Raw genomic sequence first — 72,089 nt, forward strand, 5'->3', positions numbered from 1 at the left:
CCTTCTAATTTTTCAGGTGTATACGAAACTCACTTTTTCAAAAGCATATATCTCCCGATCTGTACGAAACTGAGAGACAAAACTCATGTCAGTTTGAGGTAACATATATGTCATCGTCTTGTAAAAGTCACGTCAATGTAAATCCAAGGGTTTGCAGGATAGAGAACTTTAAATTTTTGAAGGTTATTTGAAAGTAACTTTTTCAAAGGCATATATCTCCCAATCTGCAGGAAACTCAGAGAGAAAACTTATATCAGTTTGACGTATCATATATGACATCGTCTTGTCAAAGTCACTTCAATGTAAGTCCAACAGTTTGCAGGAGAGAGAACTTTTAATTTTTGAAGGTTATTTGAAAGTCAATTTTTCAAAGGCATATATCTCCCGATCTGTAGGAAACTCAGGGACAACAATCATGTCTGTTTCAGGTAACGTAAATGTCATCGTCATATCAGGGTCTCGTCAATATAAGTCCAAGGGTTTACAGAATAGAGAACTTTTAATTTTTCAGGGGGATACGAAACTCACTTTTACAAAGGCATATATCTCCCGATCTCTACGAAACTGAGAGACACAACTCATGAGAGTTTGAGGTAACGTATATATCATCGTCATGTCAGAGTCACGTCAATGTAAGTCCAAGTGTTTGCAGGATAGGGAACTTTTAATTTTTGAAGTTTATTCGAAAGTTAATTTTTCAAAGACATATATCTCCCGATCTCTAGGAAACTGAGATACAAAACTCATGTCAGTTTGAGGGAACATATATGTCATCGTCATATCAAAGTCACGTCATTGTAATTCCAAGGGTTTGCAGGATAGAGAACTTTTAATTTTTGAAGGTTATCCGAAAGTCAATGTTTCAAAGGACTATATCTCCCGATCTGTAGGTAACTGAGAGACACAACTCATGTCAGTTTGAGGTAACGTATATAACATCGTAATGTTACCGTCACGTCAATATAAGTCCAAGTGTTTGGAGGATAGTGACCTTTCAAAGTTTCAAGGGTATTCGAAACTCAATATTCAAAGATATATATCTTCCGATCTGTAAGAATCTGAGAAACAAAATTCATGTCAGAATGAGTTCACGTATATGTAAACATTATGTCAGAGTCACGTCAATGTAAGTCCAAGGGTTTGCAAGATAGAGACCTTTTAATTTTTCAACGTTATTCGAAAATCAATATTTCAAAGGCATATATATTCCGATCTGTAGCAATCCGAGAGACAAAACTTATGTCACTTTGAGGTAACGTATATGTCATCATCATGGCAGAGTCAAGACAATGTAAGTACAAGGTCTTGGAGGATAGACACCTTTTAATTCTTCAAGGGTATTCGAAAGTTAATTTAAAAAGGAATATATCTCCGGATCTGTAGGAATCTGAGAGACATAACTCATGTCAGTTTGATTTAACCTATATGTCATCGCCATGTCAGAGTCCTGTGAATGTAAGTCCAAGAGTTTGGAAAATAGAGAACTTTTAATTTTTCAAGGATATTCGAAAGTCAATTTTTCAAAATCTTGACAAAGAATAATTTTAAATGGATACTTTGCTGCATCATTTAATATCGGTCTATGTCCACTTTTGTGTCAGGTTTGTTTAGCTTTTTTTTCAACTTATATTATGTTTCCGTTGCGTCTGCTGATAAACAAGACAAATGTTGCAACGTTGAATATGTTCATGCCAAAATGACTCAAGTGCAAGGTTACCGTATTATAAAGTTTTTTCCGAAAAGTACTATTTTCAGCATTAAAAAGAGTTTCGCAGATGAACTGTGAAGTCTAGCGGTCGGAATTGGCACTTATACTATAACACCAAGAAACCAACGTAGTTATTAAGTTTCTTTCATGCAACTGCATTATACATCTTGAGCGAAAATTACATTACAATTTAAAAGAAGTAATGACGTTTTATTTAGGTAAAGTACTCGAAAACAAATTTTTCTACGACCTTGGACAAAAATTCAAATTTCCCAACGTACTGCTGGAGTTTCCAGGCATTTCCCTAAAAGACGTGAAGATCCTATAAATTATTAATGGCGGATTACAATCGTAGGAAGCGTGCTTTTTGCTGTTCTGTAGATGAAGAAACGCATTCATCGACCGCTGCAGAACGTCCTTACCAAATAAGTTTTGGGGAGCAGTCTCCTAGCAGTGTATTCAATATTATGTGGCATTCGCAGTTCAAGAAGATGAAGAATTCTTCGGTAACAAACCGTGTTTACTGAAGAAACTACGTTTCACGAAAGTGGTTAGTAACCATTTCTAACCATGCGGGGATCAGAATCGCCCGGGTTCGTAGTTGAACATGATCACCGCTTTCCGAAACTGAACAGCTATAAACAAAAACTTTGATGTTGGACCACTGTTGTAAAGCAATCTATTTTCCAATACGTGGTCTGAATAAAAACCTTTTAAATCTATACTGTAATTTGCAGTCGCCCTTCAACGTTCGTGCCGCTTGATTTCAACTTTAGTCAAAAGACGCACACAGTTTTTATTAAAAAGCAGTTTATCAATCTCCTACTCACCACTCCTACGCGATGACCTCGAAGATACTTGTCTTCTTAGAGCATGGAGACCGCACGCATAAGAACAAAGACCGCACGCATAAGAACAAAGACTGCAGACCAACCAAGTCCTCAGAATAGCAAATTATGAACGACACACGCAAAACAGTCAAACTGGGCACCAGAACAGCATTCAGCACAAGGCATACGTAAGAAACAGATGAGTCTTCACAGCCAATATGTCTTTTTAAGAAATGTAGATTATTTCACAAGAATAAAATGCACATCACTTGGCTTGTAAATCTTAATTTGTGGCAATGACATTAAAGAATCTATACACATCGCAGTATTGATCCCGAAGATTATAAATGTTACGAATAAAATCACAGATAATATCCAACTGACAATGAAATGACACAGTCAGCACATCATGAATATTATTAATTTAAATTAAAGAAAATTAAAACTGTTGTCGAAGGAATTGTATTTACTACAGTGACCCCAGTAATCGTTATAAAGAATAAATATTTTCAAATTACATAGGTCCAGCTTCTGCACATACGCGATATCTGTATATGATTTACGTGTTACTAACTCGTACAAACGTCTTCACTGAGCACACATGCCATGCAAATGTCCTTTCACTGAAGTCGTACATCTCAATGTGTCGAACCGCACATATTCTTGCATGTTATGTTGAATTGGTGTTCACTTGTTTCTATTCTCACACGTCACGGAGAAGACATCCTTACACTGAGATTCACTGCATGTAGCACTCGTTAATACGTGATTGAACGGTGATAATTATTCTTGTTAATGGTCCCGAAGAACTCTATTTCTAGAGTACATAGTTACGTTGATACTGACCGACCGAAATCAAATATTTCCAACCGTAGTTTAATGGAGAGTATTCAACCGGGACCAGCCGACTGTTCCAAGACAAAATCTGTACTGACTGACTACTGATTAGTCCTCGATACCATTCGAAAGTATTGATTTCTTTCCATTGAGGTCATCACAGATGGCACGTCATACCTTTGGTTCCGTATTTCTCCGATAGACTGCGTCTTTGTGTTTGTACGTCGTGTCCTCGAGTAAATGTGAGGCAATATTTTCGATATATTTTTTTGACATTTGACATAGGACACCAATATGTCAAGACAAGTTTGACGTGCGCCACCAATTCCGAGACCACCAAGCATTGCAATTAAAGTACTAGAGATTTATATTCAATTTTTTGTGAGGCGTTTTATATTAATTAATGACGTACTATCATTCACGTATGTTTATTCTAATTATTTCGTTACATGATACTCATTTATAGTGAGTTAGATTAGGTCATCGTTACGCATGAATCTGCTACGTATTTGCATCAACATCTACACTGCATCAATTTTGCAAGAAATAATTCTTGTGGAAACATTATATAATTTTAGACGTGTTATGATGTATTACACGCATATAAGCACTATTTGTGTTATATGGGGATTGAGTGAGCGCGTAATATCATTATTGATAAGTGGTTGTGGCCGACATTGCGCATAACCCACCTCACGAATTTGATGGCTTCGTGAGAATTTCTAAAAAAAATAAGACATAATAGAGTATGAATATCATTAACTTACCTGTGGCATGACGTCCATACAAAATTTCAATAATTTCTGAGCATCCATTGGTTTTTTCCAAAATTCGTGCTCAGGAAACTATTTTGCTCTGATGCGGATTACACCGTTTTGGTTGGTTTGGGTTAGGTTTGGTTAGGTTAGGTTAGGTTATGTTAGGTTAGTGAGGCACCTGCGCAGACGTTGTTGCGCAGTGCAGTCGTATGACGTGCGCATGTGAAGGCACCTTGAGCTCGATATGGTTAATTGTAAATTATTAAACACTCAAAAATTCGATTCCGTCACTTTAAGAAGTATATTATATTCTGGGTTTCAATTTCATAACTAATTAAATTTTTTTACAAGGATATTTTATTAGACACATACTTTCAGTAATTGCAAGTACACCAATGACTTATCACTTAAAAATGATGCTATTGAATATTTCATTGTGGAAGTATATATGCTGTCACACCAAAGAAGAATATATTAAAATATTTATTTAATTTTAAATTACTCTACATGAAATTACTACAGTGACCCCAGACATCGTTACAAAGAATAAATGTTCTCAAAATACATAGGTTCAGCTTCTGCACATACCCGAAATCTGTATATGATTTACGTGTTACTAACTCGTACAAACGTCTTTACTGAGCACACATGGCCTGCAAATGTCCTTTCACTGAAGTCGTACATCTCAATGTGGCGAACCGCACATATTCTTGCATGTTATGTTGGATTGGTGTTCACTTGTTTCTATTCTCACACGTCACGGTGAAGACATCCTTACACTGAGATTCACTGCATGTAGCACCCGTTAATACGTGATTGAACGGTGGTAATTAATCTTGTTAATGATCCCGAAGAACACTATTTCTAGAGCTTAAAGTTACGTTGATACTGAACGACCGAAATCAAATAATTCCAACCGTAGTTTAATGGAGAGTATTCAACCGGGACCAGCCGACTGTTCCAAGACAAAATCTGTACTGACTGACTTCCGATTGGTCCTCGATGCCATTCGAAAATATTGATTTCTTTCCATTGAGGTCATCACAGATGGCACATCATATCTTTGGTTCCGTATTTCTCCGATAGACTGCGTCTTTGTGTTTGTACGTCGTGTCCTCGAGTAAATGTGAGGCAATATTTTCGATATATTTTTTTGACATTTGACATAGGACACCAATATGTTACCACAAGTTTGACGTGCGCCCCGAATTCCGCGCCACCAAGCATTGCTATTAATGTACCAGAGATTTATATTCAATTTTTTTGTGAAGCGATTTATATTAATTAATGGCGTACTATCATTCACTTATGTTTATTCCAATTCTTTCGTTACATGATACTTATTTTTCGTGAGTTAGATTGGGTCATCGTTACGGATGAATCTTCTACGTATTTGCGTCAACATCTACACTGCATCAATTTTGCAAGAAATAATTCTTGTGGAAACTTTACGTAATTTTAGACGTGTTATGAGGTATTACACGCATATAAGCACTATTTGTGTTATATGGGGATTGTGTGAGCGCGTAATATCGTTATTGATAAGTGGTCGTGGCCGACTTATTTTATAAATTATTCTTCGTGTGACAACAAATATACTTACACAATGAAATGTTAAATAGCATCATATTTAAGTGATAAGTCATTGGTGTACTTGCAATTACTGAAAGTATGTGTCTAATAAAATATCCTTGTAAAAAAATTTAATTAGGTATGAAATTGAAACCCAGAATATAATATTCTTCTTAAAGTGGCGGAATCGAATTTTTGAGTTTTTAATAATTTACAATTAACAATATCGAGCTGAAGGTGCCTTCACATGCGCACGTCATACGACTACACTGCGCAACAACATCTGCGCAGGTGCCTCACTAACCTAACATAACCTAACCTAACACAACCTAACCTAACCTAACCTAACCCAAACCAACCAAAACGGTGTAATCCGGATCAGTGCAAAATAGTTTCATGCGCACGAATTTTGGAAAAAACGAATGGATGCTCAGAAATTATTGAAATTTTGTATGGACGTCATGCCACAGGTAAGTTAATGATATTCATACTCTATTATGTCTTATTGCTTTTAGAAATTCGCACGAAGCCAGCAAATTCTTGAGGTGGAGGATGCGCAAAGTCGGCTACGACCACTTATCATTAATGATATTACGCGCTCACACAATCCCCATATAACACAAATAGTGCTTATATGCGTGTAATACATCATAACACGTCTAAAATTACATAATGTTTCCACAAGAATTATTTCTTTCAAAATTGATGCAGTGTAGACGTTGACGCAAATACGTGGCAGATTCATGCGTAACGATGACCCAATCTAACTCACTAAAAATAAGTATCATGTAACGAAAGAATTGGAATAAACATACTTGAATGATAGTACGTCATTAATTAATATAAAGCGGTTCACACAAAAAATTGAATATAAATCTCTAGTACATTAATTGCAATGCTTATTGGGCGCGGAATTCGTGGAGCACGTCAAACTTGTGGTAAAATATTGGTGTCCTATGTTTAATGTCAAAAAAATATATCGAATATATTGCCTCACATTTACTCGAGGACACGACGTATAAACACAAAGACGCAGTCTATCGGAGAAGTCGGAACCAAAGATATAACGTGCCATCTGTGATGACCTCAATGGAAAGAAATCAATACTTTCGAATGGCATCGAGGACCAATCAGAAGTCAGTCAGTACCGATTTTGTCTTGGAACAGTCGGCTGGTCCCGGTTGAATACTCTCCATTAAACTACGGTTGGAATTATTTAATTTCGGGAGGTCAGTATCAACGTAACTTTGTTCTCTAGAAATAGAGTTCTTCGGGACCATTATCAAGATTAATTACCACCGTTCAATCACGTATTAACGGGTGCTACATGCAGTGAATCTCAGTGTAAGGATGTCTTCTCCGTGACGTGTGAGAATAGAAACAAGTGAACACCAATTCAACATAACATGCAAGAATATGTGCGGTTCGCCACATTGAGATATACGACTTGAGTGAAAGGACATTTGCATGCCACGTGTGATCAGTAAAGACGTCTGTACGAGTTAGTAACACGTAAATCATATAAAGATATCGAGTATGTGCAGAAGCTGGACCTATGTAATTTGAGAACATTTATTCTTTATAACGATACTGTAGTAATTACATGTAGTGTAATATAAAATTAAATAAATATTTAATAAATTATTCTTCGTGTGACAACATATATATTTCCACAATGAAAGTTTCAGTAGCATTATATTTAAGTGATAAGTGATTGGTGTACTTGCAATTACTGAAAGTATGTGTCCAGTAAAATATCCTTGTAAAAAAATTAAATTTGTTATGAAAGTGAAGCCCAGAATATAATATACTTCTTAAGGTGAAGGAATCGAATTTTTGAGTGTTTAATAATTTACAATTAAGCATATCGAGCTCAAGATGCCCACACATGCGCACGTCATACGACTGCACAGCGCAACAACGTCTGCGCAGGTGCCTCACTAACCTAACCAAACCTAACCCAAACCAACAAAAACGGTGTAGTCCGGATCAGTGCAAAATAGTTTCCTGCGCACGAATTTTGGAAGAAACGTATCGATGCTAAGAAATTATTGAAATTTTGTATGGACGTCATGCCACAGGTACGTTAATGATATTCATACTCTATTATGTCTTATTGCTTTTTAGAAATTCGCACGAAGCCATCAAAGTCGTGAGGTGGGGGATGCGCAAAGTCGGCCACGACCACTTATCAATAATGATAATACGCGCTCACACAATCCCCATGTAACACAAATAGTGCTTATATGCGTGTAATACATCATAACACGTCTAAAATTACATAATGTTTTCACAAGAATTATTTCTTGCAAAACTGATGCAGTGTAGATGTTGACGCAAATACGTAGCAGATTCATGCGTAACGATGACCCAATCTAATTAACTATAAATAAGTATCATGTAACGAAAGAATTGGAATAAACATACGTGAATGATAGTACGTCATTAATTAATATAAAACGCCTCACAAAAAAATTGAATATATATCTCTGGTACATTAATTGCAATGCTTGGTGGGCACGGAATTCGTGGCGAACGTCAAACTTGTGGTAACATATTGGTGTCCTATGTCAAATGTCAAAAAATTATATCGATAATATTGCCTCACATTTACTCGAGGACACGACGTACAAACACAAAGACGCAGTCTATCGGAGAAATACGGAACCAAAGATATGACGTGCCATCTGTGATGTCTTCAATGGAAAGAAATCAATACTTTCGAATGGCATCGAGGACCAATCAGAAGTCAGTCAGTACCGATTTTGTCTTGGAACAGTCGGCTGGTCCCATTGGAATAGTCGCCATTAAACTACGGTTGGAATTATTTATTTCGGTCGGTCAGTATCAACGTAACTTTGTGCTCTACAAATAGAGTTCTTCGGGACCATTAACAACATTAATTACCACCGTTCAATCACGTATTAACGGGTGAAACATGCAGTGAATCTCAGTGTAAGGATGTCTTCTCCGTGACGTGTGAAAATAGAAACAAGTGAACACCAATCCAACATAACATGCAAGAATATGTGCGGTTCGCCATATTGAGATGTACGACTTCAGTGAAAGGACATTTGCATGCTTTGTGTGCTCAGTAAAGACGTTTGTACGAGTTAATAACACGTAAATCATATACAGATATCGTGTATGTGCAGAAGCTGGACCTATGTAATTTGAGAACATTTATTCTTTATAACGATACTGTAGTAATTACATGTAGTGTAATATAAAATTAAATAAATATTTAATAAATTATTCTTCGTGTGACAACATATATACTTCCAAAATGAAATGTTCAATAGGATCATATTTAAGTGATAAGTCATTGGTGTACTTTCAATTACTGAGAGTATGTGTCCAATAAAATATCCTTGTAAAAAAATTTAATTAGTTATGAAAGTGAAGCCCAGAATATATAGTACTTCTTAAAGTGACGGAATCGAAGTTTTTAGTGTTTAATAATTTACAATTAACCATATCGAGCTCAAGGTGCCTTCACTTGCGCACGTCATACGACTGCACTGCGCAACAACGTCTGCGCTGGTGCCTCACTAACATAACATAACCTAACCTAACCTAACCTAACCTAACCCAAACCAACCAAAACGGTGTAATCCGGATCAGTGCAAAATAGTTTGCTGCGCTCGAATTTTGGAAAAAACCAATGGATGCTCAGAAATTATTGAAAATTTGTATGGACGTCATGCCACAGGTAAGTTAATGATATTCATACTCTATTATGACTTATTGCTTTTTAGAAATTCGCACGAAGCCATCAAAGTCGTGAGGTGGGAAATGCGCAAAGTGGGCCACGACCACATATCAATAATGATATTACGCGCTCACACAATCCCCATATAACACAAATAGTGCTTATATGCGTGTAATACATCATAACACGTCTAAAATTACATAATGTTTCCACAAGAATTATTTCTTGGAAAACTGATGCAGTGTAGATTTTGACGCAAATACGTAGCAGATTCATGCGTAACTATGAGCCAATCTAACTCACTATAAATAAGTATCATGTAACGAAAGAATTGGAATAAACATACTTGAATGATAGTACGTCATTAATTAATATAAATCGTCTCACAAAAAAATTGAATATAAATCTCTTGTACATTAATTGCAATGCTTGGTGGGCGCGGAATTCGTGGCGCACGTCAAACTTGTGGTAACATATTGGTGTCCTATGTCAAATGTCAAAAAAATATATCGAAAATATTGCCTCACATTTACTCGAGGACACGACGTACAAACACAAAGACGCAGTCTATCGGAGAATTACGGAACCAAAGATATGACGTGCCATCTGTGATGACCTCAATGGAAAGAAATCAATACTTTCGAATGGCATCGAGGACCAATCAGAAGTCAGTCAGCACAGATTTTGTCTTGGAACAGTCGGCTGGTCCCGGTTGAATACTCTCCATTAAACTACGGTTGGAATTATTTGATTTCGGGAGGTCAGTATCAACGTAATTTAACGGTCCAAATTACATCTTCTTCTGAGGTAATTTGATCCTACCATTTAGTTCTTTTATTATTTTATTAGGCTGAATTTCTTTTTACTTTTCGTTTCAAAAATCTAACTTGTTGTTGTGTTTGGAGGGTAATACTGGGATGTTTACTTCTAGTTCATGGCATATACCTAACTGTTTACGACAAAGACGTCCGAGGACCTTCGGTTCCCAGGAGTCTTGTGTTTCTACACCAGGGCAATAAACTGTCGTGAATTGGTTGTAGTCCCAAGTGTCATATTATTATGGCGGAAATGTGTAGAAAGTTAGTTAGACTTGATGATTCATTGTGACTCAGCAGATAATGTTGTTGGACCTTATGCATCAAATAGGTTGAGAAAGGACTCTTCAACAAACTTTCGAGGTAGCCACACGCAAACCCAACAGTTCTGAGATCATCGTCTTGTGGCTAAAGCCAAGTATTATCATCTGCACATCTGTATTTATTCTAAAATAATTAAATTGTGTATAGATAAAGTATTATATTCAGCGATAAAGGAAGCTTCTCGTTGTCGGGAGTTACATACCGTTAACACCCCTGAAGAGAGTCAAGTGATTACCAAGGAGCGAAGCTCTTATTACTTAGCGGCTATAGCAAAAGTGGCATCCCAACGAGGGGCACGAAGTGGTAACGACGGCAACAGATCCAGAGGGCAGCCAGCTGAATATATTCAACAACACCATCACAAAGCAGACTACAGTTACAAACAACGACCACACCAGGAGTCGTACTGTAACACCAACAATGTTCAAGAAGGACAGAGCTGCAAGCTACGAGCGCTCCAGGAGTCCGCATTTAAGAAGATCATCAGATCATCAGCGTCATACGTAAAAGGTTAGTTGGTGAAGTGAGGGAAGAATGGCAACCCGCAGTGAATTAGAATTGTGTCGGGTTGAAGGGTCATTGAAGGAAAATGAAAGACTAGAAACGGGTTTAGGATCGGCTTTAGAATTAGTGGAACAGGAAGAAGTTGCATTAAGAATGAACGATGGGCAGCAGGCCTGTACTAGCATTCCACAGAGTGACTCGCATAGTTATTTCCAAGATATGTTTGCTAAATTAATGAGTGTTATGAAGGCAGACAAATTAGAAGTAATTTCTAGCGTAAAGGGGGAAATTTCTGATATAAGAAAGGAAATTTCAAGTGTATAAAATAAGATTGAGAGTTTACAAAGAAATGTAAATAACATACGAGAAGATGTCAGACTGGAAAACGAAAGGTTGATTAAAAGAGTTGAGAGAGAAAATTCGAAATTAAACAAAGAAATTTAAGATAAATTACATTCAGAATCTGTAAGATTTTCTTGCCAGATCAAACAAGTTAGAGAGGATAATGAAGGGGAGTTAAGAGCTGCTAAACGGAATATGCAGGAATTGTCAAATGATTTACATAATATTTAGACCATCACATCGTTGAGGTGAATTCGGTAACAGGAGAAATAACCAGTAGGGTTATCCAAAATGAGGAACATCTAGGACAAAAGCTAACGAAATTGACTGATGAAGTTCAGGACCTCAGAAATGTTATGGTAAAAGAACAAAAGAAACAAAGTCATCGGCAGGGGGAGCGTTTTGTAGAGATAAACAAGGAATTTGAAAGGGTTAACTGCGTTAACGACAGTAGGTTTGAGAAGTTGAACCTTGATATTAAACATTTAAAAGGTAAGTTGTCAGAATCGACTTCCGTTGTTTGCAATGGAAATTTCTCACGATCAGCTGATGGCAATGCAGCCAGTCAAAGCAGTTTCCACGGCGAGGCTGCTGAAAACTTGGGTAGTCAGGTGTCTGGGTCAATTGATATTTCAGGGAATGCGAGTGATGTGAATTGTAATGTGTGTATGAATGTACCTGTGAGTCATGATACCATGAATGTTCGCCATTACAATGCACATAACTATTTAAGTGCTGCTGATCTATCCCTACCCATGTTTGAAGACAGGGATAAGATCAACGCCATCTACCATTTAAACCAGCTTGATGAATTTATGAAGTTGAAGGGGGTACTAGAATCATTAAAATTGGCTATAGCATTGAAGTCAATATCAGACCCTGTTGCTAAACAGTGGATGTCAGCTGTGGCTCATACATTAAATGACTATGAGCAGTTTAAAGTCGCATTCACTAAAACGTTTTGGTCCAAGACGACACAGAGTCGAGTGAAATGTTCGATATATCAAGACAAATATGAAAAGCAATCAAATCTCTCAATGTCAGGGCACCTGATTAAATATGCTGTTTTGGCTTCATATCTAGGGATGAGTGATGCCTATTTTATTGACGCAATTAAGTTACACTACCCGGTGAACATACAGAGGTGTCTGGTGGGGGTTCCCTTGACTACAGTGCAGGAAGCCATAGACGTTTTGAAGCGCCTTGAAATGCTAGAGTTTAACGAAGCAGGTAGTAAAACAAATATAAGGTCTAATTATCACCAGAACTATAATCCCGATAAGAGGCAGAACCAGAATCATCAGTACGTGAGACAGACGTAAAATGACAGGAGGCAGAATTATTCTGGTTACAGCCACAGCAATAGAAATGGGAACAACAACGGTAGAGGTGCTTATTTTTCTAGAGACAGGGAAGATGACAACCGTAATAAACACGAAGTTTCTTCCTTAAACACTGGTGCCCCACCTTACCACAGTCCGACAAGGCAAACCGATAGGAAGGAACCGCAAGGACCATCCGAGCGTCCGGCGTTAAACTAATATCGAGCGGCGTTACAGATCGAACCCCGTTCGCATCAAAGGCAATAAAAACTTCAGATCCGGACCCAAAGCACAGTGTAGTTTGTGAGGTGGGAGATAAATTTAGAGATGTGATGATTTCCGGTAGTAGTAATTATATGGATCCTTTGAATGAATTGGTGATATATTATATTAATGACAGCCATGTATTAAATTGTCCGCAGGTGTCAATTTCATTCGGTGATATCACTACCAATGCTATAATAGATTCAGGCAGCGAAGTTAACCTTTTGACCGAAAGTATTTATAAAGACTTAGTATCTGCAGGAGTGTCCACTTTAAGTTTACCCGTTGCCAACACAGTGTTAGTGACAGCTTTTGGCAATAAGACTCGGCGTATTAAAGATCAGATCTATGTGGAATTTAGTATTGGGGGCGATAGTTTTGAGAGTGTGTTTTTAGTGTCCCCACAACTGACTAGCTCAGTGATTTTAGGTTGCGATTATGCAAATGAGTATGGGATTGTTTTGGATTTCAAAAGGAAATGCTTCCGTTATGAGCTAGATGGAATTTAGAAAGTGCAATTGTTTAATCGAGGTGACCGGTTACGTGATGTGAGCAACGATGGACAGGAGTTGAAGGGAAGTTCTGCTTATAGCAATCATTTGATAGTTCAGGATTCCAACCTAGTTCGAGAAGGAGGAGGAAGTGAAGTTCTAGGGCGAAGGTCCTTGTTTATAGATGCCACAGAAGGTGATAATGTCTACAAGTTTGATAAAGATGAAGAGAATTATGGTAGCCGTTGGGAAGGCGAATTTTTCGACGTAGCAAATAGCCGTCGTTTTTATTGTGATAGTAGTGTGAGACGAGTTGGAGAGGAAGGTCTGATGTATCCAGTTTTGGTGCAGAATACTAGGATAGGTTCCCCTGATCCACGTTCTTTGCAAGCTGTGGACGTAACCGCTCTGATTAATGCAAATGCACACCTCAACAGTCTTCAGAAAGAGAGTTTAATTAAATTGTTGTTGAAGTACCAGGAGTATTTGACTTCGAAACCAGGTATGTGTCGCCGCTTTCAGTACGAGTTCGTACTAAGTGATCTTAAGCCAGTCACGGGTAGTTCAAGAGTGGTCCCTTTCGCTGTCAGGCCAATTATAAGAGAACAAATAGCTCAGATGTTGGATGACGATATTTTAGAGACATGCAAATCTCCGTTCATAAATCCTATCACTATTGTGTATAAAGAAGGGAGAAAACCACGCCTTTGCATAGATGCTAGGAAAATAAATTCTGTTATGGTTCCAGATCGTGAAAGAGTTTACCCTATAGGCGAGTTATTACAGCGTTTTAATGGAGTAAGGTACATGACATCACTAGATCTCACCAGTGCTTTTCTGCAAATTAGCCTTAAAGAAAGTTCACGCCGCTTTACAGCTTTCCTGTTTGATTCAACTGTGTACCAATTCAAACGTGTCCCTTATGGATTCAAAAACTCATTATCAGCATTTGTTAGGGCGTTGAAACTTGTGCTGGGTTCAGATAGTGAGGAGTTTGTTGTGTTTTATGTGGATGATTTATTGGTATTTTCGCGCAGCTTTGAAGACCACCTAAAGCATTTAAACATAGTGATCGGCAGGTTGACTGAGGCAGGATTCACCATAAACGCTGCAAAATGTCGGTTCTGTCAGACTGAAGTTATATTTTTGGGGCACATAATAAGTCAGACCGGTGTGTCTGCAGACCCTGAGCGAGTAGCCGCCATTTTGAAGTATCCTGCACCCCGTAACCAAAAGCACTTGAGGCAGTTCTTAGGGACTTGTAACTTTCATAATAGGTTTATTATCAATTATGCAGGCTACGTAGGCGCTCTCCTTCCATTGTTGAAAAAGGGAAGTAAATGGAAGTGGACAACAGAGATGCAATGTGCTTTTGAGGAACTACGTGCGAGGTTTGCACATACAATACATTTAGTACATCCCAATAATGACCTACCCTACGCCGTATACACTGACGCGTGCAAGTTTAGCATTAGCGCAGTTCTGATGCGGACAGACGAAGCGGGGGTTACCAACATTGTTTCTACAGCTTCAAGGGTGTTGTCATCCACTGAGATGAGGTTCACTACGTGTGAGCAGGAATTGTTAGCCGTGGTATATGCACTCAGAAAATTCAGACTTTATGTTTTTGGGCAAATGGTTACTTTGTGTTCAGATAATAAGGCTTTATCGTTCCTGAAGAAATGTGCTTTGACCTCCAACCGAATTACACGTTGGGTTTTAGAAATTCAAGAATATGACATTGACATCGTACATGTAAAGGGGTCAGACAACGTCCTTGCAGATGTTATGAGTAGAAATCCTGTGGGCTTAACTGAAGAAGAGATCAAGGGAATGGGAAAGCCACGAGGCATGTTAGTAGCAGCCATAAACTTGAATATCGATACCAAGTTAAAGGGGGAATTAAAGAATCTAGCGCATCACCAAGCCAGGGACCCGTACGTAGTTAAGGCCAGAGAGAGACTAGCTTCGGGGGCGGCAACCTATTTGGACAAGTACATGCTAAGAAATGAAGTCCTATACCAAAAAGGTATAAACTACCCGTATTGGAGGCCCGTTCTTCCTAGCAGCCTGGAAGATCGTGTGATCAACTTTGTACATACTTCATCGGGTCATCATGGTACTGATCGATGCATTGCACAAATAGCTCATACTTTTTACCTGAGAGATTTAGGCCGAAAGGTTCGCAAATACGTCGCACACTGCGACATCTGTCAGCGCGTAAAACATCCTAACAGGAGTTACGAGGTAGAATCTAGGTCACATATGCCATCTAAACCTGGTGAGCTAATGTCTTTGGACCTGTACGGCGCTCTGCCTACAGGACGTGGAGGAGTGAAGTACATTCTGGTATGTCTGGATGTATTTTCGAAACACGTGAAACTTTATCCGATTAAATCAGCGACTACGAGAGCTTGTTTGAATAAGTTGACTCATTATTTCCGTCAAGTAGTCCAGCCTAAATCAATCCTTTCCGACCATGGCACCCACTTTACCTCACCATCGTGGAAGAAAGCCCTTTCCAACATAAACATTTCCGTCAGATATTCTCCAATTAGCTATCCTCAGAGCAACCCCACAGAGAGAATAATGAGAGAATTAGCTAAATATTGCAGGATATATTGTAATATCACTCAGAGAAAATGGCCTGAATTAATTCCTCTTATCGAGAATTGGTTAAATTCATCCGTAAGTGGGACGACAGGTTACACACCAGTGGAACTAATGTTTGACGAGCCGAAGCCGGACATGTTCGAGAAAATTTTTGTTAAATCCCCAGATCAGAAGCCACCAGCGGAAAGTTTGGAAATTAAGGTTCTCCGGTCATACGTTAAAATGAAAGCAAAGGCACTGGAAAGAAAGAAAAAGAGGAAAATGGGAATCGCAAAGTGGAATCCTCAGCTGTCAGATAAAGTGCTTGTGCGTTGTCAACCTGTTTCAAACGCTGCACAAGGTGTTACGGGCAAGTTCATTCGTCCGTACGAAGGCCCGTACGTGATAACGAGAATCATTCCACCTTCGGTGTATGAAATCTCAGGGAATAATGGGAAAGTCAGAGGACAATTCAATAAACATTCATTGAAGCCAGATTTGGAGAAAATCAGCACTGACTGATTTGAATGCACGCGGTTGACTAAATTTCTTGGAAATCAGTAGTCACTGTTTGTAATAAATTTGGGCTCAATAATCATTTAACTATTGTAACAGCTGTAGTATGGAGTTTAATATTCAAAATTATACCAATATAAGTGCATTGTAAGAGCAGAACAATTGAATATTGTTGTCAAATCCTACCAGTAATATATTATTATTAGAAGTAACTCATAATTAACGCTTAAGAAATTGTTTAGTGAACGGATAACTGTTATGTTGTAATGATCAAGACAACTATGTGAAGGTCAAGTAACCTAAAGGATTTATATATGTATGACTACTATAATTGTTAAGTGTTCATTTCATTTTGTGTATGTATCAAGTAGTTATATTTTGTAATGTGTTTTATTTTTTTGGTTTTTTTCATGTAATATGGTGTAATTGAGATGAAGCTCTAGCGGCAAGAAGATATAATCTCGGACATTTCTGATAGAAAGTGACCAAAATTATACATGGGGAGGTTGTAACGGTCCAAATTACATCTTCTGCTGAGGTAATTTGAACCTACCATTTAGTTCTTTTATTATTTTATTAGGCTGAATTTCTTTTTACTTTTCGTTTCAAAATTCTAACTTGTTGTTGTGTTTGGAGGGTAATACTGGCATGTTGACTTCTAGATCATGGCATATACCTAACTGTTTAAGACAAAGACGTCCGAGGACCTTCGGTTCCCAGGAGTCTTGTGTTTCTACACCAGGGCAATAAACTGGTGTGAATTGGTTGTAGTCTCAAGTGTCATACTTCAACATTTATGGCATAAATGTGTAGAAAGTCAGTTAGACTTTATGATTCATTGTGACCCAGCAGATAATGTTGCTGGAACTTACGCATTAAATAGGTTGAGAGGGGACACTTCAACAAACTTTTGAGGCAGCCGCACGCAAACCCAACAGTTCTGAGATCATCGTCTTGTGGCTAAAGCCAAGTATTATCATATGCACATCTGCAATTATTCTTAAATAATTAAATTGTGTATAAATAAAGTATTATATTCAGCGATAAAGGAAGCTTCTAGTTGTCGGGAGTTACATACCGTTAACACCCCTGAAAAGAGTCAAGTGATTACCAAGGAGCGAAGCTCTTATTACTGAGCGGCTATACAATGTATGTCCAAGGGTTTGGAGGATAGAGACATTTTAATTTTTCGAGATTATTCGAAAGTCAATTTCTGAAAAGGCAAATATCTCCCGATCTGTAGGAATCTGAGAAACATAAATAATGTCACTTTGAGGGAACGTATATGTCATCGTCATGTCAGAGTCACGTCAATGTATGTCCAAGGGTTTGGAGGATAGAGACATTTTAATGTTTCGATATTATTCGAAAGTCAATTTTGAAAAGGCAAATATATCCCGATCTGTAGGAATCTGAGAGAAAAAGTTATGTCACTTTGAGGGAACGTATATGTCAACTTCATGTCAGAGTCACGTCAATGAATGTCCAAGGGTTTGGAGGATAGAGACATTTTAATTTTTAGATATTATTCGAAAGTCAATTCTTGAAAAGGCAAATATATCCCGATCTGTAGGAATCTGAGAGAAAAAGTTATGTCACTTTGAGGGAACGTATATGTCAACTTCATGTCAGAGTCACGTCAATGAATGTCCAAGGGTTTGGAGGATAGAGACATTTTAATTTTTCGATATTATTCGAAAGTCAATTCTTGAAAAGGCAAATATATCCCGATCTGTAGGAATCTGAGAGAAAAAGTTATGTCACTTTGAGGGAACGTATATGTCAACTTCATGTCAGAGTCACGTCAATGTATGTCCAAGGGTTTAAAGGATAAAGACATTTTAATTTTTCGAGATTATTCGAAAGTCAATTTTTGTAAAGGCAAATATTTCCCGATCTGTAGCAATCTGATACAAAACTTATGTCACTTTGAGGGAACGTATATGTCATAGTCATGTCAGAGTCACGTCAATGTATGTCCAACGGTTTCGAGGATAGAGACATTTTAATTTATCGAGATTATTCGAAAGACAATTTTTGAAAAGGCAAATATCTCCCGATCTGTAGGAATCTGAGAGATAAACCTTATGTCACTTTGAGGGACGTGTATGTCAACTTCATGTCAGAGTCACGTCAATGTGTGCCCATGGGTTTGGAGGATAGAAACATTTAAATTTTTCGAGGTTACTCGAAAGACATTTTTTGAAAAGGCAAATATCTCCCGATCTGTAGGAATCTCCGAGACAAAACTTATGTCTCTTTGAGGGAACATATATGTCATCGTCATGTCAAGGTCACGTCAATGTATGTCCAAGGGTTTGGATGATAGAGACATATTAATTTTTTCGAGATTATTCCAAAGCCAATTTTTGAAAAGGCAAATATCTCCCGGTCTGTAGGAATCTGAGAGACAACCCTTATGTCACTTTTTAGGGAACGCATATGTAAACTTCATGTCAGAGTCACGTCAATGTATGTAAAAGGGTTTGGAGGATAGAGACATTTGAATTTTTCGAGATTATTCGAAAGTCAATTTTTAAAAGGCAAATATCTCCCGATCTGTAGGAATATGAGACAAAACTTATGCCACTTTGAGGGAACGTATATGTCAACTTCATGTCAGATTCTCGTCAATGTATGTCCAAGGGTTTGGAGGATAGAGACATTTTAATTTTTCGAGATTATTCGAAATTCAATTATTAAAAGGCAAATATCTCCCGATCAGTATTAATCTGAAAGACAAAGCTTTTGTCACTTTGAGGGAACGTATATGTCAACTTCCTGTCAGAGTCACGTCAATGTATGTCCAAGGGTTTGGAGGATAGAGACATTTTAATTTTTCGAGATTATTCGAAATTCAATTTTTAAAAGGCAAATATCTCCCGATCAGTATTAATCTGAAAGACAAAGCTTATGTCACTTTGAGGGAACGTATATGTCAACTTCCTGTCAGAGTCACGTCAATGTATGTCCAAGGGTTTGGAGGATAGAGACATTTGAATTTTTCGAGATTATTCGAAAGTCAATTTTTAAAAGGCAAATATCTCCCGATCTGTAGGAATCTGAATTACAAAACTTATATCACATTGAGGGAACTTATATGTCAAATTCCTGTCAGAGTCACGTCAATGTATGTCCAAGGGTTTGGAGGATAGAGACATTTAAATTTTTCGAGATTATTCGAAAGTCAATTATTAAAAGGCAAATATCTCCTGATCTGTAGGAATGTGAGAGACAAAACTTATGTCACATTGAGGGTACGTATATGTAAACTTCCAGTCAGAGTCACGTCGATGTATGTCCAACGGTTTGGAGGATAGAGACATTTTAATTTTTCGAGATTATTCGAAAGACAATTTTTGAAAAGGCAAATATCTCTCGATCTGTAGGAATCTGAAAGACAAAGCTTATGTCACTTTGAGGAAATGTATATGTCAGAGTCAAATCAGAGTCACGTCAATGTATGTCCAAGGGTTTGGAGGATAGAGACATTTTAAATTTTCGAGATTATTCGAAAGTCAATTTTTGAAGAGGCAAATATTTCTCGATCTGTAGGAATCTGAGACAAAACTTATGTCACTTTGAGGGAACGTATATGTCAACTTCATGACGCAGTCACGTCAATGTATGTCTAAGGGTTTGAAAGATAGAGACATTTTAATTTATCGAGATTATTGGAAAGTCAATTTTTGAAAAGGCAAATATCTTCCGATCTGTAGGAATCTCAGAAACAAAACTTATGTCACTTTGAGGGAACATATATGTCATCGTCATGTCAGAGTCACGTCAATGTATGTCCAAGGGTTTGGAGGATAGAGACATTTTAATTTTTCGAGATTATTCGAAATTCAATTTTTGAAAAGGCAAATATCTCCCGATCTGTAATAATCTGAGAGACAAAACTTATGTCGCTTTGAAGGAACGTATATGTCAACTACAATGTCAGAGTCACGTAAATGTATGTCCAAGGGTTTGGAGGATAGAGACATTTTAATTTTTCGAGATTATTCGAACGTCAATTTTTGAAAAGGCAAATATCTCTCGATCTGTAGGAATCTGAAAGACAAAACTTATGTCACTTTGAGGGAATGTATATGTCAGAGTCAAGTCAGAGTCACGTCAATGTATGTCCAAGGGTTTGGAGGATGGAGACATTTTAATTTTTTGAGATTATTCGAAAGTCAATTTTTGAAAAAGCAAATATCTCCCGATCTGTAGGAATCTGAGAGACAAACCTTATGTCACTTTGAGGGAATGTATATGTCAACTTCATGTCAGAGTCACGTAAATGTATGTCCAAGGGTTTGGAGGATAGAGACATCTTAATTTTTCGAGGTTATTCGAAAGTCAATTTTTGTGAAGGCAAATATCTCCCGATCTGTAGGAATCTAAGAGACAAAACTTATGTCACTTTGAGGGAACGTATATGTCAACTTCATGTCAGAGTCACTTAAATGTATGTCCAACGGTTTGGAGGATAGAGACATTTAAATTTTTCGAGATTATTCGAAACTGAAATTTTTAAAAGGCAAATTTCTCCCGATATGTAAGAATCTGAGGGACAAAACTTATGTCACTTTGAGGTAACGTATATGTCAACTTCATGTCAGAGTCACGTAAATGTATGTCCAAGGGTTTGGAGGATAGAGACATTTTAATTTTTCGATATTATTCGAAAGTCAATCCTTGAAAAGGCAAATATTTCCCGATCTGTAGGAATCTGAGAGAAAAGTTATGTCACTTTGAGGGAACGTATATGTCAACTTCCTGTCAGAGTCACGTCAATGTATGTCCAAGGGTTTAAAGGATAAAGACATTTTAATTTTTCGAGATTATTCGAAAGTCAATATTTGTAAAGGCAAATATTTCCCGATCTGTAGCAATCTGATACAAAACTTATGTCACTTTGAGGGAACGTATATGTCAACTTCATGTCAGAGTCACGTCAATGTATGTCCAACGGTTTCGAGGATAGAGACATTTTAATTTATCGAGATTATTCGAAAGACAATTTTTGATAAGGCAAATATCTCCCGATCTGTAGGAATCTGAGAGATAAACCTTATGTCACTTTGAAGGAACGTGTATGTCAACTTCATGTCAGAGTCACGTCAATGTGTGCCCAAGTGTTTGGAGGATAGAAGCATTTAAATTTTTCGAGGTTACTCGAAAGTCAATTTTTGAAAAGGCAAATATCTCCCGATCTGTAGGAATCTCAGAGACAAAACTTATGTCTCTTTGAGGGAACATATATGTCATCGTCATGTCAAGGTCACGTCAATGTATGTCCAAGGGTTTGGAGGATAGAGACAAATTAATTTTTTCGAGATTATTCCAAAGTCAACTTTTGAAAAGGCAAATATCTCCCGATCTGTAGGAATCTGAGAGACAACCCTTATGTCACATTTTAGGGAACGCATATGTAAACTTCATGTCAGAGTCACGTCAATGTATGTAAAAGGGTTTGGAGGATAGAGACATTTGAATTTTTCGAGATTATTCGAAAGTCAATTTTTAAAAGGCAAATATCTCCCGATCAGTAGGAATCTGAAAGACAAAGCTTATGTCACTTTGAGGGAACGTATATGTCAACTTCCTGTCAGAGTCACGTCAATGTATGTCCAAGGGTTTGGAGGATAGAGACATTTGAATTTTTCGAGATTATTCGAAAGTCAATTTTTAAAAGGCAAATATCTCCCGATCTGTAGGAATCTGAATTACAAAACTTATATCGCTTTGAGGGAACTTATATGTCAAATTCCTGTCAGAGTCACGTCAATGTATGTCCAAGGGTTTGGAGGATAGAGACATTTAAATTTTTCGAGATTATTCGAAAGTCAATTTTTAAAAGGCAAATATCTCCCGATCTGTAGGAATCTGAATTACAAAACTTATATCACTTTGAGGGAACTTATATGTCAAATTCCTGTCAGAGTCACGTCAATGTATGTCCAAGGGTTTGGAGGATAGAGACATTTGAATTTTTCGAGATTATTCGAAAGTCAATTTTTGAAAAGGCAAATATCTCCCGATCTGTAGGAATCTGAGAGACAAAACTTATGTCACTTTGAGGGAACGTATATGTCAACTTCATGTCAGAGTCACGTCAATGTATGTCTAAGGGTTTGAAGGATAGAGACATTTTAATTTTTCGATATTATTCGAAAGTCAATTTTTGAAAAGGCAAATACCTTCCGATCTGTAGGAATCTCAGAAACAAAACTTATGTCACTTTGAGGGAACATATATGTCATCGTCATGTCAGGGTCACGTCAATGTATGTCCAAGGGTTTAGAGGATAGAGACATAGTAATTTTACGAGATTATTCGAAAGTCAATTTTTGAAAAGGCAAATATCTCCCGATCTGTAGGATTCTGAGAGACAAATCCTATGTCACTTTGAGGGAACGTATATGTCAATTTCATGTCAGAGTCACGTCAATGTATGTCCAACGGTTTGGAGGATAGAGACATTTTAATTTATCGAGATTATTCGAAAGACAATTTTTGAAAAGGCAAATATCTCCCGATCTGTAGGAATCTGAGAGATGAACCTTATGTCACTTTGAGGGAACGTGTATGTCAACTTCATGTCAGAGTCACGTCAATGTGTGCCCAAGGGTTTGGAGGATAGAAACATTTAAATTTTTCGAGGTTACTCGAAAGTCAATTTTTGAAAAGGCAAATATCTCCCGATCTGTAGGAATCTCCGAGACAAAACTTATGTCTCTTTGAGGGAACATATATGTCATCGTCATGTCAAGGTCTTGTCAATGTATGTCCAAGGGTTTGGAGGATAGAGACATATTAATTTTTTCGAGATTATTCCAAAGTCAATTTTTGAAAAGGCAAATATCTCCCGATCTGTAGGAATCTGAGAGACAACCCTTGTGTCACTTTTTAGGGAACGCATATGTAAACTTCATGTCAGAGTCACGTCAATGTATGTAAAAGGGTTTGGAGGATAGAGACATTTTAATTTTTCGAGATTATTAGAAAGTCAATTTTTGAAAAGGCAAATATCTCCCGATTTGTAGGAATCTGAGAGACAAAACTTATGTCACTTTGAGGGAACGTATATGTCATCGTCATGTCAGGGTCACGTCAATGTATGTCCAAGGGTTTAGAGGATAGAGACATTTTAATTTTTCGAGATTATTCGAAAGTCGATTTTTGAAAAGGCAAATATCTCCCGATCTGTAATAATCTGAGAGATAAAACTTAAGTCACTTTAAGGGAACGTATATGTCAACTTCATGTCAGAGTCTCGTCAATGTAAGTCGAAGGGTTTGGAGGATAGAGACATCTCAATGTTTGGAGATTATTCGAAAGTCAATTTTTGAAAATGCAAATATCTCCCGATCTGACGGAATCTCAGCAACAAAACTTATATCACTTTAAGGGATCGTATATGTCAACTTCATGTCAGAGTCACGTCAATATATGTCCAAGGGTTTGGAGGATAGAGACATCTAAATGCTTGGAGATTATTCGAAAGTCAATTTCTGAAAATGCAAATATCTCCCGATCTGTAAGAATCTCAGCGACAAAACTTATATCACTTTAAGGGAACGTATATGTCAACTTCATGTCAGAGTCACGTCAATATATGTCCAAGGGTTTGGAGGATAGAGACATTTTAATTTTTCGAGATTATTCGAAAGTCAATTCTTGAAGAGGCAAATATCTCCCGATCTGTAGGAATCTGAGAGACAAAACTGATGTCACTTTGTGGGAACGCATATGTCATCGTCATGTCAGAGTCTTGTCAATGTATGTCCAAGGGTTTAGATGATAGAGACATCTTAATTTTTCGAGATTATTCGAAAGTCAATTTTTGAAAAGGCAAATATCTCCCGATCTGTAGGAATCTGAGACAAAACGTATGTACTTTGAGGGAATGTATATGTCGGAGTCAAGTCACAGTCACGTCAATGTATGTCCAAGGTTTTGGAGGATAGAGACATTTTAATTTTTCGAGATTTTCCGAAAGTCAATATTTGAAAAGGCAAATAATTCCCGATCTGTAGGAATCTGAGACAAAACTTATGTCACTTTGAGTGAACGTATATGTCAACTTTATGTCAGAGTCACGTCAATGTATGTCTAAGGGTTTGAAGGATAGAGACATTTTAATTTTTCGAGATTATTTGAAAGTCAATTTTTGAAGAGGTAAATATCTTCCGATCTGTAGGAATCTCAGAAACAAAACTTATGTCACGTTGAGGGAACATATATGTCATCGTCATGTCAGGGTCACGTCAATGTATGTCCAAGGGTTTAGACGATAGAGACAGAAATTTTACGAGATTATTCGAAAGTCAATTTTTGAAAAGGCAAATATCTCCCGATCTATAGGATTCTGAGAGACAAATCCTATGTCACTTTGAGGGAACGTAAATGTCAACTTCATGTCAGCGTCACGTCAATGTATGTCCAAGTGTTTGGAGGATAGAGATATTTTAATTTTTCGAGATTATTCGAAAGTCGATTTTTTAAAAGGCAAATATCTCCCGATCTGTAGGAATCTGAGACAAAACTTATGTCACTTTGAAGGAACGTATATGTCAACGTCAAGTCAGAGTCACGTCAATGTATGTCCAAGGGTTTGGAGGATAGAGACATTTTAATTTTTCGAGATTATTCGAAAGTCAATTTTTGAAAAGGCAAATATCTCCCGATCTGTAGGAATCTCAGCAACAAAACTTATATCACTTTAAGGGAACGTTTATGTGAACTTCATGTCAGAGTCACGTCAATATATGTCTAAGGGTTTGGAGGATAGAGACATTTAAATTTTTCGAGATTATTCCAAAGTCAATTATTGAAGAGGCAAATATCTCCCGATCTGTAGGAATCTGAGAGACAAAACTGATGTCACTTTGTGGGAAGGTATATGTCATCGTCATGTAAGAGTCTTGTCAATGTATGTCCATGGGTTTGGAGGATAGAGACATTTTAATTTTTCGAGATTATTCGAAAGTCAATTTTTGAAAAGGCAAATATCTCCCGATCTGTAGGAATCTGAGACAAAACTTATGTACTTTGAGGAAATGTATATGTCAGAGTCAAGTCAGAGTCACGTCAATGTATGTCCAAGGGTTTGGAGGATAGAGACATTTTAATTTTTCGATATTTTTCGAAAGTCAATTTTTGAAAAGGCAAATATCTCCCGATCTGTAGGAATCTGAGAGACAAAACTTATGTCACTTTGAGGGAACGTATATGTCAACTTTATGTCAGAGTCACGTTAATGTATGTCTAAGGGTTTGAAGGATAGAGACATTTTAATTTTTCGTGATTATTCGAAAGTCAATTTTTGAAAAGGTAAATATCTTCCGATCTGTAGGAATCTCAGAAAGAAAACTTATGTCACTTTGAGGGAACATATATGTCATCGTCATGTCAGGGTCACGTCAATGTATGTCCAAGGGTTTAGAGGATAGAGACAGTAATTTTACGAAATTATTCGAAAGTCAATTTTTGAAAAGGCAAATATCTCCCGATCTGTAGGATTCTGAGAGACAAATCCTATGTCACTTTGAGGGAACGTATATGTCAACTTCATGTCAGAGACACGTCAATGTATGTCCAAGGGTTTGGAGGATAGAGACATTTAAATTTTTCGAAAGTCAATTTTTGAAAAGGCAAATATCTCTCGATCTGTAGCAATCCGAGAGACAAACCTTATGTCACTTTGAGGGAACGTATATGTCAACGTCATGTCAGAGTCACGTCAATGTATGTCCAAGGGTTTGGAGGATAGAGGCATTTTAATTTTTCGAGATTATTCGAAAGTCAATTTTTGAAAAGGCAAATATCTCCCGATCTGTAGGAATCTGAGAGACAAAACTTATGTCACTTTGAGGGAACGTATATGTCAACTTCATGTCAGAGTCTCGTCAATGTAAGTCGAAAGTTTTGGAGGATACAAATATCTTAATGTTTCGAGATTATTCTAAAGTCAATTTTTGAAAAGGCAAATATCTCCCGATCTGTAGGAATCTGAGAGACAACCCATATGTCACTTTTTAGGGAACGCATATGTAAACTTCATGTCAGAGTCACGTCAATGTATGTAAAAGGGTTTGGAGAATAGAGACATTTGAATTTTTCGAGATTATTCGAAAGTCAATTTTTAAAAGGCAAATATCTCCCGATCTGTAGGAATCTGAGACAAAACTTATGCCACTTTGAGGGAACGTATATGTCAACTTCATGTCAGATTCTCGTCAATGTATGTCCAAGGGTTTGGAGGATAGAGACATTTTAATTTTTCGAGATTATTCGAAATTCAATTTTTAAAAGGCAAATATCTCCCGATCAGTAGGAATCTGAAAGACAAAGCTTATGTCACTTTGAGGGAACGTATATGTCAAATTCCTGTCAGAGTCACGTCAATGTATGTCCAAGGGTTTGGAGGATAGAGACATTTAAATTTTTCGAGATTATTCGAAAGTCAATTTTTAAAAGGCAAATATCTCCCGATCAGTAGGAATCTGAAAGACAAAGCTTATGTCACTTTGAGGGAACGTATATGTCAACTTCCTGTCAGAGTCACGCCAATGTATGTCCAAGGGTTTGGAAGATAGAGACATTTTAATTTTTCGAGATTATTCGAAAGTCAATTTTTGAAAAGGCAAATATCTATCGATCTGTAGGAATCTGAAAGACAAAGCTTATGTCACTTTGAGGAAATGTATATGTCAGAGTCAAATCAGAGTCACGTCAATGTATGTCCAAGGGTTTGGAGGATAGAGACATTTTAATTTTTCGAGATTATTCGAAAGTCAATTTTTGAAAAGGCAAATATTTCCCGATCTGTAGGAATCTGAGACAAAACTTATGTCACTTTGAGGGAACGTATATGTCAACGTCAAGGCAGAGTCACGTCAATGTATGTCCAAGGGTTTAATTTTTCGAGATTATTCGAAAGTCAATTTTTGAAAAGGCAAATATCTCCCGATCTGTAGGAATCTGAGAGACAAAAGTTATGTCACTTTGAGGGAACGTATATGTCAACTTCATGTCAGAGTCACGTCAATGTATGTCTAAGGGTTTGAAGGATAGAGACATTTTAATTTTTCGAGATTATTCGAAAGTCAATTTATGAAAAGGCAAATATCTTCCGATCTGTAGGAATCTTAGAAACAAAACTTATGTCACTTTTTAGGGAACGCATATGTAAACTTCATGTCAGAGTCACGTCAATGTATGTAAAAGGGTTTGGAGGATAGAGACATTTGAATTTTTCGAGATTATTCGAAAGTCAATTTTTAAAAGGCAAATATCTCCCGATCTGTAGGAATCTGAGACAAAACTTATGCCACTTTGAGGGAACGTATATGTCAACTTCATGTCAGATTCTCGTCAATGTATGTCCAAGGGTTTGGAGGATAGAGACATTTTAATTTTTCGAGAATATTCGAAATTCAATTTTTAAAGGCAAATATCTCCCGATCAGTAGGAATCTGAAAGACAAAGCTTATGTCACTTTGAGGTAACGTATATGTCAACTTCCTGTCAGAGTCACGTCAATGTATGTCCAAGGGTTTGGAGGATAGAGACATTTGAATTTTTCGAGATTATTCGAAAGTCAATTTTTAAAAGGCAAATATCTCCCGATCTGAAGGAATCTGAGACAAAACTTATGCCACTTTGAGGGAACGTATATGTCAACTTCATGTCAGATTCTCGTCAATGTATGTCCAAGGGTTTGGAGGATAGAGACATTTGAATTTTTCGAGATTATTCGAAAGTCAATTTTTAAAAGGCAAATATCTCCCGATCTGTAGGAATCTGAATTACAAAACTTATATCACTTTGAGGGAACTTATATGTCAAATTCCTGTCAGAGTCACGTCAATGTATGTCCAAGGGTTTGGAGGATAGAGACATTTAAATTTTTCGAGATTATTCGAAAGTCAATTTTTAAAAGGCAAATATCTCCCGATCAGTAGGAATCTGAAAGACAAAGCTTATGTCACTTTGAGGGAACGTATATGTCAACTTCCTGTCAGAGTCACGTCAATGTATGTCCAAGGGTTTGCAGGATAGAGACATTTTAATTTTTCGAGATTATTCGAAAGTCAATTTTTGAAAAGGCAAATATCTATCGATCTGTAGGAATCTGAAAGACAAAGCTTATGTCACTATGAGGAAATGTATATGTCAGAGTCAAATCAGAGTCACGTCAATGTATGTCCAAGGGTTTGGAGGATAGAGACATTTTAATTTTTCGAGATTATTCGAAAGTCAATTTTTGAAAAGGCAAATATTTCCCGATCTGTAGGAATCTGAGACAAAACTTATGTCACTTTGAGGGAACGTATATGTCAACGTCAAGGCAGAGTCACGTCAATGTATGTCCAAGGGTTTAATTTTTCGAGATTATTCGAAAGTCAATTTTTGAAAAGGCAAATATCTCCCGATCTGTAGGAATCTGAGAGACAAAAGTTATGTCACTTTGAGGGAACGTATATGTCAACTTCATGTCAGAGTCACGTCAATGTATGTCTAAGGGTTTGAAGGATAGAGACATTTTAATTTTTCGAGATTATTCGAAAGTCAATTTATGAAAAGGCAAATATCTTCCGATCTGTAGGAATCTTAGAAACAAAACTTATGTCACTTTTTAGGGAACGCATATGTAAACTTCATGTCAGAGTCACGTCAATGTATGTAAAAGGGTTTGGAGGATAGAGACATTTGAATTTTTCGAGATTATTCGAAAGTCAATTTTTAAAAGGCAAATATCTCCCGATCTGTAGGAATCTGAGACAAAACTTATGCCACTTTGAGGGAACGTATATGTCAACTTCATGTCAGATTCTCGTCAATGTATGTCCAAGGGTTTGGAGGATAGAGACATTTTAATTTTTCGAGAATATTCGAAATTCAATTTTTAAAGGCAAATATCTCCCGATCAGTAGGAATCTGAAAGACAAAGCTTATGTCACTTTGAGGGAACGTATATGTCAACTTCCTGTCAGAGTCACGTCAATGTATGTCCAAGGGTTTGGAGGATAGAGACATTTGAATTTTTCGAGATTATTCTAAAGTCAATTTTTAAAAGGCAAATATCTCCCGATCTGAAGGAATCTGAGACAAAACTTATGCCACTTTGAGGGAACGTATATGTCAACTTCATGTCAGATTCTCGTCAATGTATGTCCAAGGGTTTGGAGGATAGAGACATTTGAATTTTTCGAGATTATTCGAAAGTCAATTTTTAAAAGGCAAATATCTCCCGATCTGTAGGAATCTGAATTACAAAACTTATATCACTTTGAGGGAACTTATATGTCAAATTCCTGTCAGAGTCACGTCAATGTATGTCCAAGGGTTTGGAGGATAGAGACATTTAAATTTTTCGAGATTATTCGAAAGTCAATTTTTAAAAGGCAAATATCTCCCGATCAGTAGGAATCTGAAAGACAAAGCTTATGTCACTTTGAGGGAACGTATATGTCAACTTCCTGTCAGAGTCACGTCAATGTATGTCCAAGGGTTTGCAGGATAGAGACATTTTAATTTTTCGAGATTATTCGAAAGTCAATTTTTGAAAAGGCAAATATCTATCGATCTGTAGGAATCTGAAAGACAAAGCTTATGTCACTATGAGGAAATGTATATGTCAGAGTCAAATCAGAGTCACGTCAATGTATGTCCAAGGGTTTGGAGGATAGAGACATTTTAATTTTTCGAGATTATTCGAAAGTCAATTTTTGAAAAGGCAAATATTTCCCGATCTGTAGGAATCTGAGACAAAACTTATGTCACTTTGAGGGAACGTATATGTCAACATCAAGGCAGAGTCACGTCAATGTATGTCCAAGGGTTTAATTTTTCGAGATTATTCGAAAGTCAATTTTTGAAAAGGCAAATATCTCCCGATCTGTAGGAATCTGAGAGACAAAAGTTATGTCACTTTGAGGGAACGTATATGTCAACTTCATGTCAGAGTCACGTCAATGTATGTCTAAGGGTTTGAAGGATAGAGACATTTTAATTTTTCGAGATTATTCGAAAGTCAATTTAAGAAAAGGCAAATATCTTCCGATCTGTAGGAATCTTAGAAACAAAACTTATGTCACTTTGAGGGAACATATATGTCATCGTCATGTCAGGGTCACGTCAATGTATGTCCAAGGGTTTAGAGGATAGAGACATAGTAATTTTACGAGATTATTCGAAAGTCATTTTTTGAAAAAACAAATATCTCCCGATCTGTAGGATTCTGAGAGACAAATCCTATGTCACTTTGAGGGAACGTATATGTCAACTTCATGTCAGAGTCACGTCAATGTATGTCGAAGGGTTTGGAGGATAGAGACATTTCAATTTTTCGAGATTATTCGAAATTCAATTTTTGAAAAAGCAAATATCTCCCGATCTCTAGGAATCTGAGAGACATAACTGATGTCGCTTTGAAGGAACGTATATGTCAACTTCAATGTCAGAGTCACGTAAATGTATGTCCAAGGGTTTGGAGGATAGAGGCATTTTAATTTTTCGAGATTATACGAACGTCAATTTTTGAAAAGGCAAATATCTCTCGATCTGTAGGAATCTGAAAGACAAAACTTATGTTTCTTTGAGGGAATGTATATGTCACAGTCAAGTCAGAGTCACGTCAAAGTATGTCCAAGGGTTTGGATGATAGAGACATTTTAATTTTTCGAGATTATTCGAAAGTCAATTTTTGAAAAAGCAAATATCTCCCGATCTGTAGGAATCTGATAGACAAAACTTATGTCACTTTGAGGGAAGGTATATGTCAACTTCATGTCAGAGACACTTAAATGTATGTCAAAGGGTTTGGAGGATAGAGACATCTTGATTTTTCGAGGTTATTCGAAAGTCAATTTTTGTGAAGGCAAATATCTCCCGATCTGTAGGAATCTAAGAGACAAACCTTATGTCACTTTGAGGGAACGTGTATGTCAACTTCATGTCAGAGTCACGTCAATGTGTGTCCAAGGGTTTGGAGGATAGAGACATTTAAATTTTTAGAGATTATTCGAAAGTCAATTTTTGAAAAGCAAATATCTCCCGATCTGTAGGAATCTGAGAGACAAAACTTATGTCACGTTGAGGGAACGTATATGACAACTTCATCTCAGAGTCACGTCAATGTATGTCTAAGGGTTTGAAGGATAGAGACATTTTAATTTTTCGAGATTATTCGAAAGTCGATTTTTGAAAAGGCAAATATCTCCCGATCTGTAGGAATCTGAGAGACAAAACTTATGTGACTTTAAGGGAACGTATATGTCAGAGTCAAGTCAGAGTCACGTCAATGTAAGTCGAAGGGTTTGGAGGATAGAGACATCTAAATGCTTGGAGATTATTCGAAAGCCAATTTGTGAAGAGGTAAATATCTTCCGATCTGTAGGAATCTCAGAAACAAAACTTATGTCACTTTGAGGGAACATATATGTCATCGTCATGTCGGGGTCACGTGAATGTATGTCCAAGGGTTTAGAGGATAGAGACATTTTAATTTTTCGAGATTATTCGAAAGTCGATTTTTGAAAAGGCAAATATCTCCCGATCTGTAATAATCTGAGAGATAAAACTTAAGTCACTTTAAGGGAACGTATATGTCAACGTCAAGTCAGAGTCACGTCAATGTATGTCCAAGGGTTTGGAGGATAGAGACATTTTAATTTTTCGAGATTATTCGAAAGTCAATTTTTGAAAAGGCAAATATATCCCGATCTGTAGGAATCTCAGCAACAAAACTTATATCACTTTAAGGGAACGTTTATGTCAACTTCATGTCAGAGTCACGTCAAAATATGTCTAAGGGTTTGGATGATAGAGACATTTTAATTTTTCGAGATTATTCCAAAGTCAATTATTGAAGAGGCAAATATCTCCCGATCTGTAGGAATCTGAGAGACAAAACTGATGTCACTTTGTGGGAAGGTATATGTCATCGTCATGTAAGAGTCTTGTCAATGTATGTCCATGGGTTTGGAGGATAGAGACATTTTAATTTTTCGAGATTATTCGAAAGTCAATTTTTGAAAAGGCAAATATCTCCCGATCTGTAGGAATCTGAGACAAAACTTATGTACTTTGAGGGAATGTATATGTCAGAGTCAAGTCAGAGTCACGTCAATGTATGTCCAAGGGTTTGGAGGATAGAGACATTTTAATTTTGCGAGATTTTTCGAAAGTCAATTTTTGAAAAGGCAAATATCTCCCGATCTGTAGGAATCTGAGAGACAAAACTTATGTCACTTTGAGGGAACGTATATGTCAACTTTATGTCAGAGTCACGTCAATGTATGTCTAAGGGTTTGAAGGATAGAGACATTTTAATTTTTCGAGATTATACGAAAGTCAATTTTTGAAAAGGTAAATATCTTCCGATCTGTAGGAATCTCAGAAAGAAAACTTATGTCACTTTGAGGGAACATATATGTCATCGTCATGTCAGGGTCACGTCAATGTATGTCCAAGGGTTTAGAGGATAGAGACATAGTAATTTTACGAAATTATTCGAAAGTCATTTTTTGAAAAGGCAAATAACTCCCGATCTGTAGGATTCTGAGAGACAAATCCTATGTCACTTTGAGGGAACGTATATGTCAACTTCATGTCAGAGTCACGTCAATGTATGTCCAAGGGTTTGGAGGATACAGACATTTAAATTTTTCGAGATTATTCGAAAGTCAATTTTTGAAAAGGCAAATATCTCCCGATCTGTAGCAATCCGAGAGACAAAACTTATGTCACTTTGAGGGAACGTATATGTCAACGTCATGTCAGAGTCACGACAATGTATGTCCAAGGGTTTGGAGGGTAGAGGCATTTTAATTTTTCGAGATTATTCGAAAGTCAATTATTGAAAAGGCAAATATCTCCCGATCTGTAGGAATCTGAGAGACAAAACTTATGTCACTTTGAGGGAACGTATATGTCAACTTCATGTCAGAGTCTCGTCAATGTAAGTCGAAAGGTTTGGAGGATACAAACATCTTAATGTTTCGAGATTATTCTAAAGTCAATTTTTGAAAATGCAAATATCTCCCGATCTGTAGGAATCTCAGCGAAAAAACTAATGTCACTTTAAGGGAACGTATATGTCAACTTCATGTCAGAGTCACGTCAATATATGTCCAAGGGTTTGGAGGATAGAGACATTTTAATTTTTCGAGATTATTCGAAAGTCAATTCTTGAAGAGGCAAATATCTCCCGATCTGTAGGAATCTGAGAGACAAATCTCATGTCAGTTTGAGGGAACATATATGTCATCGTCATGTAAAAGTCACGTCAATATAAGTCCAAGGGTTTGCAGGATTGAGAACTTTTAATTTTTGAAGGGCATTCGAAAGTCAATTTTTCAAAGGCATATATCTGCCGATCTGCAGGAAACTCAGAGAGAAAACTTATATCAGTTTGAGGTATCATATATGTCATCGTCATGTCAAAGTCACTTCAATGTAAGTACAACGGTTTGCAGGATAGAGAACTTTTAATTTGTGAAGGTTATTCGGAAGTCAATTTTTCAAAGGCATATATCTCCCGATATGTAGGAAACTGAGAGACAACAATCATGTCAGTTTCAGGTAACGTAAATGTCATCGTCATATCAGAGTCACGTCAATGTAAGTCCAAGTGTTTGCAGGATAGAGAACTTTTAATTTTTCAGGGGTATACGAAACTCACTTTTTCAAAGGCATATATCTCCCGATATCTACGAAACTGAGAGACGCAACTCATGACAGTTTGAGGTTACGTATATATCATCGTCACGTCAGAGTCACGTCAATGTTAATCCAAGTGTTTGCAGGATAGAGAACTTTTAATTTTTGAAATTTATTCGAAAGTTAATTTTTCAAAGGCATATATCTCCCGATCTGTAGGAACCTGAAGGTCAAAACTGATGTCAGTTTAAGGTAACAGATATGTCATCTTCATTTCAAAGTGACGTCATTGTAATTCCAAGGGTTTGCAGGATAGAGAACTTTTAATTTTTGAAAGTTATCCGAAAGTCAATGTTTCAAAGGCATATTTTTTTTTTTTTTTTTTTTAATATAATATAATATATTTGGTTTAGACTATATACAGAGATCTGTGGCCGCCTAACACCAGGTTTTCACGGCCACAGTCCTTACATACGTAGCACTATTAGCACTACTGCTTACTACAACTATTCACTAATGCTACTCTACATGACTATTCCTTAATCCCTAATACTATTTACATAACTCTTTCTTATTGTTCTCGTGCCTTCTATCTCAGTGGCAGTTCTAAATTCCTAATTTTGACCTGTCTTTTACATCTTACTTTGTACAGAAATTTCCCTACATCCCTGACCTCCGTGTCATTCGTAGTGCTTAAAATTTTCTTGAAGGCCAACTCTTCGCCAACGGTGAACCACTTGTTCCTCAGGAGCTGTTCCCTCCACCTCCCGGTTTCCGTACACTTTAATAGTATGTGAATCTCGCTTTCTGTCGCCCCACATAAAGGGCATATTTTCCCATCCATGCCCCCCCTCATCCCTCTCAGCTTCCAAATACCCGCTCTGAACCATGCCCATCCCTCTCTCTCCACCCTCGTACAGCAACCAATGTAGCCCTGTTTACCCCACCCTGATTTCATCTCCCCGTACAACGCCAGAGATCTCTTTTCTCTAATTTTAGCAAAAACGTTCTGTCTTTCTATGGCGTTGCACCTTTCCTTTAAAATTTCCCACGTCCTGCCCACACTTCTTCCTTGCGGATCCTGCCAAATATACCCCAACCCTAATTTATCTAATTCCTCTTTTACCCCCTTAGCCCATCCCCCAATTTTCAAGTTCAGTACCTGCCAGTCGTAGCATCTCCTTACTAAATCATCCCTGTCCATTTGCAAAATCCTTAACCAAAATTTTGTGACCAACCCTAAAACCTTGCTCCTCCTGCTGTCTCTCCCCAGTTCCACTTCGGCTACCCCATTTGCTCCGACCCTTGGTATCCCTAGGACCTTCTTACAAAATCTCCCGTGGATTACATCAACTTCTTTCCATCCCTCCTCTAATCCCCATATTTCCGCCCCATACATCATTCTCGATTCACATACCATCTCGTATACATTTTCTAAAATATTTATCCTCATATGTGGCATTCTGGCTAAGCACTTATCTATCGCCACTAAGGCCTGCTTCCCTTTCGCCACTACTTTAGCCTTTTGTTTAGCCCACCCTCCTGTGCTTTCCAGGGTCACACCCAGGTAGCATATTTCCTTCACTGTTTCTATTATTTTGCCATTCATAAACCACCTCTCATCCTTTCTCAATTTCCCTCCCCTCTTGCATACCAACACTTTCGTCTTCTCCAAGTTGCATTTCAAGTTCCATTCCTTGCAGTACTTCGCCACTTGGTTGATTCCCTTCTGCAAGCCGTTCACCGTAAACGACCCAAATGCTAAATCATCCGCAAACAACAACCCCGGAATTGATTCATCCCCTATCACAGGCGCGTGTATGTTTCCTTCCTGGATATAGTCGATAACATCATCAATAAAAATGTTAAACAAATAGGGGCTCAGACTGCACCCTTGCCTAACACCTCTACTTTGTTCAACCAGGTCCGTCACTTCGTTTTCTCCACACTTCACACAAAATTTGGTTCCCTCATACATTCTCTTGATACATTCAACCATTCCTCCACTCACTCCCTTCCGTCTCATTTTAAACCATAAGGCCTTCCTATCAATCGCGTCAAAGGCTTTTTCCAGGTCCACCAAACACCAGTATATACGGCCTCTTTTAACGCTTAGATACCTGTCAATTGCGGTTTTGATAATAAAGATATTATCTGTGGTTCTTTTCCCTTTTACGAATCCCGCTTGGTACCTTGACAGGATCTTATTACCTACTAGCCAGTCTCTCAGCCTACCAGCCAAGGCGCTAGAAAATATCTTGCTTATCACCGTCAGAAGCGAAATGCCTCTGTAACTATTAGGCTCATTCTTCTTACCCTTCCCTTTGTAAATTGGACTGATAACTGCAACTCCCCACTCTGCTGGGAAATCTTTCCCCTTCTTAATTTTATTAAACAAAGTTGTTAAAGTTTCAGTTCCTCCTTCCACGGTGCAAAACATTTTCCACATCTCGACTGGTATCCCATCGACGCCAGTGGCTTTCCCATTTTTCATTTTTGATATACTTTGCCTAATTTCTTCTGCCGTAAAGTCCCTATCCAGTTCCTCTATGTATTGGGAGCCCAGCAATTGCGTTGGGTAAACCAATCGCCCTTCAGCTGCCCTAGCGAACAGATCATGGAAGTGGTTCACCCACGCAGTTGGATTTACCTCATTCCTAAAAACTTTTTTCGCCACTATGTCCCTTATGGACTCCCATACTTTCTTTATCTCTTTATGCCTTACCAAATCGTTTATTCTTTCAGACTCCTTCTCTTGCCAAACCCGCTTCTTTTCCTTCATTATCTCCTCGTACATTTTTCTAGCTTCCCAATACCTTGCTCTACTCGCTTCGTCGTTTCTCGCCTTAAACTCTCTCAAGGCCCATCTGGCTAGTCGTTTGTTTTCCCTGCACTCCTCGTCGAACCAATGACTTCCCCCTCTATGCTTAACCCCTGTCCACCCCATTTTGATCCCCGCTCTCTTCACCATGGAGTACAACATATCTACCATCTTATTAACCTCCCCCTCCTGAGCCATGACCTGTATTTCATGCATGCATAAAACACTCCTATTATCCCTCAAAGCCTCCATGAAGTAATCTTTCCAGCTTTCCTTCCATTTGTATCTAACTATCTTTCGCTTCGGCCCTGCGACCTCTGTGTCCTTAACTACCTCTCCCTCTTCTTCGCGCCTAATTATTATGGTTAACGGCATATGACTACTAAGAATTTCCGTCCCTACTCTGAAATCCACCACTTCCCCCACCAACCCCTCCGACAACAGAGCATAGTCTATGACACTCTTCCCCAGCTGGCTGACATAAGTAAACTCCCCCTCCGTGTCCTCGCCGTATTTTCCATTCAGCATTTCTAGAAGGTTCCTTTCACAGAAATCGACGAGCTTCCTTCCTTCCTCATTACACATTCGGTCTTTACTCGATCTACCGCAAAACAGATTTTCATAGCCCTTGTCCACCTCATTAAAGCAGCCCCACGTGTGTGGCAGGTTTATCTGCTTTGTCCCCACCCGACTGTTCATGTCCCCCACTATTAAAAATTCCGTCTCCACGAACCGGTCCCTCAACATCTTCAAGTCCTCCTCCAACTCGGTTGTAAAATTGGGATTAAACCACCTTGAGCTTTGGGGCGCATTATACACAAAGCCCATACATATCTGGACCTGCACGCCATTGTGCCCTCTCACTCCTACCCATATTACCTCCTTCATGCCCGTCCTTATCTCAATCACCTTTCTGCTCATTCCCTCCCTTGTATAGATTACTAGTCCCCCCGGATTCCTACCGAATCTTGCGATTCTTCTTCTTTCTTTCCAAAAGCTGACAAACCCTTTAATTTCAAAAACCTCGCTTCCCGCCCAGCTCTCCGCAATCCCCACAATATCATGGCCACTCAGAAAATCTAAGAAATCCTTTGTGCCCATTTTACACTTAAGCCCCTCCACATTCCAGAATCCTACCCTTAACAAACCTGCCACACTAACGCGGGCCTATGTTGAGCCACTTCTAACCCTCGCTCCTCCACCTCCTCCTCCTCCCTCCCTGCCGGACACGTCACTCGGCTTCGTGAGCCAGCTCCTCAGGTTGTATTGCCTGCAGACCCTCTCACTCCGTGGTTCCGTTGTCAAGCCGTTGTCCTCCGCGCGGTCAGCTGGCCTCGCCCGCCTCGCAGAGGCTGCACCTCCCTGCGGCGTTAACTTTATAACTTGCGACGCGGTGTCCGTCCTCACCCTGCAGCCCAACCCAGCGTGCATAGTTTCGGTCGGTTTTTCCCGTGTAACGGTGCTCCTTTGCAGGGTATTGGCATCCGATCCACTGCTACCCGTTTTCCGAGGAGTCCTTCCCTCGGCGCTAGCCGACCTTCTGACCGCAGGGGTGTCCACCCCGCTGTCCCGCGTTTCCAATTGCATGTTCCTTGAAAGGTATTCCAGGGCGTAGGCCCGCCCGTCCACCACCAGTTTATCCTTCTTCAAAAAAGCTCTGTGCCCTCTCCTCTTAGCATCTCGTAAATAGGGAATCAGCTCCCTCCTACACTTTCTTATTTCTGGAGCAAAATCCTCGTCTACACTTAATGTGGAGCCACTCAGGTGCTTAGTGTTCCGGAGTACCTCTAGCTTAGAAGCGAACGTGGTAAATTTCACCAATATCGGGCGCTCACCTCTGCTTCGACCCAACCGGCCTACGTAATCGATGTTCCCTCTCGGGATCTCTAGTTTCATCGTTTCCTTGAGGAACTTGCATACCGTATCCAGCGTGTCGAAGTAGCCCTCCTCTCTTTTCTCCACCAACCCGAATATAAGGATATTGTTCTTCCGATTCCCTTCTTCCAGCTGCCTAGCTTTATCGTCCATCCTCTGCTGCCGTTCCTCCCACTCTTTCACTACCCGGGTTATCTTCTTGTAATCCCTGATCACTTCATTTATTGACGCGCTTAGCGTCTCCAATTTCGGTCCTAAGTCCTTCGTCCCATTCCTCAAGTCACCTATTTCCTGGTTGTGCTTCTCCAAAAGCTCCTTGATAGCTTTCGTCTCCCAAGCTTGGCTTTTAACATGGGATAATATCTGGTCGATCTTGTCCTGTTCGGTTGGCGGCCCCGGGTTTAGTTCCACTCCTCCAATCACCAGAAGAGTCGCTACTACCAGACCCAGGAACCACGTCTGTTGCCCTGCCAACTCAACTTTCCGGCTCCCTTCTGCGTGAATCCTCGCTTTCCTGGCTGCAAAAGCGCCAACTCTGGCCCTGTAACTTTCTAAGGTGACACCCATTGTTCCTTGAGCTGTAGAAACACGTCCGCTCGCCTCCGTAGCTAATGTAAGACTCTCAAAGGCATATATCTCCCGATCTGTAGGAAACTGAGATACACAACTCATGTCAGTTTGAGGTAACGTATATAACATCGTCATGTCAGAGTCACGTCCTTGTAAGTACAAGGGTTTGGAGGATAGTGACTTTTCAATGTTTCAAGGGTATTCGAAACTCACTTTTTCAAAGGCATATATCTCCCGATCTGTATGAATCTGAGAGACAAAACTTATGTCACTTTCGAGGTAACGTATATGTCATAGTCATGGCAGGGTCACGACAATGTAAGTACAAGGTGTTGGAAGATAGAGACCTTTTAATTCTTCAAGGGTATTCGAAAGTCAACTTAAAAAGGAATATATCTCCCGATCTGTAGGAATCTGAGAGACATAACTCATGTATTTTTTTTAAACTATATGTCATCGCCATGTCAGAGTCCTGTGAATGTAAGTCCAAGAGTTTGAAAATAGAGAACTTTTAATTTTTCAAGGTTATTCGAAATTCAATTTTTCATAGTCTTGACAAAGAATACTTTTAAATGGAGACTTTGCTGCATCATTTAATATCGGTCTATGTCCACTTTTGTGTCAGGTTTGTTTAGCTTTTTTTTCAACTTATATTATGTTTTCGTTGCGTCTGCTGATAAACAAGACTAATATTGCAACATTGAATATGTTCATGCCAAAATGACTCAAGTGCAAGGTTACCGTATTATAAAGTTTTTTCCGAAAAGAACTATTTTCAGCATTAAAAATAGTTTCGCAGATGAACTCCGAAGTCTAGCGGTCGGAAGTGGCACTTATACTTTAACACCAAGAAACCAACGTAGTTATTAAGTTTCTTTCATGCAACTGCATTATACATCTTGAGCAAAAGTTACATTACAATTTAAAAGAATTAATGATGTTTTATTTAGGTAAAGTACTCGAAAACAAATTTCTCTACAACCTTGGGCAAAAATTCAAATTTCCCAACGTACTTCTGGAGTTTCCAGGCTTTTCCCTAAAAGACGTGCAGATCCTATGAATTATTATTGGCGGATTACAATCGTAGGAAGCGTGCTTTTTGCTGTTCTGTATATGATGAAACGCATTCATCGACCGCTGCAGAACGTCCTTACCAAATAAGATTTGAGGAGCAGTCTCCTAGCAGTGTATTCAATATTATGTGGCATTCGCAGTTCAAGAGGATGAAGAATTCTTCGGGAACATACCGTGTTTACTGAAGAAACTACGTTTCATGAAAGTGGTTAGTAAACATTTCTAACCATGCGGGGATCAGAATCGCCCGGGTTCGTAGTTGAACATGATCACCGCTTTCCGAAACTGAACAGCTATAAACAAAAACTTTGATGTTGGACCACTGTTGTAAAGCAATCTATTTTCCAATACGTGGTCTGAATAAAAACCTTTTAAATCTATACTGTAATTTGCAGTCGCCCTTCAACGTTCGTGCCGCTTGATTTCAACTTTAGTCAAACGCCGCACACAGTTTTTATTAAAAAGCTGTTTATCAATCTCCTACTCACCACTCCTACGAGATGACCTCGAAGATACTTGTCTTCTTAGCGCATGGAGACCGCACGCATAAGAACAAAGACTGCAGACCAACCAAGTCCTCAGAATAGCAAATTATGAACGACACACGCAAAACAGTCAAACTGGGCACCAGAACAGCATTCAGCACAAGGCATACGTAAGAAACAGATGAGTCTTCACAGCCAATATGTCTTTTTAAGAAATGTAGACTATTTCACAAGAATAAAATGCACATCACTTGGCTTGTAAATCTTAATTTGTGGCAATGACATTAAAGAATCTATACACATCGCAGTATTGATCCCGAAGATTATAAATGTTACGAATAAAATCACAGATAATATCCAACTGACAACGAAATGACATAGTCAGCACATCATCAATATTATTAAATTAAAATTAAAACTGTTTTCGAAGGAATTGTGAATACCTTTCAGAAGTTTATTTGGCCATGTGTCGGACAGTTTCACTTGCAATGGTCAAATGAACATTAGTTCTTTCGTAACAGACCCTTTTATACATATCTGAAACTAAAGAAATTTTGTGATCTTGTTTCAGCTCAAAAGTTCCCTAACCAAACTCATGATTTTAATTTGGTTTTAATGCACGTTTACAATGAACCACGGTTAGCCCATGTTACATTTTGTGGCGACTTCAGTGGATACAAAACCAGTTACTTGTATCACCTAAACTGACAACAGTCTATTAGTCTTAACAAATTGCTTTACTGTAGTAATGATCTTCATGTATTCATTGAAAATAAGGACATAACGTGTTAAAACCTTTCATCTTGCGTATCATGTCATTAAATATGATTTATAATTAGGATCACACAGCAAATTAAATATTCAAAGTAAAATGTTTCGTAAACCAACTTCACAACTCTTCTTTAATATTGGCAATGGTTTCTCGAAAATCTCTCACTGTTTATGGAAGTCACAATCACACGCCACGTGTCAAATCCTGAGCCCCTATCGTCAACACCAATAACGGTGAACCAGCAGGCTTACATCCTACGGCCACAACCTGCGACAAGCGACTGTGACACTGCTCAGAACCGGCGAGCAACTGAGGGGAACGCGCATCGCGAACAGAGACACCGCGCACAGTTACGGGAATTGTCTGAAGATGAATAGGTCTCCGATTTAAGAAGTTTCAAAACGTCGCCGTGTAGAAAGAATATCACAACTGAAGATTTGTGTCTTCTGGGTTGTTGCGCTGTGTAGTCTGGTAGATGTTAACCAACGTTTCAGAGGTCATATTGCCTTCGTCATCAGGGCGATGATTCGTTGGTAAACATCTACCATACTACACGGCGCAACAACCCAGAAGGCAGAAATCTTCATACTCATCGCTCTGATGATGGCGGCAGTATGACCTCTGAAACGTTGGTTAACATCGACCAGACTACACAGCGTAACAACCCAGAAGACAGAAATTGTCATACTCATCGCCCTGATGATGGAGGCAGTATGACCTCTGAAACGTTGGTAAACATCTACCAGACTACACAGCACAACAACCCAGAAGACAGAAATCTTCATACTCTGATGACGGAGGCAGTATGACCTCTGAAACGTTGGTAAACATCTACCAGACTACACGGCGCAACAACCCAGAAGACAGAAATCTTCATACTCATCGCCCTGATGACGGAGGCAGTATGACCTCTGAAACGTTGGTTAACATCGACCAGACCACACAGCGCAACAACCCAGAAGACAGAAATCTTCATACTCACCGCTGTAAAAAGCTGAAATCTTACAATATCACACCTTCTTTAGGGCATTTATCCGATCGAGATACGCTTTTCATTTCATCATAACATATTTTAATTTCATCCATCCCTCATTCTACCCATGTTCACTATTTCGCTATTCTTTTACGTGCATATGACCCACTAACTTATTTTAATCGATCTTGTTTGAGAATGGTCCCCACCACAGTTACATGATCCTACTCCACTTTCCTTACAGGGTGTTAAAAAAATGGTATTTAGAACACATGACTGGCTCATTAATCGACGAATGAATAACGACCCCAAGGTCTGAAACTGGAGATACAGAGTTTTAACAGCCAATAACAAAGTACTTAATGACAAGGCAATCCAACGTAAGGGACAAGTAATCTTCACATAACTTTATGCGTGCGTGCGTGTGAAAATACGGTTAATGTAATTATTTACGCAGCTTCTTAGAAAGGGCCCAGCATGTTTCGATCCTAGTGGGTCAACTTCAGTGACATTTACTGATTATAAGAACGTGAACAGGAAGTTCTTCAATACCTTCATTTGTGCGACTTCCTTCGTGCCACATTTCTTTAGTGTTCTGTTTGACGATAGGTCCATACGAACAGGATCCTTCCATCTCTTTCTCGGACTGGGACCTGTTCATATACGTTCTTGGCAGATGATCCAGAAGTGGTTTGCCATTGCCTTCTTCTGTGTGTGAATGGAGTAATTGTTGGGATTCCACGGAGGAAAACTCCGTGTTGCCTAGACCACGGCCTTGCCCAACACAAGTTATAAATTAGGGCACCGCCGGGAATCAAACCCTAGGCCTCAGGATTACAAGGCCAGCGTTCTAACGGCTAGACGACCGTGCGACATACTAAAATAAAATTTCCAATACTTCACACCAGTAAAGTCGTCATTCGCAGATGGCTGTCTTCTGGGTTGTTGCGCTTTGTAGTCTGGTAGTAGTTCAACGACGTTTTCAGAGGTCCTTGCTGCCTCCATCATCACCATCATTATTTATACGAAGCACTATCCAGAAACAGAAGCACAGTTTGCATTTTCATAAGCCCTTGTTACGTAGTCAAAGTTTTCGTCTCTTTTGATTACCGACATCCCAGTCTGGCGCGTGCGGTCAGAAGGGCACTGAACACAAATATCCAGCCCTTGCATGGTACATATATGAAATATCGCCTGCTGCAACTTTTTACGGCCATATGTATGCATGATTGTGGGATGTGTTCGTATAACACATTCTCTGTCCAAGAGCTGTCAAGATGAATACTGAAGCTGTATAACTTTCGATTGAAAGAACACATTTCTAGGCTCGTTCAGACTGAAAAGTTTCAAAAATGCTCCTGATGGCTTCTCCGTGTTTCCCTGTCTCTTTGTCAACAAATCGAGAATTGCAATATGTATTTTAATTACATTGATATTGGCAAATTAGAGACATTCTAGTCTTAGCTAATGCGAAGGTTTCGATAGCAAGTGGACAGATATGAGATTTGTGTCACAACACAATTTTTGTGTTTTTTTATTATTGTTTTTCTGCGTCATCTCAGCTCGAGAAACATTAGACTGACTCCGGTAGTACAGTGAAATCTATAGCCATCGTTCCTCGAACTAACGTTTTACCGCAAGCATCGTCGGTCTTGTTCGGTCCCAGATACATCCCATATAGAATAATGTTACATTTTCCCGTTTCTATCGTTCCTCGAACTATCATGTATTTCCTATGGTGACAGCCAAATAAATTCCAGATGTACAAGATTTACAGAGGTTGGACCTGTTTAAATGTGACGATAGTGTGGATATGTATACAAAATGAATATATTTTTAACAAACAGGATATTTGTAATATCTCGATACATTTCAAAATAAAATTTTAACATTTGTATTCTATTACGTCTTAATGCTTTTTAAAAAAAAGCACGAAGGCATCAAATTCGTGAGGTGGAGGTTGCGCAAAGTCGGATACGACCAGTTATCAATAATGATATTACGCGCAAACACAATCCCCATTTAACACAAATAATGCTTATATGCGTGTAGTACATCATAATACGTCTAAAATTACATGTTTCCAGAAGAATTATTTCCTGCAAAATTGATGCAGTGTAGATGTTGACGCAAATACGTTAAAGATTCATGCGTAACGATGACCAAATCTAACTCACTATAAATAAGTATCATGTAACGAAAGAATTGGAAAAAACATACGTGAATGTTAGTACGCCATTAATTAATATAAATCGATTCACAAAAAAAATTGAATATAAATCTCTGGTACATTAATTGCAATGCTTGGTGGGCGCGGAATTCGTGGCGCTCGTCAAACTTGTGGTAACATATTGGTGTCCTATGTCAAATGTCAAAAAATATATCGAAAATATTGCCTCACATTTACTCGAGGACACGACGTACAAACACAGAGACGCAGTCCATCGGAGAAATACGGAAACAAAGATATGATGTGCCACCTGTGATGACCTCAATGGAAAGAAATCAATACTTTCAAATATCATCGAAGACCAATCGGAAGTCAGTCAGTACAGATTTTGTCTTGGAACAATCGTCTAGTCCCGGTTGAATACTCTCCATTAAACGGCGGTTGGAATTATTTGATTTCGGTCGGTCAGTATCAACGTAAATTTGTGCTCTAGAAATAGAGTTCTTCGGGACCATTAACAAGATTAATTACCACCGTTCAATCACGTATTAACGGGTGTTACATGCAGTGAATCTCAGTGAAAGGATGTCTTCTCTGTGACGTGTGAGAATAGAAACAAGTGAACACCAATCCAACATAACATGCAAGAATAAGTTCGGTTCGACACATTGAGATATACGACTTCAGTGAAAGGACATTTGCATGCCATGTGTGCTCAATAAAGACGTTTGTACGAGTTAGTAACACGTAAATCATATACAGATATCGCGTATGTGCAGTAGCTGGAACTACGTAATTTGAAAACATTTATTCTTTTTAACGATGACTGGGGTCACTGTAGTAATTACATGTAAGTAATTTAAAATTAAATAAATATTTTAATAAATTCTTCTTTGGTGTGACAACATATATACTTCCACAATGAAACATTCAATAGCATCATATTTAAGTGATAAGTCATTGGTGTACTTGCAATTACTGAAAGTATGTGTCCAATAAAATATCCTTGTAAAAAAATTTAATTAGGTATGAAAGTGAAGCCCAGAATATAATATACTTCTTAAGGTGACGGAATCGAATTTTTGAGTATTTAATAATTTACAATTAACCATATCGAGCTCAAGCTGTTCTCACATGCGCACGTCATACGACTGCACTGCGCAACAACGTCTGCGCAGGTGCCTCGCTAACCTAATCTAACCCAAACCAACGAAAACGGTGTAATCCGCATCAGTGCAAAATAGTTTCCTGCGCACGAATTTTGGAAAAAACGTATCGATGCTCAGAAATTATTGAAATTTTGCTTGGACGTCATGCCACAGGTAAGTTAATGATATACATACTCTACTATGTCTTATTGCTTTTTCGAAATTCGCACGAATCCATCAAAGTCGTGAGGTGGATGATGTGCAAAGTCGGCCACGACCACTTATCAATAATGATATTACGCGCTCACACAATCCCCATATAACACAAATAGTGCTTATATGCGTGTAATACATCATAACACGTCTAAAATTACATAATGTTTCCACAAGAATTATTTCCTTCAAAATTGATGCAGTGTAGATGTTGACGCAAATACGTAGCAGATTCATGCGTAAAGATGACACAATCTAACTCACTATAAATAAGTATCATATAACGAAAGAATTGGAATAAAAATACGTGAATGATAGTACGCCATTAATTAATATAAATCGCCACACAAAAGGAATTGTATATAAATCTCTGGTATATTTATTGCAATGCTTGGTGGGCTTGGAATTCGTGGCGCACGTCAAACTTGTGGTAACATATTGGTGTCCTATGTCAAATGTCAAAAAATATAACGAAAATATTGCCTCACATTTACTCGAGGACACGACGTACAAACACAGACACGCAGTCCATCGGAGAAATACGGAACCAAAGATATGACGTGCCATCTGTGATGATTTCAATGGAAAGAAATCAATACTTTCGAATGGAATCGAGGACCAATCGGAAGTCAGTCAGTACAGATTTTGTCATGGAACAGTCGGCTGGTCCCGGTTGAATACTCTCCTTTAAACGGTGGTTGGAAATATTTGATTTCGGTCGGTCAGTATCAACGTAAATTTGTGCTCCAGAAATAGAGTTCTTCGGGACCATTAACAAGATTAATTACCACCGTTCAATCACGTATTAACGGTTGCTACATGCAGTGAATCTCAGTGAAAGGATGTCTTCTCCGCGACGTGTGAGAATAGAAACAAGTGAACACCAATCCAACATAACATGCAAGAATAAGTGCGGTTCGGCCAATTGAGATATACGACTTCAGTGAAAGGACATTTGCATGCCATGTGTGCTCAGTAAAGACGTTTGTACGAGTTAATAACTCGTAAATCATATACAGATATCGCGTATGTGCAGAAGCTGGAACTACGTAATTTGAAAAAAATTATTCTTCATAACGATTACTGGGGTCACTGTTGTAATTACATGTAGAGTAATTTAAAATTAAATAAATATTTTAATAAATTCTTCTTTGGTGTGACAACATATATACTTCCACAACGAAATATTTAATAGCATCATATTTAAGTGATAAGTCATTGGTGTACTAGCAAATACAGAAAGTATGTGTCCAACGTATATGTCAACTTCATGTCAGAGTCTTGTCAATGTATGTCCGAGAGTTTGGAGGATAGAGACATTTTAATTTTTCGAGATTATTCGAAAGCCAATTTTTGAAATGGCAAATATCTCCCGATCTGTAGGAATCTGAGAGACAAAACTTATGTGACTTTGAGGGAACGTATATGTCAACTTCGTGTCAGAGTCACGTCAATGTATGTCCAAGGGTTTGGAGGATAGAAATATTTTAATTATTCGAGATTATTCGAAAGTCAATTTCTTAAAAGGCAAATATCTCCCGATCTGTAGGAATCTGAGAGACAAAACGTATGTCACCTTGAGGGAACGTATATGTCAACTTCATTTCAGATTCACGTCAATGTGTGTCCAAGGGTTTGGAGGATAGAGACATTTAAATTTTTCGAGATTATTCGAAAGTCAATTTTTGAAAAGGCAAATATCTCCCGATCTGTAGGAATCTGAGAGACAAACCTTATGTCACTTTGAGAAAACGTATATGTCATCGTCATGTCAGAGTCACGTCAATGTAAGTCGAAGGGTTTGGAGGATAGAGACATTTTAATTTTTCGAGATTATTCGAAAGTCAATTTTTGAAAAGGCAAATATCTCCCGATCAGTAGGAATCTGAGAGACAAAACGTATGTCACTTTGAGGGAACGTATATGTCAACTTGATGTCAGAGTCACGTCATTGTATGTCCAAGGGTTTGGAGGATAGAGATATTTAAATTTTTCGAGATTATTCGAAAATCAATTTATGAAAAGGCAAATATCTCCCAATCTGTAGGAATCTGAGAGACAAAACTTATGTCACTATGAGGGAACGTATATGTCAGCTTCATGTCAGAGTCACGTCAATGTATGTCCAAGGGTTTGGAGGATAGAGACATTTTAATTTTTCGAGATTATTCAAAAGTAAATTTATGAAAAGGCAAATATCTCCCGATCTGTAGGTATCTGAGAGACAAAACTTATGTCACTTTGAGGGAACGTAAATGTCATCGTCATGTCAGAGTCACGTCAATGTATGTCCAATTGTTTGGAGGATAGAGACATTTTAATTTTCGAGATTATTCGAAAGTCAATTTTTGAAAAGGCAAATATCTCCCGATCTGTAGGAATCTGTGAGACAAACCTTATGTCACTTTGTGGGAACGTATATGTCAACTTCACATCAGAGCCACGTCAATGTATGTCCAAGGGTTTGGAGGTTAGAGACACTCAAATTTTTCGAGATTATTCGAAAAACAATTTTTGAAAAGGCAAATATCTCCCGATCTGTAGGTATCTGAGAGACAAAACTTATGTCACTTTGAGGGAACGTATATGTCAACTACATGTCAGAGTCACGTCTATGTACGTCCAAGGGTTTGGAGGATAGAGACATTTTAATTTTTCGAGATTATTCTAAAGTCAATTTTTGAAAAGGCAAATATCTCCCGATCTGTAGGAATCTGAGAGACAACACTTTTATCACTTTGAGGGAACGTAAATGTCATCGTCATGTCAGAGTCACGTCAATGTATGTCCAAGGGTTTGGAGGATAGAGACATTTTAATTTTCGAGATTATTCGAAAGTCAATTTTTGAAAAGGCAAATATCTCCCGATCTGTAGGAATCTGTGAGACAAACCTTATGTCACTTTGTGGGAACGTATATGTCAACTTCACATCAGAGCAACGTCAATGTATGTCCAAGGGTTTGGAGGATAGAGACACTCAAATTTTTCGAGATTATTCGAAAAACAATTTTTGAAAAGGCAAATATCTCCCGATCTGTAGGTATCTGAGAGACAAAACTTATGTCACTTTGAGGGAACGTAAATGTCATCGTCATGTCAGAGTCACGTCAATGTATGTCCAAGGGTTTGGAGGATAGAGACATTTTAATTTTCGAGATTATTCGAAGTCAATTTTTGAAAAGGCAAATAACTCCCGATCTGTAGGAATCTGTGAGACAAACCTTATGTCACTTTGTGGGAACGTATATGTCAACTTCACATCAGAGCCACGTCAATGTATGTCCAAGGGTTTGGAGGATAGAGACACTCAAATTTTTCGAGATTATTCGAAAGACAATTTTTGAAAAGGCAAATATCTCCCGATCTGTAGGTATCTGAGAGACAAAACTTATGTCACTTTGAGGGAACGTATATGTCAACTACATGTCAGAGTCACGTCTATGTACGTCCAAGGGTTTGGAGGATAGAGACATTTAAATTTTTCGAGATTATTCTAAAGTCAATTTTTGAAAAGGCAAATATCTCCCGATCTGTAGGAATCTGAGAGACAAAACTTATGTCACTTTGAGGAAACGTAAATGTCATCGTCATGTCAGAGGCACGTCAATGTATGTCAAAGGGATTGGAGGATAGACACATTTTAATTTTTCGAGATTATTCGTAATTCAATTTTTGAAAAGGTAAATATCTCCCGATCTGTAGGAATCTGAGATACAAACCAAATGTCACTTTGAGGGAACGTATATGTCAACTTCATGTCTGAGTCACGTCAATGTATGTCCAAGGGTTTGGAGGATAGAGACATTTTAATTTTTCGAGATTATTCGAAAGTCAATTTGTGGAAAGGCAAATATCTCGCGATATGTAATAATCTGAGAGACAAAACTTATGTCACTTTAAGGGAACGTATATGTAAACTTCATGTCTGAGTCACGTCAATGTATGTCCAAAGTTTTGGAGGATAGAGACATTTTAATTTTTCGAGATTATTCGAAAGTCAATTTGTGAAAAGGCAAATATCTCCCGATCTGTAGGAATCTGGGAAACAAAACTTATGTCACTTTAAGGGAAGGTATATGTCAACTTCATGTCAGAGTCACGTGAATGTATGTCCAAGTGTTTGGAGGATAGAGACATTTCAGTTTTTCGAGATTATTCGAAATTCAATTATTGAAATGGCAAATATCTCCCGATCTGTAGAATCTGAGAGACAAAACTTATGTCACTTTGAGGGAAAGTACTTGTCATAGTCATGTCAGAGTCACGTCAATGTATGTCCAAGGGTTTGGAGGATATAGACATTTAAATTTTTCGAGATTATTCGAAAGTGAATTATTCAAAGGCAAATATCTACCGATCTGTAGGAATCTGAGAGACTAAACTTATGTCACTTTGAGGGAACGCATATGTCATCGTCATGCCAAAGTCACGTCAATTTATGTCCAAGGCTTTGGAGAATAGAGAAAATTTAACTTCTTCGAGATTATTCGAAAGTCAATTTTTGAAAAGTTAAATATCTCCCGATCTGTATTAATCTGAGAAACAAAACATATGTCACTTTTAGGGAACGTATATGTGATCGTCATATCAGAGTCAAGTCAATGTAAGTCCAAGAGTTTGGAGGATAGAGACATTTTAATTTTTCGAGATTATTCGAAAGTCAATTTCTGAAAAGGCAAATATCTCCCGATCTGTAGGAATCTGAGAGACAAAACTTATGTCACTTTGAGGGAACCTATCAGTCAACTTCATGTCAGAGTGACGTCAATGTATGTCCAAGGGTTTGGAGGATAGAGACATTTTAATTTATCGAGATTATTCGTAAGTCAATTTTTGAAAAGGCAAATATCTCCCGATCTGTAGGAATCTGAGAGACAAAACTTATGTTATTTTGAGGGAACCTATATGTCAACTTCATGTCAGGGTCACGTCAATGTATGTCCAAGGGTTTGGAGGATAGAGACATTTTAATGTTTCGAGATTATTCGTAAGTCAATTTTTGAAAAGGTAAATATCTCCCGATCTGTAGGAATCTGAGAGACAAACCAAATGTCACTTTGAGGGAACGTATATGTCAACTTCATGTCTGAGTCACGTCAATGTATGTCCAAGGGTTTGGAGGATAGAGACATTTAAATTTTTCGAGATTATTCGAAAGTCAATTTCTGAAAAGGCAAATATCTTCTGATCTGTAGGAATCTGAGAGACAAAACTTATGTCACTTTGAGGGAACGTATATGTCAACTTTATGTCAGGGTCATGTAAATGTATGTCCAAGAGTTTGGTCAATAGAGACATTTTAATTTTTCGAGATTATTCGAAAGTCAATTTGTGAAAAGGCAAATATCTCCCGATCTGTAGGAATCTGGGAAACAAAACTTATGTCACTTTAAGGGAAGGTATATGTCAACTTCATGTCAGAGTCACGTGAATGTATGTCCAAGTGTTTGGAGGATAGAGACATTTCAGTTTTTCGAGATTATTCGAAATTCAATTATTGAAATGGCAAATATCTCCCGATCTGTAGAATCTGAGAGACAAAACTTATGTCACTTTGAGCGAAAGTACTTGTCATAGTCATGTCAGAGTCACGTCAATGTATGTCCAAGGGTTTGGAGGATATAGACATTTAAATTTTTCGAGATTATTCGAAAGTGAATTATTCAAAGGCAAATATCTACCGATCTGTAGGAATCTGAGAGACTAAACTTATGTCACTTTGAGGGAACGCATATGTCATCGTCATGCCAAAGTCACGTCAATTTATGTCCAAGGCTTTGGAGAATAGAGAAAATTTAACTTCTTCGAGATTATTCGAAAGTCAATTTTTGAAAAGTTAAATATCTCCCGAGCTGTATTAATCTGAGAAACAAAACATATGTCACTTTTAGGGAACGTATATGTGATCGCCATATCAGAGTCAAGTCAATGTAAGTCCAAGAGTTTGGAGGATAGAGACATTTTAATTTTTCGAGATTATTCGAAAGTCAATTTCTGAAAAGGCAAATATCTCCCGATCTGTAGGAATCTGAGAGACAAAACTTATGTCACTTTGAGGGAACCTATAAGTCAACTTCATGTCAGAGTGACGTCAATGTATGTCCAAGGGTTTGGAGGATAGAGACATTTTAATTTATCGAGATTATTCGTAAGTCAATTTTTGAAAAGGCAAATATCTCCCGATCTGTAGGAATCTGAGAGACAAAACTTATGTTATTTTGAGGGAACCTATATGTCAACTTCATGTCAGGGTCACGTCAATGTATGTCCAAGGGTTTGGAGGATAGAGACATTTTAATGTTTCGAGATTATTCGTAAGTCAATTTTTGAAAAGGTAAATATCTCCCGATCTGTAGGAATCTGAGAGACAAACCAAATGTCACTTTGAGGGAACGTATATGTCAACTTCATGTCTGAGTCACGTCAATGTATGTCCAAGGGTTTGGAGGATAGAGACATTTAAATTTTTCGAGATTATTCGAAAGTCAATTTCTGAAAAGGCAAATATCTCCTGATCTGTAGGAATCTGAGAGACAAAACTTATGTCACTTTGAGGGAACGTATATGTCAACTTTATGTCAGGGTCATGTAAATGTATGTCCAAGAGTTTGGTCAATAGAGACATTTTAATTTTTCGAGATTATTCGAAAGTCAATTTGTGAAAAGGCAAATATCTCCCGATCTGTAGGAATCTGGGAAACAAAACTTATGTCACTTTAAGGGAACGTATGTGTCAACTTCATGTCAGAGTCACGTGAATGTATGTCCAAGTGTTTGGAGGATAGAGACATTTCAGTTTTTCGAGATTATTAGAAATTCAATTTTTGAAAAGGCAAATATCTCCCGAGCTCTAAGAATCTGAGAGACATAACTTATGTCACTTTGAGGAAACGTATATGTCAACTTCATGTCAGAGTCACGTCAATGTATGTCCAAGGGTTTGGAGGATAGAGACATTTTAATTTTTCGTGATTATTCGAAAGTCAATTATTGAAAAGGCAATTATCTCCCGATCTCTATTAATCTGAGAGACAAAACTTATGTCACTTTGAGGGAACGTATATGTCAACTTCATGTCAGAGTCACGTCAATGTATGTCCAAGGGTTTGGAGGATAGAGACATTTTAATTTTTCGAGATTATTCGAAAGTCAATTTATGAAAAGGAAATATCTCCCCATCTGTAGGAATCTGAGAGACAACACTTATATCACTTTGAGGGAACGTAAATGTCATCGTCTTGTCAGAGTCACGTCAATGTATGTCCAAGGGTTTGGAGGATAGAGACATTTTAATTTTCGAGATTATTCGAAAGTCAATTTTTGAAAAGGCAAATATCTCCCGATCTGTAGGTATCTGAGAGACAAAACTTATGTCACTTTGAGGGAACGTATGTGTCAACTACATGTCAGAGTCACGTCTATGTACGTCCAAGGGTTTGGAGGATAGAGACATTTTAATTTTTCGAGATTATTCTAAAGTCAATTTTTGAAAAGGCAAATATCTCCCGATCTGTAGGAATCTGAGAGACAAAACTTATGTCACTTTGAGGAAACGTAAATGTCATCGTCATGTCAGAGGCACGTCAATGTATGTCCAAGGGTTTGGAGGATAGACACATTTTAATTTTTCGAGATTATTCGTAATTCAATTTTTGAAAAGTTAAATATCTCCCGATCTGTAGGAATCTGAGATACAAACCAAATGTCACATTGAGGGAACGTATATGTCAACTTCATGTCTGAGTCACGTCAATGTATGTCCAAGGGTTTGGAGGATAGAGACATTTTAATTTTTCGAGATTATTCGTAAGTCAATTTGTGGAAAGGCAAATATCTCGCGATATGTAATAATCTGAGAGACAAAACTTATGTCACTTTAAGGGAACGTATATGTAAACTTCATGTCTGAGTCACGTCAATGTATGTCCAAAGGTTTGGAGGATAGAGACATTTTAATTTTTCGAGATTATTCGAAAGTCAATTTGTGAAAAGGCAAATATCTCCCGATCTGTAGGAATCTGGGAAACAAAACTTATGTCACTTTAAGGGAAGGTATATGTCAACTTCATGTCAGAGTCACGTGAATGTATGTCCAAGTGTTTGGAGGATAAAGACATTTCAGTTTTTCGAGATTATTTGAAATTCAATTATTGAAAAGGCAAATATCTCCCGATCTGTAGAATCTGAGAGACAAAACTTATGTCACTTTGAGGAAACGTATATGTTAACTTCATGTCAGAGTCACGTCAATGTATGTCCAAGGGTTTGGAGGATAGAGACATTTTAATTTTTCGAGATTATTCGAAAGTCAATTATTGAAAAGGCAATTATCTCCCGATCTCTATTAATCTGAGAGACAAAACTTATGTCACTTTGAGGGAACGTATATGTTAACTTCATGTCAGAGTCACGTCAATGTATGTCCAAGGGTTTGGAGGATAGAGACATTTTAATTTTTCGTGATTATTCGAAAGTCAATTTTTCAAAAGGCAAATATTTCCCGATCTGTAGAAATCTGAGAGACAAAACTTATGTCACTTTGAGGGATAGTTTATGGCATAGTCATGTGAGAGTCACGTCAATGTATGTCCAAGGGTTTGGAGGATATAGACATTTCAATTTTTCGAGATTATTCGAAAGTGAATTATTCAAAGGCAAATATCTACCGATCTGTAGGAATCTGAGAGACTAAACTTATGTCACTTTGATGGAACGCATATGTCATCGTCATGCCAGAGTCACGTCAATTTCTGTCCAAGGCTTTGGAGAATAGAGACAATTTAACTTCTTCGAGATTATTCGAAAGTCAATTTTTGAAAAGTTAAATATCTCCCGATCTGTATTAATCTGAGAAACAAAACATATGTCACTTTTAGGGAACGTATATGTGATCGTCATGTCAGAGTCACGTCATTGTAAGTCCAAGAGTTTGGAGGATAGAGACATTTTAATTTTTCGAGATTATTCGAAAGTCAATTTTTGAAAAGGCAAATATCTCCCGATCGGTAGGAATCTGAGAGACGAAACTTATGTCACTTTGAGGGAACGTATATGTCAACTTCACGTCAGAGTCACGTCAATGTATGTCCAAGGGTTTGGAGGATAGAGACATTTTAATTTTTCGAGATTATTCGAAAGTCAATTTTTGTAAAGGCAAATATCTCCCGATCGGAAGGAATCTGAGAGACAAAACGTATGTTACTTTGAGGGAACCTATATGTCAACTTCGTGTCAGAGTCACGTCAATGTATGTCCAAGGGTTTGGAAGATAGAGACATTTTAATTTATCGAGATTATTCGAAAGTAAATTTCTGAAAAGGCAAATATCTCGCGATCTGTAATAATCTGAGAGACAAAACTTATGTCACTTTAAGGGAACTTATATGTCAACTTCATGTCAGAGTCATGTCAATGTATGTCCAAGGGGTTGGAGGATAGAGACATTTTAATTTTTCGAGATTATTCGAAAGTCAATTTTTGAAAAGGCAAATATCTCCCGATCTGTAGCAAACTGAGAGACAAAACTTATACACTTTGAGGGAACGTATATGTCAACTTCATGTGAGAGTCTCGTCAATGTATGTCCAAGGGTTTGGAGGATAGAGACATTTTAATTTTTCGAGATTATTCGAAAGTCAATTTTTGAAAAGGCAAATATCTCCCGATCTGTAGCAAACTGAGAGACAAAACTTATGTCACTTTGAGGGAACGTATATGTCAACTTCATGTGAGAGTCTCGTCAATGTATGTCCAAGGGTTTCTAGGATAGAGGCATTTTAATTTTTCGAGATTATTCGAAAATCAATTTTTGGAAAGGCAAATATCTCCCGATCTATAGTAATCTGAGAGACAGAACTTATGTCACTTTGAGGGAACTTACTTGTCATAGTCATGTCAGAGTCACGTAAATGTATGTCCAAGGGTTTGGAGGATAGAGACATTTAAATTTTTCGAGATTATTCGAAAGTCAATTTGTGAAAAGGCAAATATCTCCCGATCTGTAGAATCTGAGAGACAAACCTTATGTCACTTTGAGGGAACGTACTTGTCATAGTCATGTCATAGTCACGTAAATGTATGTCCAAGGGTTTGGGGGATAGAGAAATTTTAATTTTTCGAGATTATTCGAAAGTCAATTTTTGAAAAGGCAAATATCTCCCGATCTGTAGCAATCTGAGAGACAAAACTTATGTTTCTTTGAGGGAACCTATATGTCAACTTCATGTGAGAGTCTCGTCAATGTATGTCCAATGGTTTGGAGGATAGAGACATTTGAATTTTTCGATATTATTCGAAAGTCAATTTTTGAAAAGGCAAATATCTCCCGATCTGTAGGAATCTGAGAGACTAACCTTATGTCACTTTGAGGGAACGCATATGTCAACTTTGCGTCAGAGTGACGTCAATGTATGTCCAAGGGTTTGGAGGATAGAGACATTTAAATTTTTAGAGATTATTCGAAAGTCAATTTTTGTAAAGGCAAATATCTCCCGATCGGAAGGAATCTGAGAGACAAAACGTATGTTACTTTGAGGGAACCTATATGTCAACTTCATGTCAGAGTCACGTCAATGTATGTCCAAGGGTTTGGAGAATAGAGACATTTTAATTTTTCGAGATTATTCGAAAGTAAATTTCTGAAAAGGCAAATATCTCCCGATCTGTAGGAATCTGAGAGACAGAACTTATGTCACTTTGAGGGAACGTATATGTCAACTTTATGTCAGTGTCTCGTAAATGTATGTCCAAGAGTTTGGAGGATAGAGACATTTTAATTTTTCGAGATTATTCGAAAGTTAATTTGTGGAAAGACAAATATCTCGCGATCTGTAATAATCTGAGAGACAAAACTTATGTCACTTTAAGGGAACTTATATGTCAACTTCATGTCACAGTCATGTCAATGTATGTCCAAGGGGTTGGAGGATAGAGACATTTTAATTTTTCGAGATTATTCGAAAGTCAATTTTTGAAAAGGCAAATATCTCCCGATCTGTAGAATCTGAGAGACAAAACTTATGTCACTTTAAGGGAACGTACTTGTCATAGTCATGTCAGAGTCACGTAAATGTATGTCCAAGGGTTTGGAGGATAGAGACATTTTAATTTTTCGAGATTATTCGAAAGTCAATTTTTGAAAAGGCAAATATCTCCCGATCTGTAGCAAACTGAGAGACAAAACTTATGTCACTTTGAGGGAACGTATATGTCAACTTCATGTGAGAGTCTCGTCAATGTATGTCCAAGGGTTTGGAGGATAGAGACATTTTAATTTTTCGAGATTATTCGAAAGTCAATTTTTGAAAAGGCAAATATCTTCCGATCTGTAGCAAAATGAGAGACAAAACTTATGTCACTTTGAGGGAACGTATATGTCAACTTCATGTGAGAGTCTCGTCAATGTATGTCCAAGGGTTTCTAGGATAGAGGCATTTTAATTTTTCGAGATTATTCGAAAGTCAATTGTTGGAAAGGCAAATATCTCCCGATCTATAGTAATCTGAGAGACAGAACTTATGTCACTTTGAGGGAACTTACTTGTCATAGTCATGTCAGAGTCACGTAAATGTATGTCCAAGGGTTTGGAGGATAGAGAAATTTAAATTTTTCGAGATTATTCGAAAGTCAATTTTTGAAAAGGCAAATATCTCCCGATCTGTAGCAATCTGAGAGACAAAACTTATGTTACTTTGAGGGAACCTATATGTCAACTTCATGTCAGAGTCACGTCAATGTATGTCCAATGGTTTGGAGAATAGAGACATTTTAATTTATCGTGATTATTCGAAAGTCAATTTTTGCAAAGGCAAATATCTCCCGATCTGTAGGAATCTGAGAGACAAACCAAATGTCACTTTGAGGGAATGTATATGTCAACTTCATGTCAGAGTCACGTCAATGTATGTCCAAGGGTTTGGAGGATAGACACATTTTAATTTTTCGAGATTATTCGAAAGTCAATTTTTGAAAAGGCAAATATCTCCCGATCTGTAGAATCTGAGAGACAAAACTTATGTCACTTTCAGGGAACGTACTTGTCATAGTCATGTCAGAGTCACGTAAATGTATGTCCAAGGGTTTGGGGGATAGAGAAATTTTAAATTTTCGAGATTATTCGAAAGTCAATTTTTGAAAAGGCAAATATCTCCCGATCTGTAGGAATCTGAGAGACAACCCTTATGTCACTTTGAGGGAACGCATATGTGAACTTCATGTCAGAGTCACGTCAATGTATGTCCAAGGGTTTAGAGGATAGAGACATTTAAATTTTTCGAGATTATTCGAAAGTCAATTTTTGAAAAGGCAAATATCTCCCGATCTCTAGGAATCTGAGAGACAAAACTTATGTCACTTTGAGGGAAAGTATATGTCAACTTCATGTGAGAGTCTCGTCAATGTATGTCCAAGGGTTTGGAGGATAGAGGCATTTTAATTTTTCGAGATTATTCGAAAGTCAATTTTTGGAAAGGCAAATATCTCCCGATCTATAGTAATCTGAGAGACAAAACTTATGTCACTTTGAGGGAACTTACCTGTCATAGTCACGTCAGAGTCACGTAAATGTATGTCCAAGGGTTTGGAGGATAAAGACATTTTAATTTTTCGAGATTATTCGTAAGTCAATTTTTAAAAAGGCAAATATCTCCCGATCTGTAGGAATCTGATATACAAACCAAATGCCACTTAGAGGGAACGTAAATGTCAACTTCATGTCTGAGTCACGTCAATATATGTCCAAGGGTTTGGAGGATGGAGACATTTTAATTTTTCGAGATTATTCGAAAGTCAATTTCTGAAAAGGCAAATATCTCCCGATCTGTAGGAATCTGAGAGACAAAACTTATGTCACTTTGAGGGAGCCTATTTGTCTAATTCAGGTCAGAGTCACGTAAATGTATGTAAAAGGGTTTGGAGGATAGAGACATTTAAATTTTTTGAGATTATTCGAAAGTCAATTTGTGAAAAGGCAAATATCTCCCGATCTGTAGGCATCCGAGAGACAAAACTTATGTCACTTTAAGGGAACGTATATGTCAACTTTATGTCAGAGTCACGTCAATATATGTCCAAGTGTTTGGAGGATAGAGACATTTGAATTTTTCGAGATTATTCCTAGGTCAATTTGTGAAAAGGCAAATATCTCCCAATCTGTAGGAATCTGAGGGACAAAACGTATGTCACTTTGAGGGAATGTATATGTCAACGTCATGTCAGAGTCATGTCAATGTATGTAAGAAGGGTTTCGAGGATAGAGACATTTCAGTTTTTTGAGATTATTCGAAATTCAATTTTTGAAAAGGCAAATATCTCCCGATCTATAGTAATCTGAGAGACAAAACTTATGTCACTTTAAGGGAACTTACCTGTCATAGTCATGTCAGAGTCACGTCAATGTATGTCCAATGGTTTGGAGTATAGAGACATTTTAATTTTTCGTGATTATTCGAAAGTCAATTTTTGAAAAGGCAAATATCTCCCGATCTGTAGGAATCTGAGAGACAATCCAAATGTCACTTTGAGGGAATGTATATGTCAACTTCATGTCAGAGTCACGTCAATGTATGTCCAAGGGTTTGGAGGATAGACACATTTAAATTTTTCGAGATTATTCGAAAGTCAATTTTTTAAAAGGCAAATATCTCCCGATCTGTAGAATCTGAGAGACAAAACTTATGTCACTTTTAGGGAACGTATTTGTCATAGTCATGTCAGAGTCACGTAAATGTATGTCCAAGGGTTTGGGGGATAGAGAAATTTTAATTTTTCGAGATTATTCGAAAGTCAATTTTTGAAAAGGCAAATATCTCCCGATCTGTAGGAATCTGAGAGACAAATCATATGTCACTTTGAGGGAACGTATGTGTCAACTTCATGTCAGAGTCACGTCAATGTATGTCCAAGGGTTTGGAGGATAGACACATTTTAATTTTTCGAGATTATTCGAAAGTCAATTTTTGAAAAGGCAAATATCTCCCGATCTCTAGGAATCTGAGAGACAAAACTTATGTCACTTTGAGGGAACCTATAAGTCAACTTCATGTCAGAGTGACGTCAATGTATGTCCAAAGGTTTGGATTATAGAGACATTTTAATTTTTCGAGATTATTCGTAAGTCAATTTTTGAAAAGGTAAATATCTCCCGATCTGTAGGAATCTGAGAGACAAACCAAATGTCACTTTGAGGGAAAGTATATGTCAACTTCATGTCAGATTCACGTCAAAGTATGTCCAAGGGTTTGGAGGATAGAGGCATTTTAATTTTTCCAGATTATTCGAAAGTCAATTTCTGAAAAGGCAAATATCTCCCGATCTGTAGGAATCTGAGAGACAAGACTTATGTCACTTTGAGGGAACGTATATGTCAACTTCATGTCAGAGTCAACTCAATGTATGTCCAAGGGTTTAGAGGATAAACACATTTAAAATTTTCGATATTATTCCAAAGTCAATTTTTGAAAAGGCAAATATATCCCGATCTGTATTAATCTGAGAGACAACACTTATGTCACATTGAGGGAAGGTATTTGTCAACTTCATGTCAGAGTCACGTCAATGTATGTCCAAAGGTTTGGAGGATAGATATATTTTAATTTTTCGAAATTATTCGAAAGTCAATTTTTTAAAAGGCAAATATCTCCCGATCTGTAGGAATCTGAGAGACAAAACTTATGTCACTTTGAGGGAACGTATATGTCAACTTCATGTCAGAGTCACGTCAAAGTATGTCCAAGGGTTTGGAGGATAGAGACATTTAAATTTTTCGAGATTATTCGAAAATCAATTTTTGAAAAGGCAAATATCTCCCGATCTGTAAGAATCTGAGAGACAAACCTGATGTCACTTTGAGATAACGAATATGTGAACTTCATGTCAGAGTCACGTCAATGTATGTCCAAGAGTTTGGAGGATAGAGACATTTTAATTTTTCGAGATTATTCGAAAGTCAATTTTTGAAACGGCAAATATATCCCGATCTGTTAGAATCTGAGAGACAAAACTTATGTCACTTTGAGGGAAAGTATATGTCAAATTCATGTCAGAGTCACGTCAATGTATGTCCAAGTGTTTGGAGGATAGAGATATTTTAATTTTTCGAGATTATTCGAAAATCAATTTTTTAAAAGGCAAATATCTCCCGATCTGTAGGTATCTGAGAGACAAAACTTATGTCACTTTGAGGAAACGTATATGTCACTTCACGTCAGATTCACGTCAAAGTATGTCCAAGGGTTTGGAGGATAGAGGCATTTTAATTTTTCGAGATTATTCGAAAGTCAATTTTTGAAATGGCAAATATCTCCCGATCTGTAGGAATCTGAGAGACAAAACTTATGTCGCTTTGAGGGAACGTATATGTCAACTTCGTGTGAGAGTCACGTCAATGTATGTTCTAGGGTTTAGAGGATAAACACATTTTAATTTTTCGATATTATTCCAAAGTCAATTTTTGAAAAGGCAAATATATCCCGATCTGTAGGAATCTGAGTGACAACACTTATGTCACTTTGAGGGAACGTATATGTCAACTTCATGTCAGAGTCATGTCAATGTATGTCCAAGGGTTTGGAGGATAGAGATATTTTAATTTTTCGAGATTATTCGAAAGCCAATTTTTTAAAAGGCAAATATCTCCCGATCTGTAGGAATCTGAGAGACAAAACTTATGTCACTTTGAGGGAACGTATATGTCAACTTCATGTCAGAGTCACGTCAATGTATGTCCAAGAGTTTGGAGGATAGAGACATTTTAATTTTGCGAGATTATAAGAAAGTCAATTTTTTAAAAGGCAAATATCTCCCGATCTGTAGGAATCTGAGAGACAAAACATATGTCACTTTGAAGTAACGTATATGTCAACTTCATGTCAGAGGCACGTCAATGTATGTCCAAGGGTTTGGAGGATAGAGATATTTTAATTTTTCGAGATTATTCGAAAGTCAATTTTTGAAAAGGCAAATATCTCCCGATCTGTTAGAATCTGAGAGACAAAACTTGTGTCACTTTGAGGTAACGTATATGTCAACTTCATGTCAGAGGCACGTCAATGTATGTCGAAGGGTTTGGTGGATAAAGATATTTTAATTTTTCGAGATTATTCGAAAGTCAATTATTGAAAAAGGCAAATATCTCCCGATCTGTAGGAATCTGACAGACAAAACTTATGTCACTTTGATTTAATGTATATATCAACTTCATGTCAGAGGCACGTCAATGTATGTCCAAGGGTTTGGAGGATAGAGATTTTTAATTTTTCGAGTTTATTCGAAAGACAATTTTTGAAAAGGCAAATATCTCCCGATCTGTAGGAATCTGAGAGACAAAACTTATGTCACTTTGAGGGGACGTATATGTCAACTTCATGTCAGATTCACGTCAATGTATGTAAAAGGGTTTGGAGTATAGAGACATTTTAATTATTTGATATTATTCGAAAGTCAATATTTGAAAAGGCAAATATCTCCCGATCTGTAGGAATCTGAGATACAAAACTTATGTCACTTTGAGGGAACGTATATGTCAACTTCATGATAAAGTCACGTCAATGTATGTCCAAAGGTTTGGAGGATAGAGATATTTTAATTTTTCGAGATTATTCGAAAGTCAATTTTTTAAAATTCAAACATCTCCCGATCTGAACGAATCTGAGAGACAACACTTATGTCACTTTGAGGGAACGTATATGTCAACTTCATGTCAGAGTCACGTCAATGTATGTCCAAGAGTTTGGAGGATAGAGACATTTTAATTTTTCGAGATTATTCGAAAGTCAATTTATGAAAAGGCAAATATCTCCCGATCTGTAGGAATCTGAGAGACAAAACTTATGCCACTTTGAGGGAACGTATATATCAACTTCATATCAGGGTCACGTCAATGTATGTCCAAGGGTTTGGAGGATAGAGACATTTTAATTTTTCGAGATTATTCGAAAGTCAATTTCTGAAAAGGCAAATATCTCCCGATCTGTAGGAATCTGAGAGACAAACCTGATGTCACTTTGAGGGAACGTATATGTCAACTTCATGTCAGAGTCTAGTCAATGTATGTCCAAGGGTTTGGAGGATAGACAAATTTAAATTTTTCGAGATTATTCGAAAGTCAATTTTTGAAAAGGCAAATATCTCCCGATCTGTAGGAATATGAGAAACAAAACTTATGTCACTTTGAGGGAACGTATATGTCAACTTCATGTCAGAGTCACGTCAATGTATGTCCAAGGGGTTGGAGGATAGAGATATTTCAATTTTCGAGATTATTTGATAGTCAATTTTTGAAAAGGCAAATATCTCCCGATCTCTAGGAAACTGAGAGACAAACAATATGTCACTTTGGGGGAACGTATATGTCAACTTCATGTCAGACTCACGTCAATGTGTGTCCAAGTGTTTGGAGGACAGAGGCATTTTAATTTTGCAAGATTTTTCGAAAGTCAATTTTTGAAAAGGCAAATATCTCCCGATCTGTAGAATCTGAGAGACACCACTTATGTCACTTTGAGGGAACCTATAAGTCAACTTCATGTCAGAGTGACGTCTATGTATGTCCAAGGGTTTGGAGGATAGAGACATTTTAATTTTTCGAGATTATTCGTAAGTCAATTTTTGAAAAGGTAAATATCTCCCGATCTGTAGGAATCTGAGAGACAAACCAAATGTCACTTTGAGGGAACGTATATGTCAACTTCATGTCTGAGTCACGTCAATGTATGTCCAAGGGTTTGGAGGATAGATAAATTTTAATTTTTCGAGATTATTCCAAAGTCAATATTTAAAGGCAAATATCTCCCTATCTGTAGGAATCTGATAAACAAAACATATGTCACTTTTAGGGAACGTATATGTGATCGTCATGTCAGAGTCACGTCAATGTAAGTCCAAGAGTTTGGAGGATAGGGACATTTTAATTTTTCGAGATTATTCGAAAGTTAATTTTTGAAAAGGCAAATATCTCCCGATCGGTAGGAATCTGAGAGACGAAACTTATGTCACTTTGAGGGAACGTATATGTCAACTTCACGTCAGAGTCACGTCAATGTATGTCCAAGGGTTTGGAGGATAGAGACATTTTAATTTTTCGAGATTATTCTAAAGTCAATTTTTGAAAAGGCAAATATCTCCCGATCTGTAGGAATCCCAGATACAAAACTTATGTCACTTTGAGAGAACGTATATGTCAACTTCACGTAAGAGTCACGTGTATGTACGTCCAAGGGTTTAGTGGATAGAGACATTTAAATTTTTCGAGATTATTCGAAAGTAATTTTTTGAAAATTCAAATATCTCCCGATCTGTAGGAATCCCAGAGACAAAACTTATGTCACTTTGAGGGAACGTATATGTCAACTTCATGTCAGAGTCATGTCAATGTATGTCCAAGGGTTTGGAGGATAGAGACATTTTAATTTTTCGAGATTATTCGAAAGTCAATTTTTGAAAAGGCAAATATCTCCCGATCTGTAGGAATCTGAGAGACAAAACGTATGTTACTTTGAGGGAAAATATAAGTCAACTTCATGTCAGAGTGACGTCAATGTATGTCCAAGGGTTTGGAGGATAGAGACATTTTAATTTTTCGAGATTATTCGTAAGTCAATTTTTGAAAAGGTAAATATCTCCTGATCTGTAGGAATCTGAGAGACAAACCAAATGTCACTTTGAGGGAACGTATATGTCAACTTCATGTCTGAGTCACGTTAATGTATGTCCAAGGGTTTGGAGGATAGAGACATTTTAATTTTTCGAGATTATTCGAAAATCAATTTGTGAAAAGGCAAATATCTCCCGATCTGTAGGAATCTGAGAGACAAAACTTATGTCACTTTAAGCGAACGTATATGTCACCTTGATGTCAGAGTCTCGTAAATGTATGTCCAAGAGTTTGGTGGATAGAGACATTTAAATTTTTCGAGATTATTCGAAAGTCAATTTGTGGAAAGGCAAATATCTCGCGATCTGTAATAATCTGAGAGACAAAACTTATGTCACTTTAAGGGAACGTATATGTAAACTTCATGTCAGAGTCACGTCAATGTATGTCCAAAGGTTTGGAGGATAGAGACATTTGAATTTTTCGAGATTATTCGAAAGTCAATTTTTGAAAAGGCAAATATCTCCCGATCTGTAGCAAACTGAGAGACAAAACTTATGTCACTTTGAGGGAACGTATATGTCAACTTCATGTGAGAGTCTCGTCAATGTATGTCCAAGGGTTTGGAGGATAGAGACATTTTAATTTTTCGAGATTATTCGAAAGTCAATTTTTGAAAAGGCAAATATCTTCCGATCTGTAGCAAAATGAGAGACAAAACTTATGTCACTTTGAGGGAACGTATATGTCAACTTCATGTGAGAGTCTCGTCAATGTATGTCCAAGGGTTTCTAGGATAGAGGCATTTTAATTTTTCGAGATTATTCGAAAGTCAATTGTTGGAAAGGCAAATATCTCCCGATCTATAGTAATCTGAGAGACAGAACTTATGTCACTTTGAGGGAACTTACTTGTCATAGTCATGTCAGAGTCACGTAAATGTATGTCCAAGGGTTTGGAGGATAGAGAAATTTAAATTTTTCGAGATTATTCGAAAGTCAATTTTTGAAAAGGCAAATATCTCCCGATCTGTAGCAATCTGAGAGACAAAACTTATGTTACTTTGAGGGAACCTATATGTCAACTTCATGTCAGAGTCACGTCAATGTATGTCCAATGGTTTGGAGAATAGAGACATTTTAATTTATCGTGATTATTCGAAAGTCAATTTTTGCAAAGGCAAATATCTCCCGATCTGTAGGAATCTGAGAGACAAACCAAATGTCACTTTGAGGGAATGTATATGTCAACTTCATGTCAGAGTCACGTCAATGTATGTCCAAGGGTTTGGAGGATAGACACATTTTAATTTTTCGAGATTATTCGAAAGTCAATTTTTGAAAAGGCAAATATCTCCCGATCTGTAGAATCTGAGAGACAAAACTTATGTCACTTTCAGGGAACGTACTTGTCATAGTCATGTCAGAGTCACGTAAATGTATGTCCAAGGGTTTGGGGGATAGAGAAATTTTAAATTTTCGAGATTATTCGAAAGTCAATTTTTGAAAAGGCAAATATCTCCCGATCTGTAGGAATCTGAGAGACAACCCTTATGTCACTTTGAGGGAACGCATATGTGAACTTCATGTCAGAGTCACGTCAATGTATGTCCAAGGGTTTAGAGGATAGAGACATTTAAATTTTTCGAGATTATTCGAAAGTCAATTTTTGAAAAGGCAAATATCTCCCGATCTCTAGGAATCTGAGAGACAAAACTTATGTCACTTTGAGGGAAAGTATATGTCAACTTCATGTGAGAGTCTCGTCAATGTATGTCCAAGGGTTTGGAGGATAGAGGCATTTTAATTTTTCGAGATTATTCGAAAGTCAATTTTTGGAAAGGCAAATATCTCCCGATCTATAGTAATCTGAGAGACAAAACTTATGTCACTTTGAGGGAACTTACCTGTCATAGTCACGTCAGAGTCACGTAAATGTATGTCCAAGGGTTTGGAGGATAAAGACATTTTAATTTTTCGAGATTATTCGTAAGTCAATTTTTAAAAAGGCAAATATCTCCCGATCTGTAGGAATCTGATATACAAACCAAATGCCACTTAGAGGGAACGTAAATGTCAACTTCATGTCTGAGTCACGTCAATATATGTCCAAGGGTTTGGAGGATGGAGACATTTTAATTTTTCGAGATTATTCGAAAGTCAATTTCTGAAAAGGCAAATATCTCCCGATCTGTAGGAATCTGAGAGACAAAACTTATGTCACTTTGAGGGAGCCTATTTGTCTAATTCAGGTCAGAGTCACGTAAATGTATGTAAAAGGGTTTGGAGGATAGAGACATTTAAATTTTTTGAGATTATTCGAAAGTCAATTTGTGAAAAGGCAAATATCTCCCGATCTGTAGGCATCCGAGAGACAAAACTTATGTCACTTTAAGGGAACGTATATGTCAACTTTATGTCAGAGTCACGTCAATATATGTCCAAGTGTTTGGAGGATAGAGACATTTGAATTTTTCGAGATTATTCCTAGGTCAATTTGTGAAAAGGCAAATATCTCCCAATCTGTAGGAATCTGAGGGACAAAACGTATGTCACTTTGAGGGAATGTATATGTCAACGTCATGTCAGAGTCATGTCAATGTATGTAAGAAGGGTTTCGAGGATAGAGACATTTCAGTTTTTTGAGATTATTCGAAATTCAATTTTTGAAAAGGCAAATATCTCCCGATCTATAGTAATCTGAGAGACAAAACTTATGTCACTTTAAGGGAACTTACCTGTCATAGTCATGTCAGAGTCACGTCAATGTATGTCCAATGGTTTGGAGTATAGAGACATTTTAATTTTTCGTGATTATTCGAAAGTCAATTTTTGAAAAGGCAAATATCTCCCGATCTGTAGGAATCTGAGAGACAATCCAAATGTCACTTTGAGGGAATGTATATGTCAACTTCATGTCAGAGTCACGTCAATGTATGTCCAAGGGTTTGGAGGATAGACACATTTAAATTTTTCGAGATTATTCGAAAGTCAATTTTTTAAAAGGCAAATATCTCCCGATCTGTAGAATCTGAGAGACAAAACTTATGTCACTTTTAGGGAACGTATTTGTCATAGTCATGTCAGAGTCACGTAAATGTATGTCCAAGGGTTTGGGGGATAGAGAAATTTTAATTTTTCGAGATTATTCGAAAGTCAATTTTTGAAAAGGCAAATATCTCCCGATCTGTAGGAATCTGAGAGACAAATCATATGTCACTTTGAGGGAACGTATGTGTCAACTTCATGTCAGAGTCACGTCAATGTATGTCCAAGGGTTTGGAGGATAGACACATTTTAATTTTTCGAGATTATTCGAAAGTCAATTTTTGAAAAGGCAAATATCTCCCGATCTCTAGGAATCTGAGAGACAAAACTTATGTCACTTTGAGGGAACCTATAAGTCAACTTCATGTCAGAGTGACGTCAATGTATGTCCAAAGGTTTGGATTATAGAGACATTTTAATTTTTCGAGATTATTCGTAAGTCAATTTTTGAAAAGGTAAATATCTCCCGATCTGTAGGAATCTGAGAGACAAACCAAATGTCACTTTGAGGGAAAGTATATGTCAACTTCATGTCAGATTCACGTCAAAGTATGTCCAAGGGTTTGGAGGATAGAGGCATTTTAATTTTTCCAGATTATTCGAAAGTCAATTTCTGAAAAGGCAAATATCTCCCGATCTGTAGGAATCTGAGAGACAAGACTTATGTCACTTTGAGGGAACGTATATGTCAACTTCATGTCAGAGTCAACTCAATGTATGTCCAAGGGTTTAGAGGATAAACACATTTAAAATTTTCGATATTATTCCAAAGTCAATTTTTGAAAAGGCAAATATATCCCGATCTGTATTAATCTGAGAGACAACACTTATGTCACATTGAGGGAAGGTATTTGTCAACTTCATGTCAGAGTCACGTCAATGTATGTCCAAAGGTTTGGAGGATAGATATATTTTAATTTTTCGAAATTATTCGAAAGTCAATTTTTTAAAAGGCAAATATCTCCCGATCTGTAGGAATCTGAGAGACAAAACTTATGTCACTTTGAGGGAACGTATATGTCAACTTCATGTCAGAGTCACGTCAAAGTATGTCCAAGGGTTTGGAGGATAGAGACATTTAAATTTTTCGAGATTATTCGAAAATCAATTTTTGAAAAGGCAAATATCTCCCGATCTGTAAGAATCTGAGAGACAAACCTGATGTCACTTTGAGATAACGAATATGTGAACTTCATGTCAGAGTCACGTCAATGTATGTCCAAGAGTTTGGAGGATAGAGACATTTTAATTTTTCGAGATTATTCGAAAGTCAATTTTTGAAACGGCAAATATATCCCGATCTGTTAGAATCTGAGAGACAAAACTTATGTCACTTTGAGGGAAAGTATATGTCAAATTCATGTCAGAGTCACGTCAATGTATGTCCAAGTGTTTGGAGGATAGAGATATTTTAATTTTTCGAGATTATTCGAAAATCAATTTTTTAAAAGGCAAATATCTCCCGATCTGTAGGTATCTGAGAGACAAAACTTATGTCACTTTGAGGAAACGTATATGTCACTTCACGTCAGATTCACGTCAAAGTATGTCCAAGGGTTTGGAGGATAGAGGCATTTTAATTTTTCGAGATTATTCGAAAGTCAATTTTTGAAATGGCAAATATCTCCCGATCTGTAGGAATCTGAGAGACAAAACTTATGTCGCTTTGAGGGAACGTATATGTCAACTTCGTGTGAGAGTCACGTCAATGTATGTTCTAGGGTTTAGAGGATAAACACATTTTAATTTTTCGATATTATTCCAAAGTCAATTTTTGAAAAGGCAAATATATCCCGATCTGTAGGAATCTGAGTGACAACACTTATGTCACTTTGAGGGAACGTATATGTCAACTTCATGTCAGAGTCATGTCAATGTATGTCCAAGGGTTTGGAGGATAGAGATATTTTAATTTTTCGAGATTATTCGAAAGCCAATTTTTTAAAAGGCAAATATCTCCCGATCTGTAGGAATCTGAGAGACAAAACTTATGTCACTTTGAGGGAACGTATATGTCAACTTCATGTCAGAGTCACGTCAATGTATGTCCAAGAGTTTGGAGGATAGAGACATTTTAATTTTGCGAGATTATAAGAAAGTCAATTTTTTAAAAGGCAAATATCTCCCGATCTGTAGGAATCTGAGAGACAAAACATATGTCACTTTGAAGTAACGTATATGTCAACTTCATGTCAGAGGCACGTCAATGTATGTCCAAGGGTTTGGAGGATAGAGATATTTTAATTTTTCGAGATTATTCGAAAGTCAATTTTTGAAAAGGCAAATATCTCCCGATCTGTTAGAATCTGAGAGACAAAACTTGTGTCACTTTGAGGTAACGTATATGTCAACTTCATGTCAGAGGCACGTCAATGTATGTCGAAGGGTTTGGTGGATAAAGATATTTTAATTTTTCGAGATTATTCGAAAGTCAATTATTGAAAAAGGCAAATATCTCCCGATCTGTAGGAATCTGACAGACAAAACTTATGTCACTTTGATTTAATGTATATATCAACTTCATGTCAGAGGCACGTCAATGTATGTCCAAGGGTTTGGAGGATAGAGATTTTTAATTTTTCGAGTTTATTCGAAAGACAATTTTTGAAAAGGCAAATATCTCCCGATCTGTAGGAATCTGAGAGACAAAACTTATGTCACTTTGAGGGGACGTATATGTCAACTTCATGTCAGATTCACGTCAATGTATGTAAAAGGGTTTGGAGTATAGAGACATTTTAATTATTTGATATTATTCGAAAGTCAATATTTGAAAAGGCAAATATCTCCCGATCTGTAGGAATCTGAGATACAAAACTTATGTCACTTTGAGGGAACGTATATGTCAACTTCATGATAAAGTCACGTCAATGTATGTCCAAAGGTTTGGAGGATAGAGATATTTTAATTTTTCGAGATTATTCGAAAGTCAATTTTTTAAAATTCAAACATCTCCCGATCTGAACGAATCTGAGAGACAACACTTATGTCACTTTGAGGGAACGTATATGTCAACTTCATGTCAGAGTCACGTCAATGTATGTCCAAGAGTTTGGAGGATAGAGACATTTTAATTTTTCGAGATTATTCGAAAGTCAATTTATGAAAAGGCAAATATCTCCCGATCTGTAGGAATCTGAGAGACAAAACTTATGCCACTTTGAGGGAACGTATATATCAACTTCATATCAGGGTCACGTCAATGTATGTCCAAGGGTTTGGAGGATAGAGACATTTTAATTTTTCGAGATTATTCGAAAGTCAATTTCTGAAAAGGCAAATATCTCCCGATCTGTAGGAATCTGAGAGACAAACCTGATGTCACTTTGAGGGAACGTATATGTCAACTTCATGTCAGAGTCTAGTCAATGTATGTCCAAGGGTTTGGAGGATAGACAAATTTAAATTTTTCGAGATTATTCGAAAGTCAATTTTTGAAAAGGCAAATATCTCCCGATCTGTAGGAATATGAGAAACAAAACTTATGTCACTTTGAGGGAACGTATATGTCAACTTCATGTCAGAGTCACGTCAATGTATGTCCAAGGGGTTGGAGGATAGAGATATTTCAATTTTCGAGATTATTTGATAGTCAATTTTTGAAAAGGCAAATATCTCCCGATCTCTAGGAAACTGAGAGACAAACAATATGTCACTTTGGGGGAACGTATATGTCAACTTCATGTCAGACTCACGTCAATGTGTGTCCAAGTGTTTGGAGGACAGAGGCATTTTAATTTTGCAAGATTTTTCGAAAGTCAATTTTTGAAAAGGCAAATATCTCCCGATCTGTAGAATCTGAGAGACACCACTTATGTCACTTTGAGGGAACCTATAAGTCAACTTCATGTCAGAGTGACGTCTATGTATGTCCAAGGGTTTGGAGGATAGAGACATTTTAATTTTTCGAGATTATTCGTAAGTCAATTTTTGAAAAGGTAAATATCTCCCGATCTGTAGGAATCTGAGAGACAAACCAAATGTCACTTTGAGGGAACGTATATGTCAACTTCATGTCTGAGTCACGTCAATGTATGTCCAAGGGTTTGGAGGATAGATAAATTTTAATTTTTCGAGATTATTCCAAAGTCAATATTTAAAGG

At 37.5% G+C, this 72,089-nt stretch overlaps 2 protein-coding genes across 2 annotated transcripts; both read right to left on the reverse strand.

The window, feature by feature from the left end:
• Window positions 1-17,486: 17,486 nt before the first annotated feature.
• On the reverse strand, window positions 17,487-38,170 carry LOC147871065 (uncharacterized). Its single transcript, XM_087341319.1, has 2 exons — window positions 35,487-38,170; window positions 17,487-17,547 (listed from the first exon to the last, which is right to left on the reverse strand). Exons 1-2 carry the CDS (start codon window positions 38,168-38,170, stop codon window positions 17,487-17,489), a joined length of 2,745 nt encoding a protein of 914 aa, XP_087197445.1.
• Window positions 38,171-38,236: 66 nt separating this feature from the next.
• LOC147871066 (uncharacterized) lies at window positions 38,237-42,165 on the reverse strand. The gene is made up of 2 exons (XM_087341320.1): window positions 41,077-42,165; window positions 38,237-39,598 (listed from the first exon to the last, which is right to left on the reverse strand). Exon 2 carries the CDS (start codon window positions 39,509-39,511, stop codon window positions 38,237-38,239), a length of 1,275 nt encoding a protein of 424 aa, XP_087197446.1. The 5' UTR covers window positions 39,512-39,598; window positions 41,077-42,165.
• Window positions 42,166-72,089: the final 29,924 nt, after the last annotated feature.

Source organism: Zootermopsis nevadensis, unplaced genomic scaffold (assembly GCF_977971745.1).
Source record: "Zootermopsis nevadensis isolate Lab colony 2312 unplaced genomic scaffold, Znev_1.0 Znev_ptg000068l, whole genome shotgun sequence".
In the NCBI taxonomy this organism is placed as follows: Eukaryota; Metazoa; Arthropoda; class Insecta; order Blattodea; family Termopsidae; genus Zootermopsis; species Zootermopsis nevadensis.

Coding starts and splice junctions, on each gene's coding strand:
- LOC147871065 (XM_087341319.1), bottom strand. CDS start 38,170: ATGGGCACAAAGGATTTCTTAGATTTTCTGAGTGGCCATGATATTGTG. Junction 17,548..35,486: donor AGGAGGAGCAAGGTTTTAGG/GTTGGTCACAAA, acceptor ACTTGGCTTTAG/CCACAAGACGATGATCTCAG.
- LOC147871066 (XM_087341320.1), bottom strand. CDS start 39,511: ATGGGTGTCACCTTAGAAAGTTACAGGGCCAGAGTTGGCGCTTTTGCA.